The 71,628-nt window shown below is 47.5% G+C and overlaps 1 protein-coding gene across 1 annotated transcript; it reads right to left on the bottom strand.

Annotated features, from left to right (window-relative positions):
* Positions 1 to 19,030: 19,030 nt before the first annotated feature.
* On the bottom strand, positions 19,031 to 37,758 carry C18H16orf78 (chromosome 18 C16orf78 homolog). The gene is made up of 6 exons (XM_052656996.1): positions 37,609 to 37,758; positions 36,138 to 36,140; positions 33,499 to 33,609; positions 32,818 to 32,953; positions 23,623 to 23,875; positions 19,031 to 19,178 (listed from the first exon to the last, which is right to left on the bottom strand). Exons 1-6 carry the CDS (start codon positions 37,756 to 37,758, stop codon positions 19,031 to 19,033), a joined length of 801 nt encoding a protein of 266 aa, XP_052512956.1.
* Between the last annotated feature and the right edge of the window lie 33,870 nt (positions 37,759 to 71,628).

Genomic DNA, 71,628 nt, shown 5'->3' with positions numbered 1-71,628 from the left:
ATAAGAATCCTAGGTGAGGGCATAAACCAGGTACAAGCTTCTGGCATGCCTGCTATCACCTCCTAATTCAGTGGCCATGACAGACATTATTAATCAATCTTAATTAATTTCATTTAATCTCATTTATGGGCTTCTCTGGTAGCTCAGCTGGCAAAGAATCCACCTGCAATGCAGGAGATCCCAGTTCGATTCCTGGGTCGGGAAGATCCGCTGGAGAAGGGATAGGGTACCCACTCCAGTATTCTTGCCTGTATAATTCCATGAACAGAGAAGCCTGGCAGATTACAGTCCATGGGGTTGCAAAGAGTCAGTCAGACCCAACTGAGCGACTTGCAGTTTCACTTTCAATCTCATTTCTGCTATACTTAAGCAGGATTTAAAAGCACCTTCTCAGAAGCATCTTCTCTGATCACCCTCCAAAGGAGGTAATCCCTTCCCCAATTGTTTTCTATGAATAAACCCATTCTTTACAATGCTTGTCACACTTAGCCATTATGTATTTTTAACTTACTTAATGCCTGTTTCCCCAACTAACCTAAGCTCCATGCAGTGGGATTATGTCTGGTTTTGCTCACCACAGAATCTCACAGCTGAGCAATCTTTGTCACATAGGAACAGCCGAGTAAATGTTTGCGGCAAGTTGACTGAATACTTTAGGCCATGAATGATTTATTAAAGAGAGAACCCAGGCTTCCTCATCAAAACGTGTGTGTGCGCGCATGCGCTCAGTCATGCCCGACTCTTTGTGATCCCATGGGGTGTAGCCCACCAGGTACCTCTGTCCATGGATTTCCCCGGCAAGAATTCTGAAATGGGTTGTCATTTCCTTCTCCAGGGGATTTCTTTCCAACCCAGGCATCGAAATCTTGCATTGGCAGGTGGATTTTTTACCGACTGCGCCACTTGGGAAGCGCCCCCTTGTCAAAAAACTTGGGATGAATCCCGACTCTGCAACTTCCTAACCAGGTGCACTTGGCCAGTCCTGCCTTTCTCCAGGCCAGGGCTCAGACTGGCTAAGAGTTTAAGCTGTTAAGGCCTAAACCTGCCATCTTAGGGGTTTCCTGCAGATCTGGGACAAATCCTGTCCCTTTGGGCTTGGTAACCATGGGAATTTGATCTTGAACCTGAGTGTTGGTTTACTTTGGACCTAGTGGGCTGGTGGTCAGTGTGGGCTCAGGAGATGTGTCCTGGGGGCCGGGAGCAGAGTTGCAGCCCTACCCTCCCACTTGGGTCCGTGGTGAGACCCCCTGCAACTCCTGGGACCCTGTGGGGTGGGGCCCTCGGCTCCCAAGGACTGGGCTCTGCTGGCACGAAGCATGGACTTGACTCTGGCCCTTGATTATTGAGGATGTGGTAGTGCCATTCTGCCTGGATCCTAATTTCCTCTCTTCCTCTTCCTCCATCTCCCTTCTACCAAGGTGGGGGTGGTGAGAAGGGTGCTGTGAACCCCACTTTGTTGCTTCTATGGCTGGGGCCAGATGGCTCCCTCCACCCTGGAGATGTGAGTCCTACCCCCCCGGAGCCCGTTTCTCTGCAGACTCACCCTGCTCTGACCACTGAAGCCTGCTGAATGCGTCCTGGGGGAGGCGGGTGCCTTAGGCAAAGCAGGTCCCCTGGCCCTGCAGCCGGTGGGAATTTGCGTGTGTTTCTGGCGGGCGGAGTGGGGGATCGGGGATGGCCCTGTGGATTGGTAGGGCCCTGACTGGCTGCCCGCAACCCCAGTCGCCTCAGCTGGGGTGGAGGGCAGTGGCCATCAGGAGTCCAGTCTTTCTTCCGGAATGGCAGGCCCATGATCTCTCCCCCTGGGGGACCAGTTAGCTGGGGGAAAGTGTGTCCTTCCAGCAGAGAAACCAAGCAGAAAGCCCAGGCAGACTGGAAGCAGGCAGCCCTTGGGTCGTTTCAAAGGCTTTCTCTTCAGCAGAGCTGACTCCACCCTCCTGCTTTTGCCTGGCTTGCCCTTCCTCCCATCTCTGCCCGGTGAGCTTCTACTTACGCTCGAGATCCAATTCACATGTCACCTCCTCAGAGAGCCTCCTGTGACTCCTCCAGCCGAGGTTACTTGCTGCTTCTCTGGGTTCCTACCCTCTTCATTCCTCTTCCATTAGGGGCGGGGGGTGCCCTCAGCTGAGTAGTTACTAATCAGCTCTGACGTCTTACCTTCTGCCTCTAGACAGCGAGCTCCAAGGACATCATCCTTGTGTGAGCATCTGTTCTTTCTGCTTATCTTACCTCCTAGTGCGGTGCTTGCAGCAACCAGTCCCCGTGATGTCCTCTGTGACTCTCGACTCCCGACCACGGGTGGTCCCCTCCCACAGTGAATAAGGCAGAGCTGTGTGACCAACAGATGTTGCGTTAGTGATGGTGTGTGTGGCTTCAGAGGTGGAAGCATCAAGGGCAGGATGCTCCTGCCTTGCTCAGAGGTAGTTGGCACCATGTCATCAGGATAGATGAGCGGCTCTAGGGAGAGAGACCAGCATGGAGAGGAACTGGGGCCTCCTCCCCACCACCAGCACTCACCAGCCATCCATGTGAGTGAGCCACCTGGGCAGCAGGTCCTCAGCCCCGGCCACGCCTTCAGATGACCTCAGCTGACTGACAGCTTGACTGCAACCTCAGGAGCCATGCCAGCCACGCTGCTCCCTGATTGCTGACCCACAGAAACGGTGAGACAATCCATGTTAATTATTGTTGGAGGAAAACCCTTCCCCAGCAACAGATGACTGATAAGGCCCCCAGAGGAGAAGGCAATAGCAGCCCACTCCAGTACTCTTGCCTGGAAAATCCCATGGACGGAGGAGCCTGGTGGACTGCAGTCCATGGGGTCGCTAAGAGTCGGACATGACTGAGCAACTTCACTTTCACTTTTCACTTTTATGCATTGGAGAAGGAAATGGCAACCCACTCCAGTGTTCTTGCCTGGAGAATCCCAGAGACATGGGAGCCTGATGGGCTGCCGTCTATGGGGTCGCACAGAGTCGGACGCAACTGAAGTGACTTAGTGGCAGCAAGGCCCCCAGATCCCCTGGGGGAACTACCTTCCCCCTTCTCCGCTGTGTGTGGACTTGGTGGAACCGTCTGTGAGGATGTTCCATCTTCCCTGGACCAAGGGATGCGGACCTGACCTTGGAGAGGACAATCAGACCCTCTCCCTGAAATCTGTCTGTCAGACAGAGATACCAGATCAGGAAGTGGTTAGGGTGATCCTAGAAACCACTTGATATCACCCACCCCCACATACACACATGCTTTTTGTGAGTGTGCCAGAGTTGGTTACTGGCAATCAAATAACCTGGACTGGCACAGCTACCTTGCAGTCATCAACCCCTGCCCACCATGCTGAGATCACACACCATTCAATAAGAGTTCAACCACTGTGTGTCGGATAAACAAAAACCCGGACATGTGAATGCTCTCAGGGCTATCTATGGTGAGTTTAATTTGTGTTTTGTTTGCGCTCTTGGAGAAGTTAAAAGCCTGAGAATTCTATGTGCTCGGCTCTCCGCATTTCTCCCTCCACACCTTCCTGGAGGAGACAAGCTCTGGGTCACCTGTGCCCAGGCCGGGAGCAGCAGGTGTCTGCAATTCAGTGGCCCGCCTGCCTTGGCCTGGAAGCCTGGGCTCTTTGAGGTGAGTTCTGGGGTGACAAGAAAGCACAGGCAGGAAAAGAGGCCCAGCCCAGCCTTGACGGCCAGCACGGCCAAGATGCACAGGTACCTTAGTTGCTGTCAGCAGCTTGGAGGTGCCAAGCCCCTTCTGGGAGAGCCAGCAGTGCGGCCCATCTCAGGAGGCAGGACCGTGGCCATGGGGCCTCCCAGCGGAAATCCTGGAGCCCGCTCGGTGCAGAGCCAGTGCAGCTGCCCACCTGCAGGGCACCTGGAGGCGTTGTGGGCTGTGACCCCTATAACTCAGCAGTGACTAGTGTAGATTGCCCCCAATCTGCACCTGTACTGCTCTAGGTAACGTCTGGGCTCCTGGGGGTGTGAGAGAGGAAGCCCCACCCATGACTGAAATGGAATTTCCCACCAGACCAGCAAGGCAGAGGCACAAAACTTAATCCACAAAATGAATTCATAGTAACTGAGGAAAATGTTCCATTTTTTTTTGCACCTCTGTTTGTGGAATAAGACTCAAAGCTACTAGAATGTCAGCTCCGTGGTGGAGGGAACTTTCCTTTTTTAAAATTTATTACTGTATTACAGGGTCTGGTACGCTGCCCGACACACAGTAGGTGCTCAGTAAGTATTAAGGTATAAAGGCACAGGTAGAAAATAAATTAGTGGGCCGCCCACTAAGTGCTCTGCTTCCTCGCTGGCATTAGTGATAAAGAACCTGCCTGCCAGTGTAGGAGATGTGAGAGATACGGGTTTGATCCCTGGCTTGGGAAGCTCCCCTGGAGGAGGGCATGGCAACCCACTCCAGCATTCTTGCCTGGAGAATCCCGTGGACAGAGAAGCTTGGAGGGTTACAGAGAAGCCTAGCGGGTCACACAGAGTTGGACATGGCTAAAGTGACTTAGCACACAGCAGGCACCACTATGTGTGAGAGACTTATGGAAACTCCCCCGAGCTTCTTTCCACGACAAGCCTAGAAACCTGGTATTCTCAGCCACATTTTCTCTTCTTTCCTTTCTTTCCTTCCCTCCTTCCTTGCTTTCTGCCTCCTCCCCTCCCCGCTCCCTCTTTCCTTCCTAACCCCATTCCAGCTGTCCCAATGCACTGATACATGTTCTTACAGTGCACTGTTTATATATATATATATCTCTAGTTTATATGATGGTTAGTGTGTCACGTCTCATCCCATTTCCCACCTTTCCCCCCACCACATTTTGCCATTCACCATCCCTCGTGTGGAAGGCCTCTAGTGCCCAGCTACCCTATCAACACTGAGTGAACATCCTCCAGCGTGTCTCCAGTGAGAGAATTTGGGGACGTACACCCGGGTGCAGAATTGCTGGTCACTGCAACGTCTGGGTGTAACTTCACCAGGACGGGTGGCAATGATCTACTACCTACGTCAAGGTTTGAGGCTTCTTTCATTTCCATATCTGGACCATCCTTGGCATTCCGTGGCTAAGTAGTATTTTCTTGTCTCATTAGGTATAGAGTAATCCCTCATTGCTGCTTTAAATTGCATTTCCTTGCCTTCACCTGGGGGGCAGGGAAGAATGGCAGCTTCAGAGAAGTGACATGCCCAGGGGCTCTCAGCTGGTGTGAGAGCAGCTGGGCTTCACCCGCCCACTCTGGGCTCAAGCTGGAGACACGGTCCAGCGGCCCTCGTGTGGGCTGAGGGCTCTATCCGCAGCCGGTCACACTTGAGCAGATGCGCGTCTTCCGCTGTGATCGAGCCCCACCTGGTGGGGCTGAGCGGGAACTGCCTCTGTGGAGGGGGCGAGAGAGGACGGGAGGGGAGGGCACCTGAACTGATCACTTTTCAGGCTCTCCTTGATTTCTGTTTTTAAATTTTCAAAACTGAGATCTAATTGACACACACTGTTACATCAGTTTTAGATGTACAACATAAACTTTTCTTGTGATGAGAATTTTCAAGATCAACTCCCAAATACACAGTACCCCATCATCAACCATAGTCACCATGCTGTACACCAATCCCTGAGACTTATGTATCTCATGACTGGAAGTTTGAACCCCTGCCACTTTCACCTTGCAGGTGAAGAGAAGCTGAACTGTGTCTATTTTGAGGCTTCTATTGTTTTTAGCAAATAAAACTAGAACTCTCACAAAAACAATTAGTATACCTTTTCTTAAAGGGACTTTCAATAAAATACACTATACCAGCATAAGTTATGACCAACCTAGACAGCATATTAAAAATCAGACACATTACTTTGCCAACAAAGGTCCGTCTAGTCAAGACTATGGTTTTTCCAGTAGTCATGTATGGATGTGAGAGTTGGACTATAAAGCTGAGCACCGAAGAATTGATGCTTTTGAACTGGGGTTCGAGAAGACTCTTGAGAGTCCCTTGGACTGCAAGATCAGACCAGTCCATCCTAAAGGAGATCAGTCCCGAGTGTTCATTGGAAGGACTGATGTTGAAGCTGAAACTCCAATACTTTGCCACCTGATGCGAAGAGCTGACTTATTGGAAAAGACCCTGATGTTGCGAAAGACTGAGGGCAGGAGGAGAAGGGGACGACAGAGGCTGAGATGGTTGGATGGCATCACCGACTCAATGGACATGAGTTTGACTAAGCTCCAGGAGTTGGTGATGGACAGGGAGGCCTGGCATGCCACAGTCGCAAAGAGTTGGACACGACTTAGTGGCTGAACTGAACTGAACTGAACTGAGCATAATGGACACAGATACCAAAGGTACAGCTCAGTGAATTTTCACCAGTGAACACTTGTGTAACAAATGCTCAAGGTACCCCTTCCAGCCCCTCCTGCCACCATCTGACTCCTAATGCTGGAGATTCTAGATTCCTTTGCTGGATTGACTGCTGTATACTTGGAATTAGACAGCTGTTCCTTTTTCTGTCTTGCTATTTTTGCACAATATTGTGTGTGGATCATGCATCCATCTTCTGTACAGTATTCCATTATATGAATATACCACAAGTTAGCTTTCTCACTGTTGATGGATATTTGGGCTGATTTGAGAATTTGGCTCTTTTGAATAAAGCTGCTATGGACATTCTACCACAGATTTTTGTTGCAGCTAGGCATACAGTTCTATTATGTACGTGTCTAGGAAAGGAAACTGGAGAAGGAAATGGAACCCACTCCAGTGTTCTTGCCTGGAAAATCCCATGGACAGAGGAGCCAGGCAGTCTACAGTCCACAGGGTCGCAAAGAGTTGGACACGACTGAGCCAGTTCACTATATATAGGAATGAAAACACTGCAGCATGGGGAAGGTGTACACTCGACTTTCATAGACACTGCCAGTTTTCCAAAGTGGTTGTGCCAAGTTCCCATCCCAGTGGCTGTGTGAGTATAGCTTGCTTTGCATTCTCCCCTACCCTTGGTATTGTCCTGTATTTAGCCATTCTGGTTGGTGTTAGTGGTACTGCTTAGCATTTTTATTTTTTTAAGTCATTATCATTGTTATTTGTTTGGCTGCCCTGGGCCTTTATTGTGGCACGCGGGCTCTTTGTTGCAACCCTTGAACTTTTTCTGGTTGTGGTGCACGGGCTTCTCTCGTCGCAGAGCAGGGCTCTAGGGCATGCAGGCTCAGCAGCTGTGGCACACAGACTCTAGAACGCGTGATGCCTAGTCTTTTTCATTCGCAGTCCTGATGACTAATGAGATTTCTTATGTTTACTGGCCACTTGACTAATCTCTTCGGTAAATTGTCTTTTGGCTACTTTTCTGTTGAGTTGTCTCCATTTTTCTTACGAAATATAGGACTTAACCCATGTCATCTGGATATGAGCACATTTTTAGAAATATTTTCTCCCACTTGGGTCACTTGCCTTTCCACTCTCAGTGATGTCTTCTAATGAGCAGAAATCCTGGCTTTTACTGTAATATAATTTATTAATATCTTCTCTTACTATTAGGGCTTATTGTGTTGTATTAATTTTTTTTTTTTTTTTTTGCCTATGCCAAGGTCATGGAGATTGTCTTCTGGTTCTTCTAAAAGCTTTCACAATCTGCACCCATCTGGAACTGATTTTTGCATCTGGTGGGAGGCAGAGGGTCAATATTTTTTCCATATGGATATCTAATTGACCAGCCTGATTTATGGGAAAGATCCCCACTGCATGGCAATGTCACCTTTGTCATAAACCAGGGGATGGTACCTGTGTGAATCAGTTCCTGGTGTATATGCCTGTTTCTTTCAGAAAATACTGTGTCATGGTCCCATGCATGAGGTCATTTCAGAGTTTATAAACTGTTAGAATACAGCGTGCAGCAGGTGGGATCGTCTGGCTTGAGCCTGCTGACAAGCATTACCTTTTCTTTGTTATCTTGGGGTTGACTGGGGCTTATTTGACCAGAAAGTCAGGAACCTGACTCAGTGCTCCCTGTAAGGTTCCTGAACCCCCAGAGGAACACTCATGGGTCCCTAGAAGCTGGGGTGAGGCAAAGTCTCTTCCCATTTTCCCATCCATGCTGGACCCCAGGGAAGCCTACACCCAGCCATGCAGGGGCACCTGGGGTCTGAGACGTGGGGTTCCCATAAGGACTCCCCACCTGAGGGGCTAGGAGCACCAATCAGCCCCTTGAGGATGTGGCATTCCTCTCAGCAGGGGCTGGAGCTGCCCTCCTGCTAAGATTACTTTACTTTGTTCAAAGGGGTTGCATGTTGATAAGAAAATCCAGCAACCAGGGCCTGGGGGTGGGGTGGTGGGGGACCATCTCTTGGAGGCCCTGGCTCTCTGAGTATCTCAGAGAGTAGCAGCTCTGGTCCTGAGGCCACCAACCTGGGGCCCAAGCTCTGGGACGTCCTCTGGGCCGTGATGGGCAGTGTGGGCAGCAGGGTGTGGTGGGAAGGCTGGGTCAGGGAGAGGTCGGGGTGTGGGTATCACAGCTCTCTCATGAGCTCAGGGGGCTCTAGCTGAACACCCCACCCCTCTCTAGGCCTCTAACTCCTCATTTTGGTCTCTCTGTGTCATGGGTTGCATTGTGTCCCCAAAAGGATATGTTGACGTCCCAACCCCCTGGAACCTAGGAATGTTACCCATTCGGAAACAAGGTCTTTGCAGATATAATCAGAAAAGATGAGGCCATAGCTGGGCCCTGATTTAATCTGGTTGGTGTCCTTCTAGGAAGAACAGACACATACAGAGAAGACAGGCATGTGAAGATGAGGACAGAGATTGGAGTGATGCTTCCACGTGCTCAGGAACACCTGGGACCACCAGAGGCTGGAGGAGGAGGGGAAAGACCCTTCTCCAGAGGCTACAGAAGGAAACTGGCCCTGCTGACACCTTGATCTGGAACTTTTATCCTCCAAAACTCTGAGAAAACAAAGGTCAGTTGTTCTCAGCCAGCCACTCTGTGGTCTTCTTACAGCAACCCTAGGAAACAAATGCAGCCTGTGTCTGGGCTGGCTCTGCCCACCTGTCCATCATCACATCACTCTCCTGGTGAACACCTGTCAGTTCAGTTCAGTCGCTCAGTTGTGTCCCACTCTTTGCGACCCCATGGACTGCAGCACGCAAGGCTTCCCTGTGTATTACCACCTCCCAGAGATTGCTCAGACTTGTGCCCATCGAGCTGGTGATGCCATCCAACCATCTTATCCTCTGTCATCCCTTTCTCTTCCTGCCTTCAATCTTTCCCAGCATCAGGGTCTTTTCCAATGAGTCAGTTTTTCACATCGGGTGGTCAAAGTATTAGAGCTTCAGCTTTAGCATTAGTCCTTGCAATGAATATTAAGGACTGATTCCCTTTAGGATGGATTGGTTTGATCTCCTTACAGTTCAAGGGACTCTCAAGAGTCTTCTCCAACACCACAGTTCAAAAGCATCAGTTCTTTGGTGCTCAGCTTTCTTTATAGTCCAACTCTCACATCCATACGTGACTACTGGAAAAAACCATAACTTTGACTAGACGGACCTTTGCAAGCAAAGTAATGTTTGCTTTTTAATATGCTGTCTAGTTTTGTCATAGCTTATCATCCAAAAAGCAAGCATCTTTTAATTTCATGGCTACAGTCACCATCTCCAGTGATTTTGGAGCCCAAGAAAATAAAGTCTATTAATGTCCATTGTTCCCCCATCTACTTGCCATGAAATGATGGGACCAGATGCCATGATCTTAGTTTTTTGAATATAGAGCTTTAAACCAGCTTTTTCTCTCTCCTCTTTCACTTTCGTTAAAAGGCTCTTCAGTTCCTCTTCACTTTCTGCCATAAGGGTGGTATTATCTGCATATCTGAGGTTATAGATATTTCTCCTGGCAATCTTGATTCCAGCTTGTGCTTCATCCAGCCCAGCATTTCACATGATGAACTCTACATATAAGTTAAATAAGCAGGGAAACAATATACAGCCTTGACGTGCTCCTTACCCCATTTGCAACCAGTCCATTGTTCCATGTCCAGTTCTAACTGTTGCTTCTTGACCTGCATACAGATTTCTCAGGATGCAGGTCAGATGGTCTGATATTCCCATCTCTTGAAGAATTTTCAACATTTTGTTGTGATCCACATGGTCAAAGGCTTTGACGCAGTCAATAAAGCAGAAATAGATGTTTTTCTGGAACTCTCTTGCTTTTTCTATGATCCAATGGATGTTGGTAACTTGATCTCTGGTTCATCTGCCTTTTTAAAATCCAGCTTGAACATCTGGAGGTTCTTGGTTCATGTGCTGTTGAATACTTGCTTAGAGAATTTTGAGCATTACTTTGCTAGTGTGTGAGGTGAGTGCAATTTTGCGGTAGTTTGAGCACTCTTTGGCAGTGCCTTTCTTTGGGATTGGAATGAAAACTAACCTTTTCCAGTCCTGTGGCCACTACTGAGTTTTCCAAATGTGCTGGCATATTGAGTTTAGCACTTTCACAGCATCATCTTTTAGGACTTGAAATAGCTCAGCTGGAATTCCATCACCTTCACTAGCTTTGTTTGTAGTAATGCTTCCTAATGCCCACTTCACTTCGGACCCCAGGATATCTGGCTCTAGGTGAGTGATCACACCGTCATGGTTAACTGGGTCATGAAGATCTTTTTTGTATAGTTCTTCTGTGTATTCTTGCCACTTCTTCTTAATATCTTCTGCTTCTGTTCCATACCATTTCTGTCCTTTATTGTGCCCATCTTTGCATGAAAGTTTCCCTTGGGATCTCTAATTTTCTAGAAGAGATCTCTAGTCTTTCCCTTTTTATTGTTTTCCTGTATTTCTTTGCATAGATCACTGAGAAAGGCTTTCTTATCTTTCCTTTCTATTCTTTGGAACTCTGCATTCAAATGGGTATATCTTTCCTTTTCTCCTTTGACTTTAGCCTCTCTTTTTTCTCAGCTATTTGTAAGGCCTCTTCAACCATTTTGCCTTTTTGCATTTCTTCTTCTTGGGGATTGTCTTGATCACTGCTTCCTGTACAGTGTCATGAATCTCTGTCCATAGTTCTTCAGGCACTCTGTCAATCAGATCTAACCCCTTGAATCTATTTGTCACTTCTACTGTATAATCAATCATAAGGGGTTTGATTTAGGTCATACCTGAATTGTCTAGTGGTTTTCCCTACTTTCTCCAATTTGAGTCTGAATTTTGCAATAAGGAGTTCATGATCTGAGCCACAGTCAGCCCCTGGTCTTGTGTTTGCATAGAACTTCTCCATCTTCTGCTGGGAAGAATATAATCAATCTGATTTTGGTGTTGACCATCTGGTGATCTCCATGTGTAGAGTCATCTCTTATGTTGTTGGAAGGGGGTATTTGCTATAACCAGTGTGTTCTCTTGGCAAAACTCTGTTAGCCTTTGCCCTGCTTCATGTTGTACGCCAAGGCCAAATTTGCCTGTTACTCCAGGTATGTCTTGACTTCCTACTTTTCATTGCAGCCCCCTATAATGAAAAGGACATCTTTTTTAGTTAGTTCTAGAAGGCCTTGTAGGTCATCATAGAACCATTGAACCATTGGCCAGGGGTCATCCTTGACTCCTCTCCCTCATGCCTGCATCTAACTCAGTGACAAATTCTATCAACTCTGCCTCCAAAGTGTATTTCGGTTCTCAGTTCTTTGCTTCCACCATGATGACCGTATTTTAAGACTGCAACTGCTCTTTCTTGAACTACATGACAGCTTCCTGTGGTAGGTTGATTGCAAAAAAGTGGCTATAATCCTTTATTCCCCTCTCTGTGCAGACCCTTGGCAATATGACTTTGCAGTGCCCTCCTTCAACAGGCAGAGTCTCCTTCTCCACCGCGAGCTCTGAGCTGACCTTGGAACTTGCTTTGGCCACTGAGAACTACGTGAGGTGACGGTATGGTGAGCGTGCCAGTTTTGAACCTAGATCTCGGGAGACTTTGTGCACTTCCTGGAACACTGCCACCACCATCACTTTACTTTACATTATCACACTTTACTTCCATCACCAGTCACATCCAAAACTGAGGGTTGGTTTCGTTTCGGCTCTGTCTGCACAAGCCCAGGCTAGTCTGTTAGAGGATGATGTGCACAGAGCAGGAACTAGACATCCCAGTCAAGGCCACTGTAGACCAGCCAATCCTCAGTGAAATCACTAGCTAACCCACCAACACATGAGCCCAGCCTAGATAGGCCAAGCCTGGCCCGGATCAGAATGGTTCAATTGGCCAGTCAACTCATCAAGAATTACGTTCTTTAAGTCAGCAGCCCCCAACCTTTTTGGCCCCAGGGACCAGTTTCATGGAAGACAATTTTTTTTTCCCCCACAGATTGAGTGAGGGTGGGAGATGGTCTGGGGATGATTCGAGCACTTCGCATTTATTGTGCGCTTTATCTCTATTACTGTTATTACATCAGTTCTACCTCAAAGTATCAGGCATTAGATACTGGAGATTGGAGACCTTTGCGCTAAACCACGTTTTGAGTAATTTGTTATGCAGCCGTAGCTAACTGATACACCTCCTTAACTAGTCACCAGGCTCTCCCTTCCCCTCTCACAATGTTTTCTCCTCTCAGAAACCAGAGTGATCTCTCCTCTATCACCCTCCAGTGATTTCTTGTTGCAATTGAATGAACTCCAAACTCTAGACTTCAGACTCTGCTTGTTACGGCTTGACTGATTCCCTCCTCTCCTTCCTCATTCTCCTTCAGTCACAGTGACCATTCTCTCAGTCCCATCAATGTGCCTTTGGTCTTGCTGTCCCCTCTGCTGGAGCAGACCCTCCTATATCTGCACATGGCTGCCTCCTCCACAGCCATGTATTAACTCAAATATTTCCTTGGAGAGGCCAATCTAGCTAAAGATATCCTTCCTCCCCATCCTTTGCCCAGTTCTTTACTTCCATTGTACCCTTTTTATTTTCTCATCAGTTGCTGAAATGTGTTGAGGGACATAGTAACTCCTTTAAGTAGAACATTCGCTTCCCTGGTGGCTCAGATGGTAAAGAATCTGCCTGCAGCACAGGAGATCCTGGCTCAATCCCTGGGTTGGGAAGATCCCCTGGAGGAGGGAATGGCTACCCGCTCCAGTAGTCTTGCCTGGAGAATTCCTGGCGGTCTACAGTCCCTGGGGTCACAAAGAGTTAGACATGACTGAGGGATAAACATGAGCAAGAGGCAACAGGAAAGCAGGAATGGTGTCCTTTTCTGTTTAATGCTCTATTCCCAGTAGTTATAGTTCCTGGCATATAATAAGTGCTCAATAAATATTTGCTAAATGAACAAGCCCAAGAGGGGAAAAAAAAACCACCTTTGTGGCATAGCTTACAAATCCTTTGTAAGCATAGGATTTCCTGCTACTGTTCTTGTCAGTTCTCTGCACCACGCAGACGACTACCTGCAGTTACTCCATCACGCTGCTCCTGACCTCAGAGCTTTCTGTACACACTGTTCCTTTGGCCTGCCCTTCCTTCCCAGACAAAAATAGTTGTGACCATTTCGTCATCATTGCATTAGAAGTTTCGCCCTTCAAGGAGCTTTTCTTAAAAATTTTGGTGTTAGCAGATGCAAACTATAATATATAGAGTGAATAAACAATAAAGTCCTACTGTATAACACAGGGAACTGTATTCAACATCCTGTGATCAAATGTAATGGAAAAGAATACTAAAGATGTATATATGTACATATAATTCTTGCTGTACAGCAGAAATTAACACAACATTGTAAATCAACTATTTGTTGCTGTTCAGTCCCTTAGTCATGTCTGACTCTCTGCGACTCCATGGACTGCAGCACACCAAGCTTCCCTGTCCTTCAGCATCTCCCAGAGTGATGCCATCCAACCATCTAGTCCTCTGTCATCCCGTTCTCCTCCCACCTTCAATCCTTCCCAGTATTGGGGTCTTTTCTAATGTGTCAGCTCTTTGCATCAGGTGGCCAAAATATTGGAGCTTTAGTTTCAGTATCAGTCCTTCTAATTTTAGTTCTTCTAAATTCAGGATTGATTTCCTTTAGGATTGACTGATTTGGTCTCCTGGCTGTCCAAGGGACTCTCAAGAGTCTTCTCCAACACAATTCAAAAGCATCAGTTCTTCAGCACCCAGCCTTCTTTATGGTCCAGCTCTCACATCCATACATGACTACTGGAAAAATGTAGCTTTGACTAGACGGATCTTTGGTGGCAAAGTAATGTTTCTGCTTTTTAATACACTGTCTAGATCTGTCAACTCTACTTCAATTTAAAAAGGAGGGATGGATTTCCCTGGTGGTCCAGGGGCTAAGACTCTGCACTTCCAATGCAGAGACTCTGAGTTTGATCCAGGGTCAAGGAACTAGATCCCACATGTGACAACTAAGCTTGTATATGTTGCAACTAAGGCCTGATACAGAAAATTGCATTTTAAAAAAGAAAGAAAGGAAAAGAAGAGAAGCTTTCCTGTGTCCCACTCCCAGCCATGGTGGGGCCCTCTTCCTCCAGGTCTCCCTAGGCACTCCACATGCTCAGTGCACTGCGCTGACTGACTGGCTACTCCTGCCTTCAGGACTGTATACTCCAGGCTGGCAGGACCTGCCCTTCTTAATGCCTGAGTTCCTGATCCATCCATAGGACCTGGTGGGATTCTGTAAATATGTGATAGATCAGAGGCAGATGAAGCAGGTGAGCTAAAGTTCTGCTCTTTCCTGGGTGGTATATCCAAACCTTTGAAGCGTCAGGGAGAATGTGGACTCTGGTGGATTGGAGGAGCTGGGTGATGCAGTGGAGATAGTTACTGGAGTGTTGGAATCACAAATGTGCTGCTATGAATCCCCTGACCACTCCATCAGGTGAGAGAGCTCCAGATTAGAAGTCAGAAGAGTGGCACCTCCCCTGGCTCCTTTGTGACACCAGAAAGGCTGGGCTTGCCCCTCCCTGAGCACCTCCCTGCATCTGGGCCTCCTAGTGAGTCATGGACAAAAAGCTGATATACAGCTCCAGCCCTGCAGAAGAGGGCCCAGCAGTCTCAGTGGACCACAAGGGGAATACAGAAAGCTTGCCATATTACACAATTGGTGAGAGGAGAGAAAATGAATGAATGAACGCAATCCATAGCCATCTTAGAGTCAGTCCTTCCTGAGTTCCAGAAAGGAACTCGGTCTTTGGCATCTTGTTCGAAAACAGGGCTAGACCCATCATCATCAATGCGCTTTAAGAGGGCTATGGAAAGGAAACTGGAGAAATAATCAAATGGAACTGTATGACAGAGAGCTGGAAAAAATGGTCATTGTCATATCACAGGCTGCTCTTATTGATGCATCTGACATTTAACTTCCCAGGGCCTTTCATCTGTTCATTTGTTCCTCAGCACACATCCTCCAGAATATGAATATTTGTCAGACAATGAAGACCAGCTTCTCCTCTCTTTCCACTGTGGCCCAAAGGAGAGAAAATAGGCTCACACTGCAGCAAGAGAGAGGCAGATTAGACAGGCAGAAGGACTTTCTGGAGGCCAGAACACTTGATGCAGGAAAACAGTTGGCAGTGCTTCATGCAGACCACTGAGTCGGCAGCACAAAGTGGATGTCTCTGAAGATGGTTGTGGGCTTTGGTTTTGAATGAAACAACACTGATAAAGTGCCTGACACTCAGTAATGTTCAGGAAATACCTTTCTTTCCCATTTTTGAAGAGCTGGTTCTCCCCAAGAACAGGTACTTACTGGAGAGAAACTATTACCTAATCATTTACAACTGGTTTCTTGACATTCTTGCTAGGGTGCAGTGCTCTGTGCATGTTTCTGACCTGCCTGCAAGCCTAAGGGTCTCTGCCTTCCCTTAGGAAGTCCCTTAGTGGGGACTTGAGTGGGTGCATGGCGGCAGGCAGGAGAATCGGAAGCCTCCAACTTTAATCTGATTCCCGAGGGCAATGACTCTCAGCGGAGAGAGCCACTCACTTCAGAGGGGTTGCTTTGTAGTTGTGAAGTGGGGCATGGAGATTTAAAAAGCATATGGTGGAGACTTCCCTGGTGGCCCAGTGGCTAAGGCTCCGCACTCCCCCAGCAGGGGACAGGGGATGTGAGTTCGATCCCTGGTTGGGGAACTAGATCCCACATGCTGCAACAGAGAGTGTGCATACTGCAGCTGAAAATACCATGCACTGCAGCTAAAAAAGGAAAAAAGAAAGGGCCCCACATGCTGCCATTGAAAGATTCTGCATGGTGCAACTAAGACCCAGCACAATCAAATAAGTAAGTAGACAAATAAGTATTTTTAAAGTAAATCCATATTTTAAATAAATAAAAAACATGGTGTAGGGGCGTGGTGGGATCCAAGCCCTTTTTGAATATGGAAGCAGAAAGTAAAGTGGGGCCTGGCTAGTGAGGCCCGTCTGGAGCACGGCCACATGTCACCCTCTGGGGTGCGCAAATAGCCCCTGGGGGCTGAGGGACCATTTAATTTTTGGACATACCACAAAGTCCAGGGGCTTGGAATCAGCATCCTAGACTCAGCACCAATCGGCCCCGTTTTCAGGACACCTTCTGAGGAAGCCAGGGCTGGGAGGGCTGAAGCTGCTCCTCGTCCACCTCAGGAACTGTGGGAACAGCACGTTTGCTGAGCTCTGTATGTCATTGTCTGTGCTTTTGCTTCACATGTAAACTCCCGTTTCCTCTTCTCAGGATCCTCCCTCAGCAGGTTCTGTCATTAGCCCCATTTGATAGATGAGGAAACAAAGGCCCAGAAAGGGAAGGTAATTTGCCAAAGTCACACAGCTAGTCAGTGTGGCCGTTGGAATTTGACCTTACTCGAAATGCTTGCAGGGATGTCAACTGGCATTTGCTCCACGGTGGGAAGGAAGTGGCTCTAAATCGTCCTGCAGGATTTGCCAGAGGCTCCATCACAGGAGAATGGGAGTTGAGGCGAGGACAGTCTTCCACCCCAGCCCTGCTGCTTCTTTCCTGTGTGACTCTGAGCCAGCCTTGCCCTCGGTGACTTCTTGGAGTAACCCATGTTTACCTGAACAGACTCCTCCCTCTTCCATTCTCCCAATCCACTCTCCACCCTGCACACCGGAGGACCAGCTTCCCACAGTCATGTCCCCCATGAGAGGTGGTGGGGATGGTTGGACAAGACCTGGAGTGTGTGTGTCCCTGACAGCCCCTTACCAGGTTGTCCCCTCTGAAATCCCTCTGGAGACTCTTGCTGTTGTTCAGCCACTAAGTTGTGCCTGATTCTTTGCGACTTCATGGATTGCAGCATGCCAGGCTTCCCCACCCTTCACTATCTCCCAGAGTTTGCTCAAACTCATGTCCATTGAATCGCTGATGTCATCCAATGACCTCATTCTCTATCACCCCCTTCTCTTCCTGCCTTCAATCTTTCCCAGCATCAGGGTCTTTTCCAATGAGTCAGCTCTTCACATCAGGTGGCAAAAGTATTGGAGCTTTAGCATCCGTCCTTACAAAGGATATTCAGGATTGATTGCCTTTAAGGGTTGGCTGGTATGGTCTCCTTGCAGTCCAGGGGACTCTCAAGAGTCTTCTCCAGCATCACAGTTCAAAAGTATCAATTATTTGGCACTCATCCTTCTTTATGGTCCAACTCTCACATTCATATATGACTACTGATAAACCTGTAGCTTTGGCTATATGAACGCATGTCAGCAAAGTAATGTCTCTACTTTTCAACATGCTGTCTAGATTTGTCATAGGTTTTCTTCCAAGGAGCAAGCGTCTTTTCATTTCATGGCTGCAGTCACTTGTCTGTAGTGATTTTGGAGCCCAAGAAAAGAAAATCTGCCACTGTTTCCATTTTTCTTCATCTATTTGCCATGAAGTCACAGGACCAGATGCCATGATCTTAGTTTTTTGAATGTTGAGTTTTAAGCCAACTTTTTCACTCTTCTCTTTTACCTTCATCAAGAGGCTTTTTAGTTCCTCTTCACTTCCTGCCATCAGGGTGGTATCATCTGCATATCTGGGGTTATTGATATTTCTCTTGGCAATCTTGATTCCAGCTTGTGATTCATCCAGCCCAGCATTTCTCATGATGTACTCTGCATATAAGTTAAATAAGCAGGGTGAATATATACAACCTTGATGTACTCCTTTCCCAATTTGAAACAGTCCATTGTTCCAGTTCTAACTACTGCTTTTCGACCTGCATACAGGTTTCTCAGAAGGCAGGTAAGGTGGTCTGCTATCCCCATGTCTTTAAGATTTTTCCACAGTTTGTGTGATCCACACAGTCAAAGGCTTTAGCATAGTCAATTAAACAGAAGTAGATGTTTTTCTGGAATTCTCTTGCTTTTTCTATGATCCAGTGGATGTTGGCAATTTGATCTCTAGTTCCTCTGCCTTTTCTAAATCCAGCTTGAACATCTGGAAGTTCTTGGTTCATGTATTGTTAAAGCCTGGCTTGGAGAATTTTGAGTATTACTTTGCTAGTATGTAAAATGAGCGCAGTCGTATGGTAGTTTGAACATTCTTTGGCATTCCCTTTCTTTGAGATTAGAATGAAAACTGACCTTTTCCAGTCTTGTAGGCACTGTTGAGTTTTCCAAATTTGCTTGCATATAGTGCAGCACTTTAACAGCATCATCTTTTAGGATTTGAAATAGCTCAGCTGGAATTCCACCACCTCCACTAGCTTTGTTCACAGTGATGCTTCCTAAGGCCCGCTTGACTTCACACTCCAGGATGTCTGGCTCTACGTGAGTGCTCACACCATCGTTTTATCTGGGTCATTAAGACTTTCTCTGTACAGAGACTGGAGACTTTGGACTCCCATTTCTCCCTTCTAAGATTTCTTTTCTAGGGAGTGTTCTTTGGGAGGTGGGGAGAAAACCCATAGTTTCTCCTGCGTTGGTTCTGACTTGGATGACAAGGACAAAATATCACATCAACACAATGATCCAAGCAGTCTATCCTTGTTTCCTAATTGCTACTGTCTAAAGGGGGTGCCCCAGGTCTGAAGGGCCAGGTGCGGTGTACCAGAGGGTGGCATCTGGCGGTTGAGGACCCAACAGCAGGGGGAGCTTGAGGCGGCCAGGGAGAGGGGCTCTTTAGAGGGCTACACTGATGTTTTGGTTGAACACCTTTTTAGCGTCTATCTCTCCTTCTATCATGTGGGGGTGGATGTCCACGTTCATTCCCGCATCCTTGCACAGCTTGAGCAAGGTTCGAATGTTGTTCTTGGATAACCTCAGGTATCTGTGCGAAGACAAGGCCAAAGAGGTCAGTTGAGGGTGGAGTCACCGCAGCTCCAAACTTTATTGAGAAGAGCTTAGATTTAGGCAGTGTCAGTGTGGGGACCTCTGTAAGGACTGGCTCTCCAGACATTTCTGGAGCTGACAGAGGTCTCATAAAAGACTTGGTGGGAGTTTTTACTGGCATAACTCTTTAAAATTTGTTTTTAATCGAAGAATAATTGCTTTACAATGTTGTGTTGGTTTCTGCTGTACAACATGGATCAGCCATAAATATATCCATACCTACTCCCTCTTGAGCCTCCCTCCTGCCCAGCCACCCCATCCCACCCACCTAGGTCATCACAGAGTGCTGAACTGAGCTCCCTGTGTTCTAGAGCAGCTTCCCACTAGCTATCTAGTTTACATGTGATCGTGTATATGTGTAAATGCTACTCTCTCAAACTGTCCCAACCTCTCCTTCCCCCACTGTGTCCACAAGCTCATTTTCTACACCTGTGTCTCTATTCTTGGCCTGCAAATAGGTTCATAACTAACATTTTTTCTAGAAGAGAAAAACAAATATCATATATTAACACATATATATGGAATCTAGAAAAATAGCATAACTCTTATGGAAATAAATTGGGCAACATTTATGCCAAACAAGTTGCCTCTCCACCCAAAAAATTTCATTATTTTTGATTCAGTAATTCCACTCTGGTCCTCAACTTATCCCAAGAAGAGAAGTCAATGGAAGAAAATCTATATCAATAAAAGTATTTATTTGGGGGGTTATTGACAATAAGAAAATAGTAAATTCCATCAGTAGAGGAATGGTCAAGCAAACAATGGAATATTCAATTCAAGAAATCTTCTTAATGTTAAAATATCATTTGCGAGAAGAAGGTGCAATATGGCTGTGACGTTATGCCAAGTGGGGAGGAAAAACTTGAATGCAAATTGTTAGGTGTTTTCTCTCATCACTGCCTTGTGTGTATAATCTGAGTGAGGCCAAGGGCTGGGGGAAATACAGGACAGTGGAAATAAAGGCTGAGAAAGTTGTAGGAATAGAGGTGAGTATTTTTTAATTGTATTCAAACAATTAAAATTAAAACATCATTTAAAAATATTAGCTAAAGCCCCACCGTTCTGACTTGTAGCTGAAGAACAGGACTGATGCCATCTCTGCCATGCGGTTTAGAGAGTGTCTCTGCCGTCATGCCCCTTATCCCACCATCAACCTTGGCCTTGCTCTCAGCTTTAGTATAAAGAGGGAGGCCCCCGACTCAGGCTGCTTTCAGGCCACCTTCTGGTTGCTTACTTTGCTACAAAATGGTGGGGAAGGAGTTGTATATTGTAGGAACTGGGGTTTCTATCCATTGGAAATGGTCTCCCTTCTCTTTCCTCTTTTTTCTTTTTGACCGTACCCACAGCCCACAGGATCTTAGTTTCCTGACTAGGGATTGACCCCAGGCCCTCAGCAGTGAAAGCCTGGAATCCTAATCAGGAGGCCACCTATGAACTTCCCTTCTCTTTCAAGATCTGCCCAGAGCTTCCTTGTTCTCACAGTCAGCTCCTACCAGTCCTGCCTTTCCCTGATGGCTCCAGCCACAGTCCACCCCATCCCTCCCTGACCAGCCCAGCCCCTGGGGGGAGGATCTCACACGCATCTACCCGTGCGCCCTCACTAAGATAACAAAGGACAATTTCATCCTTTGTTTGGATGTTTTTCTAATGGCTTGTTTTTTGCCATCTCCAAATATTCTCTCCCCCTGCACTGTCCAAGTCTCTTTTCTCCCCACCATGGAACCCAGGAAGACTGTCTTTGGCCAGAGTCAATTAAAACCACGCTATCAGTCTGAAAGCCATGGCCAAGTCATTCAGCTGTGGAAGTGGCAGGAGCCAGAAACCCTCCCTAGTCCACAAGGCTGGCTGCCCATCTTTCAGCCGGTTAGCCATTCCACCCATCCACCCCCCCAACCCGTCAGCCAGCAGAGCAGGACTGTGTGATGGGGCCTGTGGATGCCAGGTGTCTGAAATGTGCAGGTGAGTTGGCTGCTGTGAACTCTACAAAGATGACTACCTTATTCTGTTGCCCTATATCCTCCTCTACTGAAGTTTCTGAACCGTGTCAGATACATCTTTACAGTGAAGAGTAACATCAGGCTGGGGAGGGATGCTCAGACTGGGGGCAGAAGCCCTGCTGTTTGGTGTTGCTGAAAACCAGTAGGTCTTGTAACTAGGACAGAGAACAGCAAGAAGGGAGACCCCTTGGTAAGAGCATACATGCCAAATGGTTTCAGACTTTGTTTATGGTCACTTTAGAGTCTGAAACCCCAAACATACACCAGGTAGCCCCTGGGAATGGTGGCTACTGTCCCAGCGATTCAACACCACAGCGTAAAGGAACTTAGGGGAATTTCCTGTTAAAACAAGGCCACACAATCTACAGATTCAATGCAATCCCTATCAAGCTACCAGCTGTATTTTTCACAGAGCTAGAACAAATAATTTCATAATTTGTATGGAAATACAGAAAACCTCGAATAGCCAAAGCAATCTTGAGAAAGAAGAATGGAACTGGAGGAATCAACCTGCCTGACTTCAGGCTCTACTACAAAGCCACAGTCATCAAGACAGTATGGTACTGGCACAAAGACAGAAATATAGATCAATGGAACAAAACAGAAAGCCCAGAGATAAATCCATACACCTATGGACACCTTATCTTCGACAAAGGAGGCAAGAATATACAATGGATTAAAGACACTCTCTTTAACAAGTGGTGCTGGGAAAACTGGTCAACCCCTTGTAAAAGAATGAAACTAGAACACTTTCTAACACCATTCACAAAAATAAACTCAACATGGATTAAAGATCTAAATGTAAGACCAGAAACTATAAAACTCCTAGAGGAGAACATAGGCAAAACAGTCTCCGACATAAATCACAGCAGGATCCTCTATGACCCACCTCCCAGAATATTGGAAATAAAAGCAAAAATAAACAAATGGGATCTAATTAAAATTAAAAGCTTCTGCACACAAAGAAAACTATAAGCAAGGTGAAAAGACAGCATTTGGAATGGGAGAAAATAATAGCAAATGAAGCAACTGACAAAGAACTAATCTCAAAAATATACAAGCAACTTATGCAGCTCAATTCCAGAAAAATAAATGACCCAATCAAAAAATAGGCCAAAGAACTAAATAGACATTTCTCCAAAGAAGACAGCTGGATGGCTAACAAACACATGAAAAGATGCTCAATATCACTCATTATCAGAGAAATGCAGATCAAGACCACAATGAGGTATCATTTCACACCAGTCAGAATGGCTGCGATCCAAAAGTCTACAAGCAATAAATGCTGGAGAGGGTGGGGAGAAAAGGGAACCCTCTTACACTGCTGGTGGGAATGCAAACTAGTACAGCCACTATGGAGAACAGTGTGGAGATTCCTTAAAAAACTGGAAATAGAACTGTCTTATGACCCAGCAATCCCACTGCTTGGGCATACACACCGAGGAAACCAGAATTGAAAGAGACACGTGTACCCCAATGTTCATCGCAGCACTGTTTATAATAGCCAGGACATGGAAGCAACCTAGATGTCCATCAGCAGATGAATGGATAAGAAAGCTGGGGTACATATACACAATGGAGTATTACTCAGCTATTAAAAAGAATACATTTGAATCAGTTCTAATGAGGTGGATGAAACTGGAGCCAATTATACAGAGTGAAGTAAGCCAGAAAGAAAAACACCAATACAGTATACTAACACATATATACGGAATTTAGAAAGATGGTAATGATAACCCTGTATGCGAGACAGCAAAAGAGACACAGATGTATAGAACGGACTTTTGGACTCTGGGAGAGGGCGAGGGTGGGATGATTTGGGAGAATGGCACTGAAACAGGTATACTATCATGTAAGAAATGAATCGCTAGTCTACGTTCGATACAGGATTCAGGATGCTTGGGGCTGGTGCACTGGGATGACCCAGAGAGATGATATGGGGAGGGAGGTGGGAGGGGGGTTCAGGGTTGGGAACTCATGTACACCTGTGGTGGATTCATGTCAAGGTATGGCAAAACCAATACAGTATTGTAAAGTAAAAAAAAATATATATACATATTAAAAAAAAGAGAAGAAAACAAGGCCACAAACAACTCATTCTTTCCTTTGTGAATAACAGTCATGGTTTCTTCTGTCAAACAGAAATTTGGTGAAAGTTGTGTACGTGTCCTAAGACAGGGCATCAAAACGCCAGCACCTAAATGTCGTGTTCGTTAGTGGACCTACCGGCTTCAGCTCTTTGGGACTCAAAGCAGAGCCCGCACATGCTGCAGCCACCCTCCCTTGCTCGGGGCTCAGCCCAGGTGTCTGAGCCACAGACCGTCGTGAGAAGAGCCCGGTCTTACAGGAAGCACCCAGCCCCACCCGCGCAGGGCTGCTTACCGGCAGCTCAGCACCTCTTCCGGCTTCAACATCTTCATCATCTCCATCCTGGGCTCCGTGCCCTTGTCCATGAGGCTTTTCAGCTTACGCTCATAAGAGGCATCAGGCATCCTGCCCCCCCACTCTCTCAAGACGGTTGACTTCCGTTGGGCAAAGGCAGTGTCCTGTAATACGGGTTCGACGACGCTTTGTCGACGGTATGGCATTGGGCGCTGAGTGGACTCTTGAGCGACCGCATCTTTGATGTCTAAGTCTGAAATTAGACAGATGTCACCAGGGAGAGTTAGGTCCTGGTCTGGGTGGTGGTAAGGTGGACAGGAAGGGGATGGGACCTGGAAGGCTGCATGGGCTTCAAACATTACCGGATCTAACGTCTCTCCAAGACCTTGGTTAGTTCTCATTCAGCATTTGTTTAATCCCTATTCATCTTATCCTCCTCACTTTCTCCTTGTCTCTCATTCTCCTCAACTCTCACCCTTTTTCGCCTTTCATTCATTTCCTTCTCTCAATCTTCTCTCCTTCCCTAGAGAAAATTCACCTAAAGTGAACTTTAGCCTAAAGGGGGTTTAGAAGGTATCAGAGGAGATCAACTTTGAACTGGGATTTTAAAGGACAAACAGTTTATCACATGATAAAAAGGAAGAAAAGTATTGCAGGCAGGAGGAACAGCATGGCTGAGCAGGAGGAACAGTGTGCACAAAGGCACACATATATTAAATGAAATAGTGAGGGTCTGATGCCACCCAGATATGGAGTTTGTACTGAGTGAAATACTGGTGGGACTAGAGCTTGGCGGCCTTAATTATTTTCTTGTTAAATATACTCTTCTGTATTTTACAGACTTTTGCTTGAACGAGTAGAGTATTTTCTTCCCATTTCTAACTGGTGAGACTGGTATACAGAAAAGACTACTGTTAAAATTTTGTTTTTTCTAGTACACAAACAACCACACCATACAGTATCATTTCGGGCCTAGAATTTCTTGAGTTTTGCAGAAAGACGGTCATATCAGGAGAAAAGTGAAAACATATTCCCCTTAATATTTATAAAAATTATGTACTCTTCTTGACATGCTGCATTTGACACTCTCCAAAACAGTGTCAATAATGATGAAGGAAGTCATGCTTCATTTTGTTTCTGATTTTAATAAAGAGATTGAACATTCCATCATTTAGAATGATGTATGCCAGAATGTTTAGAATGCTTTGTAATATTCAGGAGTTTTACTCCTAGTCTACATAAGGTTTTTATTAGCAATAATTGATTGTCTGTTTATTGCCTCTCTATCATCTACTGATACGATCATATGGCTTTCCTTTAATTTACTGATAAATCATGCTATTAGATACCTTGATATCCTAACCATTTGCAAGCTGCTATAATAAATCCTACTTGGTCATGGCTTGTTATTCATCTCATAGATGGATATATTTGCCATATTTTCAAACATTAAGTCTATTTGCTAACATTTTAAGAATAACTTTGCATCCATATTATTGTGAGGTTGGCCTGCTTTTTGCCTAATATTTTATTTTTTTTTAAATTTAATTTTTAATTGGAGGATAATTACTCTACAATATTGTGATGGTTTCCACCATACAGCACCATGAAACAGCCACAGGTGTACATATGCTTTCCCCCACCCAAACTTCCCTCCCACCTCCCTCCTCATCCCACCCCTCTAGACTGTCACAGAGCACCAGCTTCGGGTTCCCTGCATCATCAGCATGGTGGCTTGTCAAATTAATGCAGAAATACCTATATTTTCTTATTTTTTAATTTTTAAGTTATGAAAGTACAGTAACACATTTACAGGAGGCTTGGAAAATACAGAACAAAGTTACATATGGTTCCACTATATAATACAATTCTTTTTTTAAGTAGATAAATTAAGACTTTTAGTTGAAGTTTCACTATCAAGCTCTCAAAAATTAATAGAGTGAACAGACAAAAAAGTAGATGGATATAGTAGACCTGAAAAGCGCTATGAACCAATTCAACACAATTAAGATTTATACAGTTTTCACACAACAACAGGATACAAATTCTATTCAAGTTCCCATAGGCTATTATAAATCAGGAGGCTATAAACTGGAACATATCCAGGGACATAAAACAAGGGGCAAAAATTTCATGATCTGAATGACTGATTCTGAATCACACAGAATCTGTTCTCTTATCACTGTGGAATTATGTTAGACATCAATATCAAAAGATATTCAAAAATAACCCACATATTTTCAAGTGCAGTGTGACATTTACCTTAGCCATTGGAAGCCTCAATAAAGTTAAAAGACTGAAAAAACACAGAGGGTGATTGCAGAGAAGAAAGAATTTAAGTGAGAAATTAATATCAAAATGATAAATTAATATTAAAAATACTTAAAAAACTATGCATTTGAAAATGAAATGTGTACTTTTAAATTACAGACCTTTATCTAAAAATCATAACAAGGAAAATTAGAAAATAGAAATGTCTATATTTATGTAGCCTGAAATAGCTGAAGTAACATTGGGATTATTTGATTTTTAATGTTAGGTAGAACTTGGTGTGAAACCATTTGTCCTTGTGCCTTTTTAGTGGGAAGGTGTCTACTATCTTCCAATTTTTACCTCAGGAATTGCTCTGGTCAACTTTTCCACTCTTTATTATGTCCATTTGATAGTTTATAGTATAAGAAGTTATTCATTTATGTTGGGTTTTAGTTCAGTTCAGTTCAGCCACTCACTCATGTCCAGCTCTTTGTGACCCCATGGACTGCAGCACGCCAGGCCTCCCTGTCCATCACCAACTCCCAGAGTTCACTCAAACTCATGTCCATTGCACTGGTTATGCCATCCAGCCAGCTCATCCTCTGTCGACCCCTTCTCCAGCCTTCAATCCTTCCCAGCATCAGAGTCTTTTCAGATGAATCAGTTTTGCATCAGGTGGTCAAAGTATTGTAGTTTCAGCTTCAGCATCAGCCCTTCCAATGAATATTCAGGACCGATTTCCTTTAGGATGGACTGGCTGGATCTCCTTGATGTCCAAGGGACTCTCAAGTCTTGCCCAACACTCTATTATAATTCACTTAATGTATTTCTTACCTTTGCTTATGCACCTTTTCTCATATAAAATCTTGTATATTTTTGACTCTTCTTTTGACAAGGCTTATGATATACATACTATTTGTCACTTGTTTTTTTAAATAGCTAGCTTTGGTTTATCTTTTTAGCTACTTTTAATTTTGTATTTCATTCATCTTAGTTGGTATTGAATGGATGAATTCTCTTTTTCATATTAATTATTTCTTCTATGTCATTAAATTAATAAAAGTGTTACTTTTTTTTTATTTTCTATAAGATAAAAACCATTGCTTTCAGCTTTTGCTGTAAAATTTCTCCTAGGCATAGATTTTGCCTTCATCCCATAGATTTTGATATGAAACAGTCTTATTTCCATTAGTTTTTGTCTTTAAATCATGGTATTTTGGAAGTGTGTTTCTTAATGTTTGTTGAGATTATCTTTTTCAATTTTATTTCTAATTATTGACTGTAACTGGCCCTAAAATCTTTACTATCTTGAATGTTAAAGTTTCCTTTCGGTGAATATGCTTTGGCCACATAAAAATGTGTATTCTCTATTCAAGTATAAAGTTGTGGTTTGTTAATTGCATTGTTAAATTCTTCTAGGCACTTCCTAAAATTAGCTATTTGATTTGTCTTGAAAGAGGTATATTGCAATCTCCTACTGTAACTATTTTTGTCAGACTTACTTTGCATTTCTAAATGTTTATTTAACTCTATTTTTGGTGTGTGTAGGTTTATGGTTTACTCTGTCTAACATTTTAAAATCTCTCTCTTTCAGCCTGTTGTTTCTCTTAGCATTAAATCCACTTCATCTGTTTGCATATCTCTTTGCCTATCCTTTTTCATTCTTTCTAAAAAATATGATTTTAAGTGCATATCAAGATTTTTATTTTTAAACTATTTCCTAATTTGATGCCTCTGCTCCCTTCTAGAGCATTTTCTTTAGATAAATGAATAAATGGCTGAGAAACTCCCTAAATATTTCTGACTTTGCAAATATCTTTCATTCACCCTAATAGTAACGTATGTATGGACTAAGAATAAGATTGTGAGACTGTAATAATCAGTAGTCTATAAGTATCATTTCTAGATTGATGCTAATTTGACTTTTTTTGTGTAAGTTGTTTTTCCTATAAACTTGCAAGAATTCATGAATAAAATGCAGAAAATTTACCAGAATACATCTAGGAAAGTCTAGACATTCTATAACATAAATGGAGGGACAACAGCCTAGAGAGAGGCTCTGACTTGCCCAAGGTCTCACAATGAGTCCATGGCTGAACTGGGATCTTTGTGTCCAGTACAGCTCTCTAAACTGACAGCTGGCCCCTGAGAGAGTGGTGGGGTCAGGTGGCATCAGCAGTCCGTTTATGCCTGGTGGAAATTGATACCATGTTCCAGGAGAATCATGAGGTACACATCTTCATTGACACAAATGGAAATCCCTTGGAGAAAGGGCCATGGACTTTCTTGAGACATCTGAGCCTTTTCTGGATCAAAGTAGGTCTCATGCAGGGAAGATGAGTACTAAAATGAATGGTAATGAGAATTATACACATTGGCTAACACTTATTGAGTAACTCATGTTTCAGGCAGTTTTCTAAAGGCTTTCTAGGGAGGGGGCACTGCAGTCTCACAACCATATCATGCCCATTGATCAAATAAGAAAGTGGAAGGTCAGAGAGATTAAGTCATGTGACCAAGATGCCAAGAAAACGTGAACCCAGGTTATCAATGCCTTTTTCTGGGAGCCTGTCCTGGCTACCCTCTTGGACAAAATGTCCCATATTTCTGCGTTCATTGCTGAATGAATACATTAGATTTCTGGTGAGCTGTGTTTGGGACTCTAGGGGTTGACTCTATAATCACCTAGAGACAGAAGGGGTAACTGCACCCCAACCCTCTGCATTAGGAATACACCCTTGCCTGACATTGACAGAATGCCCTGAGCATAGGTGGGCAAGAAGAGAAAGCCAAATGAATTCCATTTTCTTAGCCTAGATGCTCAGACTTGGTCAAGATTTACTTTGCAAGTGTGCTCCCAATGCTTTCCCAGCATCTTTTAGTGGCCCTTAGCCACAGTCACCTTTTAAGAATTCAGATCCAACTTCATAAACGTTTTCCATGTCTTGTGACTGCACTCAATTAGGGCTGTGTTTTGGAAAGGCCAATCTGAGATTTCTGCTTTCAGCCAAGGTGTGGCGACAGGAGCTAGATTGACCTGTCCATCTCAAGCAGTTAAACACTGGGGCCTGATAGGTGAAATGGCATTTTTCAGACGTTGGCCATACAGGGCAGTGATCCTTTAGAAAATGAAACAGAAGGGGTGAGTCCCACGAGATCCCCAGCTGATGGCTGGAAGAGGCTTTAGGTTGCAGCATGGGTAGAGAAAGCCTAGACAGTTTTCCCTGAGTTGAGGGGAGAGAATAGACAATTCAGCTAGAGTCTACAGGGCAGAGTAGCATGGAGAGCTGCAGAAATCCGCACAGGCTTCTCTAAGTTGATAACAGGAAGTGCAGGAGAGGAAACCACACAGATAGAATTGGTGGCCAAGACCCCTAAAACAGCTGGTTCTTGAAAATGACGCCAGGTATTTGGGCGCTGAGTGGGGTTGAGGGAGGTTAGTAAGAGATGTTCTGGCTAGAATATTTCTCCTTGTTTGGGATCAATAGGTACACACTGCTATTTTTTAAATGGAAGTCTAACAAGGACCTACTGTACAACACAAGGAACTCTGCTCAGTGTTATGTGGTAGCCTGGGTGGGAGGGGAGTTTGGGAAAGAATGGATACATGTATTTGTATGGCGGAATCCCTGTACACGTATCCTGTATCCCCATAGATGTATTTGCTGTCCACCTGAAACTATCACAACATTGTTAATCCGCTATACTCCAATATAAAGTATAAAGTTTAAAAAAAAAATTTTTTTTTTAAATGGTTTTTCTTGATCCACACTTATCCTTCTTAGACTTTTGCCATAGGCCTTAACTGCCTCTACACCCTTCCTAGAGGCTGCTTTGTCTCGATCTTGACTCCCAATCCAGATCCTGCTCACTCGTTTCAGACCTCCTGACAGCTTTCACAGTACGTTCCTCTTGCTGTGCCCAGACTCAGCCCTGACTCAGTCCTGGTGCCACGCGTGGATGCCCAGGTGGATGCCTATGAACAACCGCCCACTTGTCTGCGTGAGCTCCGGCTGACCCCCAGTGGCCACTGGTTGTATTACATTTGGAGAGGGCGGCCTGCTCTCCGACAGGGTGGCTTTGCGGGGGACAGAGCTGGGCAGATAGATGCAGGAGGCGCTGCAGAGGACCAAAGTGCTGGCGAGCCAGCCTGCCCTGCTGGCGTCCTTGTGCAGCGAGACGGAAGAAACTAAGCGGCTTGTGTGAGAGTTTCTCTTAGGGAAGGAACTGCCTTTGTTTAGGAAAATACCTTTTTTTTCAGACTACATTGAAAAAAAATACTGTTTTTCACAGACTACACTGAGTGTGGAATGAGACAGTGGCACAAAGTGATCCCTTGAGGTAAGAAGGAATGGGAATGTGTGGGTCGGGGAAGGCGGAGGATAGAGAAGGGAGGGGAAATAAGGGAAGAGGGAGAGCTGGGCAGAAGCAGGACTAGAGTGAGACGAACGAGGCACTCAGGGGGCGAAACTCAAGGAGGTGTGTGCTCTCAGGCTCATGAAAGGGCAAGGTGGGCGGCTGAGAGAGACCATCTTCTTAAATTCTGTGTCCTGGGTGCCTAGCTTGTCTGACCCTAGTCCTAGTCCTGGAGTTGAGCAAAACATCTGGAAACCAGCCCTGCAGGAAATGGAGCCGTCAGGGAAATCGGATGGCAGGGGACAAAGGACTTTGAAGAACATCATAATAGACTTCTAATATGTTTGCTGTGTAAGTCTGTGATGTAATTATTTACCTTTGTTGCCACAAACCTTCAGTAAAGTTTGCTGACACGCAATGGCTTCATGTGAGAGGTCTGGGGAGAAGGGATGTGTTTCCTGTCTGGGTTGGCAGAGAGCAGGGAGAAGGAAATAGTCCTGGAAGTGAGACCACAGATGCTCAGCCTCCCAGCAGGACCAGGACATGGAGAACGACAGGAACCTTGGGGAAGGGGTGGGGCTTCCCATAGGGCATAAGTTGAACTCCTTCCACTGTTTATAATAGCTAGGACATGGAAACAACCTAGATGTCCATCAGCAGATGAATGGATAAGAAAGCTGTGGTACATATACACAATGGAGTATTACTCAGCTATTAAAAAGAATACATTTGAATCAGTTCTGATGAGATGGATGAAACTGGAGCTGATTATAGAGAGTGAAGTAAGCCAGAAAGAAAAACACCAATACAGTATACTAACACATATATATGGAATTTAGAAAGATGGTAATGATGACCCTGTATGCAAGACAGCAAATGAGACACAGATGTGTAGAGCGGAATTTTGGACTCTGAGGGAGAGGGTGGGATGATTTGGAAGAATGGCATTGAAACATGTATACTATCATGTAAGAAACGAATCACCAGTCTATGTTCGATGCAGGATGCAGGATGCTTGGGGCTGGTGCACCGGGATGATCCGGAGGGATGATGTGGGGTGGGAGGCGGGAGGGGGGTTCATGTTTGGGAGCTCATGTACACCTGTGGTGGATTCATGTCAAGGTATGGCAAAACCAATACAGTATTGTAAAGTAAAATAAAGTAAAAATAAAAATTAAAAAAAAATAAATTTTTTATTTTGGAATACTTTTAGATTTATAGAAGAGAAGAATTGCAAAGACAACTCTTACAGACAGCTCCTATACGTCCTCCCCCTAATGTTAACATCTTACATAAGCCAGGAATGAGAGATTAACATGGGCATGTTACAGAGTTTTTTTTCCTGGATTTCACCAATTTTTTCACTGAATAACTAGCCTAGGATTCAGTCCTGGATCTCACATTGCATTTAGAGCCAATCATATTTAATTCTAACTGGCAAGTAACCACAGTTTTGTTACAATGGCTTTGGTACATTAAATGAAAAAGAAATGAACTTTTTGTTGGGCAGAGTGTGGGACAACACAGGAGAACTGGCAACCCCTACTCCAAGGCTCTTGCCCCTCTTCCTTTGAGCTAATTGGAAATCCCCTCCAGAATTTTTTTCTTTTTTAATCATACACCTCCATCCCAAGAGGCCAGGTACAATAAATGCATTTGTTATTCCAACACAGCCCACCTGAGAATGTTAGCAAAATGTTTACAGAGAAGTTCCATATGCTTCCCAGTGGCTCAGTGGTAAAGAATTTGCCTGCAATGAAGGAGGTGCAGGAGATGGTGGTTTGATCCCTGGGTTGGGAAGGTTCCTTGGAGTAGGAGATAGCAACCCACTCCAGTATTCTTGACTGGAGAATCCCATGGACAGAGGAGCCTGGAGGGCTATAGTCCACGGAGTCACAAAAGTCGGCCATGACTGAGCATGTGCACACAGCCCTTTGCTAACATCTATTGAGCACCGACTCTGCATCTGGCGGAGTGTGGTCTGTGTCTCGACTTGCTAAAATACTACACTATACTGTGAGGCTGGTTGTGTAATTGTTGCATTTTGCGGATGTGAAAACTAGACCCCATGGATGGAGTGGCTTGCTTGGGATTATACAACTCTGAGTTTGTTACCCATCAGTGGGGCTGGGACTCAAACACAGTCAGTCTTAGCAATATCTGGCATAGCCCAAGCCCACTTCTTTTTCTTGGGTACTAGCATCAGCTGGCGGCTTTCAGGCCAGCAGCTGTGGTACCTTCTGTAGCGCCTTGACACTGTCACAGTATCTAAACTAGTCTGATCATTTGGGCATGAGGATGATGTCACCAAAATGACTTCAGGAACCCTGGGGACATGATACTAACTTCCTGAGAAGAAATGCCCCCTCCCCCCGGGTGCCAGCTGAGGCTTGACACCCACTTGTCTCCTGTCCAGGTCACATCCCCTGATGCTATGATCCCTAGTCATGGGGGTTCCTGCATCCACAGAGGTGGGGTTGACATAGATGGTGCTGCCTTAAAGATGGTGCCATCTCTGGGCCCCTCTGATAGGAGGGCAATGGCGAGGACAATTCTGGCATCCCCCCACCGAGGTTCTTCCCTCACCGGATTTCCTGGGTGTGTCCTTGGAGTTGGTGCTCGGGGTCAGGCTGCTGAGGCGTTTTCCCTTTGCTTCCACTCTGTAGAGCCTTCGGTACAGGGCAGAGGTTTCGTCCTCCCTGGAGGAGTTTTGCCCTGAGGCCTGGGAGGAGATCTGGAGAGATGTTATAGGCTAGAGAATGGGTTCTGGCCCTGCTTCCTTCATCCCCCAGCGAGTGAGTTCAAGGGTTGGCTGAAGGGCAGATGAGGGGGACCCAAGGAGAGGCTGACTCTAGGTGCTGGGTTCCTGGGACAGGAACGCACACTGGTGTCTGCTCACCAACTTCTTTCTTCTGTCCCCAGAGCTTGTGAGGGACCCTGGAGACCACAGCCATCTCTGGTTGTCCCCTCTGCCCAATGGCATTCCTGAGGGGTTTAGGGGAGGGAGGTGGTACTCAGGAAGAACAAGCCCTACCGCAGGGGCGCAGGTCTTCCCACTGGGATTGCGCAGTGTGTTGGGTGGGAGCTGGCTGGCTGGAGGGGGTGGGTGACCTGTGTGGGTGCTACTGTGTGGCAGGGATGAATTTTAGAGCCCCACATTTAAAAGAAAAAGTAGCCAATTCCATGCAAGAGCAGAGTGGGCACCCCCTCGGTCCTGTGAAGGGGCTGGGGTAGGCGGGGTGATGTCACCTGCTCAGAGAATGCCACCTGTTGGTTCCCTTGGCTCTTGCGGCGGGCTCCCTGATGTTTTAGGGCACTTTTGGTTTTCTTTTCTTCCTTCACAGGTTCTGCCAAGCCTATCACCACCTTGGGTTTGTTCTGAAACAACAGGGAGAAAAGCCCTGTGGCCACCTCAGTGGGCACAGACCAGTCCTGCACACCACAGAGGGGAAGGACCATGCAGCCTGAGCACCTACTCTCATCCTACTGTTCCCCTTGTGGCCCCTCTGCCTCCAGACACACCTGGTGACCTCATCCCAATTCCAGCGCCAGGCGTGGCTGTCCCTCTCCACTTCAGAGTCCATCACTAGCTCCCTGTTGCCCTCCACAGGAGGGCCCCACTCTCCAGCCTGGGAGGAATTCCTTCCAGCCCTCCAATGGCCTGGCTAGCTGCCACTTCCTTACGTGACCTCCAGTCATCGAGCCCAGCCAGGGTGCTCCCTCCACTCTTCCCCCCACCCTCATCCCATCTTGTCCTCCCCGAGCTGTCATCGCGACTCCTCCTGCCTTTCTCTTTCCCCAGATGCTCCAGTCTGCCTGGTGGGAATGGAAGGCCAGGTAAGTGCAACAAGTCCATTCGAGGCATGTATGCTTGGCTCTCCCAGCTGCCGGGAGAAGCCGGTAAAAGGGTCAGTTTCATTAGTAAGTCTCATCACTGCCCAGGAGGGGAGGGGCCCACAAAGGTGCATCCAGGCCCATCCTTAATGGGTAGACTTGGGGTGCTGGAGCATAGCAGGGAAACTGAACTGACTGGATCTCCTCCTGGGGTATGCTGCGGGTTCCGAGGGTTGTGCAGAGATGGCCAAGACTGGTCTCCAGGGCTGATGGCCTGGCTTGCAATCATCCTGCTCTATGGCTGTCTGGCCGAGTGACTTTGAGCAAGGGACGGCTCTCCGGGCAGTTTAGTTCCCTTATCTGAGGATGGGGATGGTAGCAGAAGCTACTTCATAGGGTTATGGTGGGAAATAATGAATTACTGTGGGGAAGTGCTTAGCGCTCCCTTATTGTTAGCAGCACTCTGTGAATGGAAGGAGGGTTTTGATAAGCCAGTCTGGGTGTGTGGAAGGAAACTGTCCAAAGACCATCTAAGAAGTGGGTGCTAGCTACCTTCAGGGTTTTGTGGGGCTTAGTGGGGGAAGGGGTGCAAGCTGGGGCCAGGGCTGATACTCCCAGTTGATCAGAGAGAAACTAAGTCTAGTTACACCGAGAGTGGCCCACCTCCCTCCTTTCCCTCTCAACCTTCAACCTCTCTTCAACAGCTACCCGAGTAGCTACAGTCCCCTCTTTTGAAGGAAGCTGAGTGGAACTGATTTGGTACCACAGACCCATCAGGAAACTGTCACAGAAACTGACTTGGTGGCCCCTGTGCCCGAGACCTTAAATCTCAGGGGTCTTCTTTTATGACAAATGTTCACAAGGGGCACAGCCCTCTGGGTAGACTATAACCCAGAGGTTATAGTGCTGAAGTGGGGGAAAAGCCTGGACTGCCAGGGGAAGGGAGACAGGGGCACAGAGAGCCCTCCTCCAGCTGTCTTCACTAAAGGGCCCCCTGCCACCTGCCATCCGAGACCTGCCATGGAAACATCACCCTCTCTCTCAGGAGCTTCTTTCAAAATCCAAATGCTTCTGGAAAGGGTAATGATGCTTGAAGATTTAATTGTATTTTGAAAGTAAATTTGTTCCCTTTCTGGGTCCAAAATTATTTACAAGAAAAGCCACATAGAAGCTACAGCTGTGAAAACATTATTAGAATGTAAACTTAGCAGGAAGAGGTGGGATCAAGTATATTCATCAAAGGAGTGAGTAAGATTCCTGTAACTGAGTTCTGAGAAGCCCAGCAGTCAAGCCCTAACACCTCCCCCCAAAAATGAGGGGTAATTGGTAGGGTAGGTAAATCACTAACTCTTTAGAGTAAAATGTGTTTGTCAGATGTGTTTCCATGTGTCTGATGAAGCTAGCCCTCCAAATCGCTCTGACTGTGTGTTAGTCGCTCAGTCGTGTCTGACTCTTTGCGATCCCGTGGACTGTAGCCTGCCAGGCTCCTCTGTCCATGGGATTCCCCAGGCAAGAATATTGGAGTGGATTGCCATTCCCTTCTCCAGGGGATCTTCCCAACCCAGGGATCGAACCTGGGTCTCCTACATCACGGGCAGATTCTTTACTATTGGAGCCACCCTCAGTAAATGACTATAATGATAAATAAACACATAACCAGAACAGAAGCTCCCGTGAAAGGCAGGGGCCGATGAGCTGGGAGAAGCAGGAAAGGACAGGTGGTGGTGGCAAAGGTGTGTGGGGGGTGGGCCTGACAGCCCATGAGCTGGGGAACTGGGCGTGTCTGGCTGAGACCCTCACTAGCTCCGTGAGCTCCTCTCTTCATTTCAGCTTCCTTATCCTTCAGCTGGTGGGTAAGATCAGTGTCTACCTTGTAGCCTTGCTAGGAGCAGTTGACCAGACAACTCACTGCAATGCCAAGCACAGGGCCTGGCACACAGCAAATGCTTAGTAAAACATATCACCATTGTTAGTAATGCCATTTTCACCCATTTTTTCTCTAGGGGCCAGGGGAGTCAAGATCAGGTGGCCTCCTCTGCTGAAGAGACCACTTTCCAAGGCTATGGCTTGACCTTCTATAGATGAAGGGACCAAAGGGGAACTCTTGAGGGAAACTGGGGCAAAATTGGTTGTTCCTGGAGAAAGAGAGAAAACTAGTGTTGCAGACTGTTTCGTGTGCCCCCCTCCCCCTAAATTCACGTATTGAAATCCTAATTCCTAATGTGATAACGTTGGGGAGGTGGGGCCTTCGGGAGGTATTGAGGTTATGAGGGTGGAGCCCTCATAAATGGGATTAGGACTTTAGAAAAGAGGCCCTGGAGAGCACTCCTGTCTCTTCCTCTTTACAAGAACATAGCAAGAAGCAGCCATCTATGAACCACAAAGCAAGCCTTCATCAGATATCAAATCTGCTGGCACCTTGATCTGGGACTTCCCAACCTCTCAGTTGGGAAGAAAGAAATTTCTGTTGTTTCTAAGCCACCTGGTTTATGGCATATGATTGTAGCAGCCCAAATGGACTAAGACAGGCCGTTAAACTAAGTTCTGATGAAGGATAGAAAGGAAGAGGGTCCCAGGTGGCGCTAGTGGTAAGGAACCTGCCTGCCAGTGCAGGAGATGGAAGAGACACAGGTTTGATCCCTGGATAAGGAAAATCCCCTGGAGGAGGGAATGGCAACCCACTCCAGTATTCTTGCCTAGAGAATCCCATGAACAGAGGAGCCTGGCGGGCTTATGGTCAATGGGGTCCCAAAGAGTCGGACTCAACTGAGCGTCTGAGGTTTTTTGTGTTATCAGGAGTTGCAGAGAGGACAGTGGAGGTGGAAGATGCCCTTTGACCCTGGGGCTATCACGAGGCTGGAAGTGCCTGGGGACAATGGGAAGGACACAGCAGCAAGACTCTAGAAGCAATTGTCCCTCAGCCCTTCTGAAAAGCGGACAGAGAGAGCTTTAATGTCTCTCATTAAGTGAAACCTCAGTGAAACTAGACAGGAGCCTTCCTGACGGCAGACCCTTGACCTCCCCTTTCCTAGAACAATTTCTTTAGAAAATTTACACTTGTAAATTCCTTTTCTGCCCCTTTGAGATATAAATCCTCTCTCAGCCTCTTGCCCAGGTTTACAATCCAGGAATGTTTTTCTCCAGATGCTGGTCAGGAAGATCCCCTGAAGGAGGGCATGGCAACCCACCCCGGTGTTCTTGCCTGGAAGTTTCCATGGATAGAGGAGCCTGGTGGGTTGCAGTCCAGGTTCGCAGAGTCAGACATGACTGCGCACAAGCATGCAGAGAGCCATCCTTTGAAATGCGAACATCGAGAAAGACAGCATCCCCACCTCCCAGTCTCTGTGGCAGGGTGGGAGCTTAACTACACGGGGCTCCTTAGCAAACGAGGATGGCCTGACCCCATGGACAATCTCCCCCATGGGCTCCAGCGCTCTCCTACTGGCTCACCCCCGTGCTGCAAACCCGCCCTCGCCCCATTACATCAGGCTTCAGTCGCCTTGAGCGAAGCCTTCCTTGTAGGGTTTCTGGGACAGTACACACCTGGAGAGCTTGCTTCTTCTTCCCCTGCCTCCGTTCCAGCCACTCCAACACTCGAGTCAGGTCTGACATCCGCCTCTCCTCGGCCGTCCTCCACACGAGCTTCCTCTCTGTGGGCATGGAGTTCTTCAGGTCCTCTGACTTCTCTGTCATCGTGGAGCCCTGGCCCTGCCGTGGGCAGGAAGGTGGCCCACTCCCACTTTGTTGAGCCCTCTGCCTCTGGTCGCTGGTCCTGGATGACTCAGATGGTGCGGTGTTTCCCTCTAGACATGAACATATATGCGAGCATAAAGGGCAGTGTTGGGGCAGAGCCGGGGGTCCTGGCCTCCAGGGGCAGGAGGTCCAGAGGCTGATTGTGAGGTCATTGTCAGGCTGTCGGCAGGGGTCAGAGTGGAGCGGGCTTCCTCACGTGGATCCTGTCCCCTCTGTTGTAGCCAGAGGTTCTGGGAAACAAGCTCACTCAGAAGGTCAGTGCAGATAGTGGAGTGCAGTTTATTACACCGGCGGGCCCAAGGCAGAGTCTCCTCTTAGCCAACGACCCTGGCCAGTTTTTGTGAAAACCTTATATACCCTAAGTGTATAAGGTCCCCTGAAACTAGCCTGAACAAAGGAAAAAGAAAGATACAATCAAAGTTCACCCGTGATCGTATGCCTTAAGCCTAGGAAGTGAACAGTGACAATTATCGATAGGCCTGTGGTCATACCCCAGTAAGCATAATAGAATGTATGATTCTATTTGGTTACACAGATAATTAGGGTATTCTTTTAGGCGACGGAGAACCCTGGGGCTCTTCCTTCTGGGGGCCCGGTTTTCCAGTTGGTATGTTGTTTCCATAAATACTGGACATATAGCTCAAAGTCCACAATCTGGCCCGAGATGGAGTCCTGCTTTCAAGATAGAGCCTGTTCTGTTTCCTGCCTCACCTCTTCAGGCACTGTCCATCTCCTGGATTCTGCCACAGCCTCCAGTATGGGCTCTCCACCTCCATTTCCATAGAGATCTTCCTAAAACAATGGTCAACTCACCTCTCTCCTCAAAAACCTTCAGCGGCTAGCTGCAGCTTATACAAAAATCCAAATTTTTTAGTTTGGTAGGCTTTCCACAATGTGCTCTAATTAGAATGAGGATTTGTATAGGCTCAATTACTTTTATATTCATTGACTAGATATCAGATGCCTGCTATATGCCAGCATGGTGCAAGGGATATAAGGCAAGATAAAAACATCATCAGGACTCCTAAAACATATGGGCTAGTGGGAAAGACAGCAGTTCAATAATTACTCTGTGAATCCATCAGGACAAATGAAGAGGAGTACTCTGAAGGAAAGAAATGTAATTCTAAGAACTAAACAAAAGAACTAGACTTGGATGGGTTCGTGGGTGGATCACACTTGGGGAGTGGCTGAAGATAAAGGGTAAACTGGTCTTAATAGGGGTCTCTGGACCAGGAGGTCGAGCATGTGCAAAGGCCCTGTGGCAGGATAGAAGCAGGTAACACTTGCATAATAGCAGAAGGCCAGGGTAGCTAGTGGTGTAGCCATGCATTCTGGGAAACAGATTCATTCAGAAGGACAATGCCAATAGTGGAATGCAGTTTGTTACACCAGCAGGCCCAAGGCAGAGTCTCCTCTTAGCCAAGGACCCCGGCTGACTTTTGTGAAAACCTTACATACCTTATGTGTACTGCTCAAGCCCACATCCCCCAATTCCTTAAACCTAGCCTGGAAAGGGTTAAAGGGAGATACAGTTGGGTTACAGCCACAATTCATAATCAGAAGGGTCAGCTGGTTATACGTCGTAGCCTACACCACTGGGTGCCATAAAGATTACAAAGGTGATTGACTTCACAGGGGATTATCACACTCTTTTTTGGCACTGGGAAATCTTGGTATGGAATCTGGTGTTTATCAGTCTGGGAGGTCAGTTCAGCTGTAGGTATGTTATCCCCATGGCTACTAGGCATATAGTCCAAAGCTCCCTGAAAGTGCGAGATGGAGTTTCCTTCTTTTTCAAGAGGGAGGCAGCTCGGCCTGTCCCTTTCCTCCCACACTAGATTACAAGGTAGTGAGGAATGATGCTGGGGCGGCAGGCAGAGGCCACACCAGGCAGCTCCTTGGAGGCCACTGTTTTGCTGAGTCTGGAAAGGAAAGAGAAGCAAAGGGAAAAGAAAAGGGATTCAGACAGGGGGGAGGCAGTGGCACGACCAAGCTTCCTTCTTTGTTTTAGTAAATTTTATTGATTTAAACTACATGCAGAAATGTGCCAGAATCATAAATAACTAGTGCTCCAGAATTTTCCCCCTATGTCCCCTGCTAGTCACTCCCTCCCTCCAAGGGTAAACACTACTCTGACTTTTAATTTCACATTTGTTCTGTCTGTTGGAATTTTATATATATAAAATCATATACATGTAATCTTTTGTATATGGATTCATTTGCTTTATATTTGCAGAATTTTAGCAAAATTGTTAGTCTTCGTGTATGTGGAGATATCTGTATTTTTCTCTTCATTTCTGAAAAAAGGATTTGCTGGATGATAGACTTCTTGGATGGCACCCCACTCCAGTACTCTCGCCTGGAAAATCCCATGGATGGAGGAGCTTGGTGGGCTGCAGTCCATGGGGTCGCAAAGAGTCGGACATGACTGAGTGACTTCACTTTCACTTTTCACTTTCATGCATTGGAGAAGGAAATGGCACCCCACTCCAGTGCTCTTGCCTGGAAAATCCCAGGGACGGGGGAGCCTGGTGGGCTGTCGTCTATGGGGTTGCACAGAGTTGGACATGACTGAAGTGACTTAGCAGCAGCAGACTTCTTGGTTAACAGTTTACTCAGCACTTTGATGCATCATTTTGTTGTCTTCTGCCTCCCGTTCTTTTCTATGGGAAGTCAGCTGTTAGTCAGGTACTGTTGCTCCCCTACGTATGTCATTTTTCTCTTGCTGATTTTTCTGTTTTTGCCTTTCAAAAGTTGGCTATGATGAGTCTAAGTGTGAATCTCTTTATATTTATTCTACGTGGGATTTGTTGAATTTTTGGATATGTATTTAATGTTCTTTCATTAAATTCTGGAAGATGTTGGCCATTTTTTTTCCATTATATTTTTCTGTCCATTTCTCTGCTTCTAGATGCCCATGCTTAATGTTGTCCTCTTGGTCTCTAAAGCGTTGCTCATGTTTCTTCAGTCATTCTTTTCTCTGTTCTTCAGACTGGATAATTTCTATCTATCTATCAATCTTCTTTCCTCTGCCATGTATAATCTGTTGTTGAGTCTTTCTAGTGTAATTTTCATTTCAGCTGTACTTTTCAAGTCCAGAATTTCACTTTAAAAATGATTTCTGTCTTATTATTTAGAATCCCTCTTTGTTGATTCATTATTATCATATTTTAAAATTTAAGACAGGTTTTACTTTTGTTATTTGACCATATTTTAATAAGTATTTAAAGTCTTTCAACATCTGGGAACACTCAGAGACAGCTTATAATGACAGTTGCTTTTCTGAATACAGTTCACACTTACCTTTTTTTTTTGGTGTAACTTGTAATTTTCTGTTGAAAATTGGACATTAAGAAATATAGTAGGAACTTTGGATTCTGATTCACCTCTACCCTCGCCCCAAGTTTATTGTTGCTACTTTTTCATTTGGTTATTTTTAAAATCACTTCTCCAGGCTCTATGAATCAGGCAATTCTTGTCTGATGTCCTGTTTTCTCTATGGTGTGAAGCTGCTGAAGTTCTGATTAAAATTTTTATATTCTTGTTTTTATACTTAAGTCTAGCTTCCAAAACATTCTCTCTGTGTCTGTATCTGCATATCTGACTGGACAGAGATTGTACTCAAAATGCCAACTTTCTGTCCTCTGTTGATTAGTTTGTGTCTGGGTAGGGGAGCTGTGTCAGTTACCATGTTGTTACATAACAAATCAACCCAAAGTTTAATGGCTTAAAACAAAAACATTACTATTGTACACTTTTGTGGGTCAGAAGTCCAGGTACACTTTAGCTGGGTCCTCTGACTCAAGCTAAATCAAGGTGTTGACCAGGTTCCTTGGCCCAGAAGCCTTGACTGGGACTGGAGCTGCTTCAAAGCTCCTCATTTGGTTGTTGGCAGGACTGGGTTTCTTGCAGTCCACTGAACTGGGTTCTTTCTTTGCTGGCTGTTGGCAGAAGGCCACCCTCATTTCCCTGTGACATGTGCTTTTCCATAAGGAATTTTATAACATGGCAGCCTGCTTCATCAGAACAGCAAGGGAGAAGAACTAAAGAGAGAAGGAGAGCAAGAGAGAAGCCAGTCTTTTATAGCCTAGCCTTGGAAGTGACATCCATCCCTTCTCCCATGTTCTATTTATTAGAAGCAAGTCACTATGTTCAGACTACGCCCAAAGAGAGGACACTAATTTTAGAGGCAAGGGTTATTGGGAAACCTTTTTAGAAGCAGCCTATCTCAGGAGCACATTCAACATTCAGGCCATTTTCACATGTTCCCTGTCCTTTACTTTCTGCTGGGCTATCTCCTATCTCCTTTACACACATGCACAGCCTCAGGGTTGGCCATGAGCTTGTGGCTTGATCGGCCTCTTCTAGTTTCCGAGGCACATGCATGCAGCTTTAGCCAGAAATATATATGTCCAATCACGATTGGAAACTTAGTCCAGTGGAACTGTTGGTTTTCATGTTTCTCTGACTTGGAGATTTCCCCTTAAACCGATAAGGTTGCCAAGAGTGAGTGCTATTTACTGATCAAAATCCACTGAGCCCCCTTTAACCAAACCGGAGAAACTGCCCGACCCTGGTGGAAACTCCATTCTGACTGAGTTGGGAGGAAGGGAATAGAAGACTCAGGCTAAAATGATATAGATCCTCACTGTTACTGCCCAAATTCCCAGTTTCCAAGCACAGATGTTGCTCCAATTGTTATGTGCCTTTGGTTGATATCCAGAGTACTACATGGTTGTTTTAATCAATTTTGCCCAACTTTATAATTGCTTTTTGGGGAGAGGCTTTACCATCTCCTCACTCAGCCAGAGGCAGAAGTGCTCTGCCAATGCACCCTTATGTCACACATTTTGTAAGGGGTTTGCTATCTTGCAATAAAATTCATATACAACTTAACCTATTTGCAGATACACACTTCTAAAAATTACTAAGATCTTCCAAACCAAAAAAAGAGAAAAATTTAAAAGATATAATTCTTCTTTGGATGTATTTCAGTATTTTAATGCATTCTCACAACTAAAAGCTGGTAAAGACTCTGCCTGCAATGCGGGAGACCTGGGTTCGATCGCTGGGTTGGGAAGATCCCCTGGAGAAGGGAAAGGCTACCCACTCCATATCCTGGCCTGGAGAATTCCATGGGCTATGTAGTCCATGGGATCGCAAAGAGTCAGACATGACTGAGCGACTTTCACTTTCACAACTAAAATAGAAGACAACCTCCCAATTTTCCAAATACCTCTTAAGGAATTGTACAACTCCGCTGAAAACCAATGAAATAACTAATTGCAATCGATCAAGAATGGTCATGATGGGTGGAGGCAGGCAGGAGTGGGATCGTAGAAGACACCACCAAAGTCGTATTGGAGCTAAGTAGGTCTTGAAGGATGCAGAGGACTTTACAACGAGGATTATACACTCCGGCTGGAGGGAACTGCACCCACCAAAGCATAGAGGTGTACAGGGAGAAAATTTATCTGTGTGTCTAAAGAATGAAGGCCTGGGGAAGCAAGTGGAGAATTAGTTTGGAGCAACTGGGAAAGGAATACGTCAAGGCTGTATACTTTCACCCTGCTTGTTTAACATATGCAGAGTACATCATACGAGATGCAGGGGCTGGATGAGGCTCAAGTTAGAATCAAGATTGCTGGGAGAAATATCAATAATGTCAGATATACAGATTACACCACCCTAATGGCAGAAAGTGAAGAGGAACTAAAGAGCCTCTTGATGAAGGTGAAAGAGGAGAGTGAAAAAGCTGGTTTAAAACTCAACATTCAAAAAACTAAGATCATGGCATCTAGTCCCATCACTTCATGAAAAATAGATGGGGAAAAAATGGAAACAGTGACAGACCTTTATCTTATTGGGCTCCAAAATCACTGCAGATGGTGACTGCAGCCATGAAATTAAAAGACTCTTGCTCCTTGGAAGAAAAGTTATGACAAATCTAGACAGCGTATTAAAAAGCAGAGACATCATTTTGCCAACAAAGGTCTATATTGTCGAAGTGATGGTTTTTCCAGTAGTCGTATATGGATGTGAGAATTGGACCACAAAGAAGGCTGAGTGCTGAAAAATTGATGCTTTTGAACTGTGGTGCTGGCAAAGACTCCTGAGAGGCCCTTGGACAGGAGAGATCAAACCAGTCAATCCTAATGGAAATCAACCCTGAATATTCACTGAAAAGACTAATGCTGAAGCTGAAGTTCCAATACTTTGCCATCTGATATGATGAGCTGACTCATTGAAAAAGACCCTGATGCTGGGAAGGATTGAGGGCAGGAGGAGAAGGGACGGACAGAGGATGAGATGGTTGGATGGCATCACTAATTCAATGCTCATGAATTTGAGCAAACTCCGGGAGATAGTGAAGGACAGGGAAGCCTGGCGTGCTGCAGTCCATGGGGTTGCAAAGAGTCAGACATGACTGAGCAACTGAACAACAAGGGAATGAAGGCACCAGGATGTGCTGCTTTTGTTTCATTCAGCCAACCACTCTGGACTGCTTCCGATGGGCCAGGTGATATGAACAGAAATAGGAGCAGGTAGGGAGGAGAGTGGGCAGGCTGAGTTGGAGAAAGCCAGGAAGACACCTTGCATATGTGGAGATAGCATCCAATAGAGCACTGTTGCTGGCAAGCCCAAGTGCCAAGCCTAGATTGGACCTGGGATTGAGTTGAGGGTTGGAAGAAAGAAGTGAAACTTGGGAATTTGGGGGTGAAGTGGAGAATAATGCCCTGCCATTGCACCTCCACCCCCAACCATTGGCATGATGTTCATCTTTAATAAAAGATGTTAGGAACAGTGGTGAAAAAAAAGAGAGAGAGAGGAAGTATAGTCAGGGGGAGACAGTGTTTTTATATGTTTTCTGTCATCCAGTCCTGCCCCTGGGCTGGGCAGCCTCTAAGCTCACTCTTGCTGGCTTCAGAGCCTGGCTCTGTCTTATGAACAGTAGGCGGTGGGTGGGTTAAGAGAGACAGAGACTCAGCGACTGGTACCCAGGGAAACTCGAACAGCTTCTCCCCTCTTTCCCTGTCTCCTTCCCTTTAACAAATATTATGGCAGAACCTAAGTAGTCAAGAGGCTCTTGGACTGCTGTTGAAGAGAAAAGTTTGCAAGACCAGCTCCTGGAGGCAGTCCGAGGGTCAAAGCTGGAAACGCTCCTGGAGCCTTCTAGCGCTCGCTCTCGTTTCACAGATTTGGAGCCGACCAGAGCCCAGAGAGCCCGAGAGACCTGCCCAAGGTCAAAGCCAAACAGTGGGATCCAAAAATTCCATTAATAATAATGAAGCCCAGAATCCGTAGACTTCCCCCAAAGACTTTTCATATCTGTTGCATTAAATCAGAGGTCTCAAATTCAAGTGTGAAGGAGGTAACATAAAGGAGTGAAGCTGGCTGGGTACCGGAAGTCAGGAGTGGGTGGCGTCAGGGGTACCGGAAGTCAGGAGTGGGTGGCGTCAGGGGAACAGGCAAGCTGTCACTCAGCTATAGCCCGTTGTGACCACATGGGAAGGTCAACCCTGTGTGGCCAGATCTTCTGATTTTTCAAGAGAAGCCAGAAATCCAGATGTTTATGTGAAATTAGTCGGAGACAAACTTAAAAAGAAATGCTGATTGGGCAAAACCCATGTGGCCTTGCTCACGCCTGGGGATGGATACCCGTTTGTAGCCTCTGCTTCACTGGAGCTTCACCACAGCTGGGTGCGGTGTCAGCGCAGAGGACAGAGGATGAAATTGAGGGTGGGGTGGGAGGGCAACTTGCTCACATCCGCTGAGCTGGGAATATGTCCATCCAGGACCGGAACCCAGTTCGTCTGACCCCCAGCACCGTGAGAGCACTGTGGAGTTCCAGGAGAAAGGAGTCTGAGAACAGGGCTCATGTAGCCCCCCCACCCCCATACCTACCGCAAGAGTCAAGGAGACTAGGGGATGCCTGGGGGTGAAATCCACAGGGAGTTTTTAACCTGGTGCTGAACGATTCCTGCAGAAATGAGCTGATGGTCTTTTTTTTTTTTTTTTTTTTTTTTAATACTGTGTCTTCCTTTCTGGCATTTTAGGACGGACACGACTGAAGTGACTTAGCAGCAGCAGCAGCAGCTCCTTGCAATACACAAGGGCCATTTAAAAAATATATAATCTTGTTAGTGAGAACCGGCTTCCCTGGCTGGTCCAAGTTCCAGAGAACAGCCATCAGTCCCCGGTCTCGGCGGGGTGTCCGCGGCGGGTGGCTCTGACTCTCAGAGCGCCACATCTGCCCTAGTTTTTGAGGACACTCCAAGCAAATGTCTCAATTAGGCCTCAGGATGGATGTGCTATGATGTACATACTCAGAACCCTGCAGTGTCCTTTGTCCTGGGAGTGTCCTTCCTTTGCTCTGCAGGGCTCCCAGGAGTTCACTGCTTCCCAGGGGCACAGACTTAGGGCTGGATGGCTCGGAGGGTGCTGGAAACCGCCACGCAGCATGGAACTGGGGAGAGCGGACTGGTTGGGGAGCCAGAGGGCTGGGCTGAGGCTTGCCTGGCTCTGCCTGGTTGGCTATGTGACCTTGGGCTTGCTGTTTGGCCTCTATGCTTTTCTAGCAACTAGAACTCCCATTAGGAGTTACAAACCGGTGCAAGTGACATTTGGTCCACAGAGGTATGTTATTCAGTCTGCAAAGTGTTTTAGAAATCAGGGCATTTCATTAAAAAAAATCAGATTTCTGATTTGTTTAATAAATGGTGATCTGGTACAACTGGGCTGGCATCTTTTCCCCTTGAGATGGAGGTATGTGCCATCTATTGCCACAGCTTCTACCTGGCCAACTTCACCCACCTACCTGATCCATTTGTCTCCTGATGACACATGAGTTTGTGACCCCTGACCCCCTATGCAGTAATTCTAAATAAACATTTTACAAAGTCACAAAAAACAAATGTGTTTCCTCCTATCGGCTCAGTGGTGAAGAATCTGCCTGTAATGCAGCAGGCACTGGCGATGCAGGTTTGATCCCTGAGTCAGGAAGTTCCCCTGGAGGAGGGCATGGCAACCCACTCCAGTATTCTTGCCTGGAGAATCCTGCATGGACAGAGGAGCCTGTGGGCTATGGTCTGTAGGGGTCACAAAGTTGGACATGACTGAAGCAACTTAGCACACATGCACACACACATCCTTGATCTGGATAAGTAAGGATTCTTATCCGATTCCATAGGTGTAGAGCCCAAGATTTGAAGTGGCCTGGGCCCTAGGCTGTCTGACTGCTGTGTGGTAGGGCTGGGGTCACACCTGTCTGATCACACTCTCAAGCCCACCCTCCTTCCAGGTCTGTATTAAGTAACAGGTTGATCCCCAAGGGCTTCCTGGGCTGACCGAGGCTAAGGGTTCTTCCAGATCTTATTGGTAATGACACCTCCAAATTCCGCTGCTCTGTCTGGGAGAAGAGAGGGGAAGGGTTGAGGGGCTGGGAACAAGTAGCATATTCTCTGAGACTCAGGTCTTGTGTTCCCCCAGGGGACTAGGAGGGCGCAGGAGACCCCTGTGGTGAGGGATTCCCAGAGAGGCTGGGCTGGCTGTCAGGGGGTTGACTATGTCCCTTCTCTTTTCTGAGGCTTCCTGAGTGCATGGCCACAGGGAGGCTGATTCTCCATAGACCCTGGTTTCCTTATCTATAAAATGGCATTAACCTCAACCTCACTTTGATCATGGGGATGTTGGGAGGAGCTCATGGCACAATCAAGGGTTTTGAAAATTTGCAGAAAGTTGGGTCATAAGCTAGTGGCATATTATAGCATCATAATTAAGAGTATAGACTCTGTAGGAGAATCCATCATGTGCAAGCTGTGTATACTTGGGTGAATAGCTTAACCTCTCTGGTCTAAGTTTTCTCTTCTATAAATAAAGCCAATTATAATTCCTACTCCAGCAACTGTGAGCATTCCATGAACTATCTGAGTAAAGTGCTTACTTCCAGGCATACAGTAGGTGCTTAATAGGTGATAGCCACATATATGCAGTGGACAAATACATGGGCCTATGATAGCCAAAGGTGGGAGTGGTGTAGAAACACTGATCCCAAGAACAATGGGCAAGACCCTTAAGGGCAAGACCAAGGGGCCCAATGCAAGGGAAATAGCCAGGCCATGGTTTCCCTACCTTCCTCCTCCACGGGGGCACCGAGGCAAGAATCAGCAAGGAAGAGGGGCTTGGCCTGGGCTCTGGGAGCTTGTCCTGCTGCCCAGAAGGATAGCTCAGGGCTCATTCCTCTCTACCCGCTGCCTCTCAAGGAAAGCCAGCCTGGAGGCCTGGCCCAGCGGGTGGGCAGGAGGCAGCTGATTCCAGATGATGGGCAGCTGATTCCAGATGGGGACAGTTTCAGCCTGGTTAGGATAAACTGGTCCTGCTCCCTACCCCGGGCCTGTGGTGAGTTCCAACCTCCCTCTGCTGTCCCAGCTCAGTTATAATTATTATAATACAGAGAAGAATGACTCCCGTACTCCCAAGGGAGTAGCAGGAGCCTGTGGGGCTTCAGGAAGGTGGAGCATGCTATGAGAGCTCGCTGCATTCCCCTCCGCTGTTCGGGAAGCAATCCTGCAGCAGCCAGATCTTCAAAGAGCCCTGGATGTGGAGTGTGCATGCCCAGGGGTGGGGAGGGAGGCTAGGCTGACACCTGCTCTGAGGAACGGCTATTTGGCCACTTAACTCTCTGATACATGTGCTGGGGGTAGGATGAGGGCCCGCCAGCCCCAGGGGAACATCTCAGATGTGATCCTGGGGCTGACATGGGTTCCTGAGCACTATTATCTCATATGCCAGGCACTGTCTCCAGGTTCACAGGTATTTTTTCATTTCATTCTCCCACTAAACCAGCCACAGAGGTATTATTATCCCCTCATGATACCGGAGACAGGAATAGGAACGACGATGGGCTGTATTTTACAGAAGAGAAAACATAGACCAGAGAGGTTAAGCAAGTTGCCCAAGGATACACAGCTGGCACATGGTGGACTCCCCTGTAGGGTCTGTACTCTTAATTATGAGGCTATAACTATGACACTATCTTATGCCCCAAGTTTCTGCAACTTTTCAAACCCTTGATTGTTTTGAGGGTCCATGAGGTCCTCCCACCATCCCCATGATCGAAGAGCTGAAGTCTCTTGTGAAGGTCCCACCATTGGTAGGCAGGGAAGCCTGGGTCCCTCCTGTTTTCCAGGGAGGTGGGTGTGATTCTCATTGGGTAGATGAGGAACCTGGGGTTAATGGAGGGACCCAGTGGTCCCACTGGTGGGCACTGGAGGGTCAAGAATTCAAACAAGCCCTCAGCCTTGGAATCCAACACCCTCTCCAGGTAGCCGAGCTGGGGGAGGTTCTCAGGGTGCAAACCCTGGTCCCTCTTTGAAGAACTTTCTGCAGGTGTTTTCTCCATGTCACTCCCAGAGCTGTCTCCTCCACTGCAGCCCCACAAATGCTGAGGACAGCCTGGACAGCTGTTCTGCCCTCTGGTAAGGTCAGTGGAACATTCCAGGCAGGAGAGTGGACTCAGAGGCCAGACTAGTGGGATTCGAATCCTGGCTCTGCCACTTGACATCTTTGGCAAGTTAACAAACCACCACCACCACCACAAAACCCTCAGTGCCTCTTTCCTCACCTGTGAAACGGGATAAAATGGCGTGATGTATCTCATAGGTTTCCCTGAGGAATTACTGGGTCAGGCCTTACAGCTGTGCCTGGACAGAAAAGTACTGTCTGCTGGTATTTTGCTGCACATAAGCAGCTCCGTGGGGGCACAGGGTGAACACTGGGCTGGTCCCCACCTGGGCCGCTCCCTCTCGGGGTCTGAGTTTTCTTGCCTTCTGCTCAGTTTCTTAGTCCCCACTTACATCCGATTCCGAGTGTGGGGTTTTGGTGTGCCCCAGGGGTCCCTTCATTACCCTGCACAGACATTCAGCCCTTGCATGCAGTGGTGCCCACACCAGCACACAACTGCCCTCTGTCACGTGTGGAGCCCACACCAGCTCTTCTGTGCGCGATCACTTTCTTCTTCCCCCTTCTCTTGCTTCTGCCCTCCAAGTATCGTGGGAATCCCATGAGGTCTCAGACCCTGCACTGGACACTTCCTTTGTCTCATCTTCTATCCCAGGGACTCTCAGAGGGGTGGCTCCTGCCCCTGCAACAGACGTTCAGCCATGTCTGAAGACATTGTTTTGGTTGTGACAACTGGGAGAAGGGGTGCTACTGGCATTTAGTGGCTGGAGGCCAGAAGTGCTGCTGCTAAACATCCTGTAAGGCACAGAACGTGAAAGTGAGGTCGCTCAGGCGGGTCCGATTCTTGCGACCCCGTGGACTGCAGCCCACCAGGCTCCTCCGTCCATGGGATTCTCCAGGCAAGAATACTGGAGTGGGTTGCCATTTCCTTCTCCAGGGGATCTTCCTGACCCAGGGATCTAACCCAGGTCTCGTGCATTGCAGGCAGACGCTTTACTGTCTGAGCCACCAGGGAAGGTGCAGAATACCCCCACAACAAAAACTTTCTGTCCCCAAATCAATAGCACTGAAACTGGGAAATCTTGGTCTCTTGGACAACACAGATATGTGACCAAATAGTTAAAATCAAATGTGATAAGGCTATAATAGAAGTCTGCCCAGAGTTATCTTGAGGTCCAGAGATGGGAGAAGATAAATGAATCAGCAAGAAGCAAGGGAAGTCCTTATCTGGAAAAGTTGTCTCATATGAACTCCCTGTGCTCAACTGACCCATCTAGGATCCAAGTACTGTTCCTCTGATGGTTCAGCCCCCATCTGCTCTGGTAATTTCATTTGTATTCCTGGATTCCCTGGGTAAGATTGACGGTAGGAGGAGAAGGGGACAACAGAGGATGAGATGGTTGGATGGCATCACTGACTCAATGGACATGAGTTTGAGCAAACTCTGGGAGTTGGGGAAGCCTGGCATGCTGCCATCCATGGGCTCACAAACAGTAGGACACAATTTAGCGACTGAACAACAGCTCCTGGATCCAGCCATGCCTGAAGTACACTCTGGTTATGTGGCACCTACAGATTTCTTTCTTTCTTACATTTGTACCAGTTGAATGACTTCTACTCTGTAGATAAATGTCCCAGCCATGTCTGTACACTCACAGATCTTGTGCAGACTTCCCCTCAGCCTTACACACCCAGTGGCCCCCCAACTAATAGCTGCTTTCTTTTCTCTTTCTTGTGGCTGATGCTTCCATCAGGGCTGAAGTACTGGCAGCTGCCATGCCTGCAGCATCAAAATATCCAAGCAGCAATTGCGTGATTGAAGTGTTCCACCAGCCCAGACGGGGGCGGGAGGCAGGGAGCCACGATCAGATGTGGTTTGTGGAACAGCTGCCCGTGCAGGGCTGGCAGTTAATTAAAAGCCCCATGCACTTAGTGATTAACTAATCACAGCATGGTGGCAGCTGGCGATGATGTGGTGACTTCTCTGCGGGAATCAACTGAAGCTCCAAATGTCTGGCCTAGGGCAGCGAGGCAGCAGGAGGCTTGGGTGGCCCCAGTGTAGAAGTCCCAAGGAGTCTGAAGAGCAGATTCCCAGTTGTCTCTCCTGCTTAAAGCTCCCAGGAGAAAGTGGCAAAGGGAGCCTGGGCGGGAGTGAAGACGGAGACATCACTGCAACAGATGGGGTGCGGGTGGGGCTGGAGAAGCTGTAGGGGGTGCTGTCAGGATCTTGGAACCAGTGAGGTGGGATGTCGGGGAGGGGGTCGGTCACAGGGGTCAGGCAGAGTCCTGGGCTAGCTCAGGGAAGGGGGAAATGGATGCCCCTGTCCATTTCAGGGCAGTGTGGCACAATGGTTCAGGAAAGGCTGTCATTTACTGCCTGTGTGACTGGACGTTGTTTTCAACCTTTCTGCCTCAGTTTCCTTACCTGTAAAATCTGGGGTTAATAACCATACCTGCTTCCCAGAGTTGAGGCGAGGATTAATTCGTGTGAAAGGTTTCTAACACAATAAGCACATGGGAAATATCAACAGGCACTCTTAGTAGCAGAGGGCCACTTCCTCACGGTGAGGAAATGAAGGCCTTGAAAGTGAAGTGGCTTTGGCTCCAGTGTACCAGGCAACCCCCTCCCCCACCTCCCCTAGGAGAAGCCTGGGGACTTTGGAAGCCAGGAGGCCTTGGGGCTGGGAGGGCAGGGGTGGGGCTTCCCTGGTGGTCCAGCGGCTAAGATTCTGCGCTCACAATGCAGGGGGGCCCCAGTTAGATCCCTGGTCAGGGAACTAGACCCCACGTTGCTGTAACTAATGCTAGTAATTGCCGCAACTAGAAAGATTCAGCGTGCCACAACTAAGACCTGGTGCAGTCAAAAAAAAAAGAGAAAGGCAGTTTGCGGTCTCAGTGAGTGGAACTGGGGGAGCCCCTCCAGAAGCTGCATTTCCCCGAGGGCCCTGGGCTGCTGCTCCCGAGGCTGCACCTTACCACCTCTGTCATGCTCCCGGGCCGAGTTCCCCAGCTCCCGATTCTGACCCTGCCCATTAGGGTGACCCCACAGGACTGCAAGTAGCTGTGACTCGGACATCTTGGCCGAATGTTGGCCCCCAGACTCCCTCTGACTCAACAGGAAAGAAGCTCACACTTTCCCCACCTGGCTTACGGGGCCTGGAATCTGCTCCAGCCTCTGTTTCCACTTCTGTCTCTCATTACTTCCCTGCTGCCTGCAGACCCCGAAGCTGCCACTTCCTTGGCTGACTCTCTTCCTGCTGAGGAATGCTTTGTCTACCGTCTTCCCACTTTGCTTCTGGAAATCTGAATCCTCACCTTAAGCGACAGCGTTGTCTGCAGAGATGCACTGCTGTCTCTCTCTCCTCTCTGTCTCTGTCTCTCTCGCGCGCGGTGTGCTGCTTTGGAAAGAGGTCCTGTGATGGGAAGGGGTTGGGGGAGCCCATGGAGATGACCAAGGTCGAGGAGGCTGGAGCCAGGAGGAGAGTGACGTGAGATTCAGCGTAGGAGGAAGAGCAGCAATGGGCCCATAGTACTGCCATCGTCCCTCACTGGAGTGAGGTGGGAGACTCACCTGCCTTGGGGCCAGCTGTGCTTGGCTGGACATCACATGGCCTGTGAAAGTCCAAGTGGGGAGGCTGGGTCCTCAGAAATTGACCATGCATCCAGGACGTGTGTGAAAGTGATAGGGAACAATCTGACTGGTTGAGCTGCTGTCAGTGATCACCTGTCTGCTACTAGAGATGCTTTACTAAGCACTCCAAGTGTGTCCTGGGGGAGAGATGGTCTCCAAAAGTAATAGTGGGGGTGCTTGTATCACAAGTGGGAAGAACCAACAGACGTGTCCCCCCCACTGCACCAGGTCTAGTTTCTGGGAGGGGGCGCTCAGCTGGAACCCCTGGATGACACCCTCCCTCCACCCAGCATCCGTCCTGGCCCTCCACTAAGGGGCCAGGCCACCACTGGGAAACAGCATGTGAGTGTTCTTTCTTGTTGCCCCCAGATCTGTTGCCCAAAGCCCAAGCCTCTGGGATGTTCTCCAAATTCTGAGGGCCCTTTAAAGTGGGTCGATGCACCGTCTCTGGCTGCTGTGTGACTGTGGGAGAGGTCTCTGCCTTCTCTGAGAAAGCTCTTTAGAAACTATGACGTGTACGCCCACGTAACTCATGACTGCTTTCATCTCTGCTCATGGCTTAGGAAGGAGCTGCCTGTTTCCGCCGTTTGAAGTTGGTCCTGCTCCCCTCCAGTTCCCCATCTGTCCTTCCAGTGCCCTCTGCCCTCTCCCCGTCCCCAGCCTGGGGTTGGGACCTGTGTTCCTGCTGAGAGTGCTGCCGTGGGAGCCTGTCCCATGGCCCCGTCACTGCCTAGCCCAGAGGAGACACAGCTCTACAGTCAACAGAATGGGGCAGGTGCAGGGTGTCTGGGAGGCTGAGGGCCAAGGCGGTGCCAGGGTGGGGTTGGGGGTCTTGGTAGCGACAGTGTGTGATGATGGTATGAAGGGCAGGAGCCCATCCCCACAGCCTTGCCTTGAATAAGGGACAGTCAGGTCACATTCCCTGCAGCAACATCAGAGGGACTTAATTTCTCAGCCAGAATTCCTGGATAAAAACATCTGGGACTTGGGGGTCATCATTGATTTTGGGGGAACTCTTGGTTGTTCATGGGACTGGTCATCCATCAGATAATTCAGTAAATAAGTCTTAGCTCTAGCCGCTATAACAGAAATATTACAGACTGAGTGGCTTGAAGCACAGAGATTTATTTCTCAGGGCTTTGGAAGCTGGGAATTCTGAGATCAGGGTGTCAGCATGGTGGGGCTCTGACGGTTTGACCCTCTCCTGGCTCTGATGGCGACCCTCTTCCTGGTTTGCAGATGGCTGTCTTCTTCCTGCGTCTTCATGTGGCAGGAAGCAGAGGGAGGAGGAACACCAGCGTCTCTTGTGTTCTTCTGACAAGGACACAAATCCCATCATGATCTAATTCCCTCTCTAAGGGCCCTACCTCCTAATACGATCACACTGAGGGTTAGGATTTCAACCTACAAGTTGACGGAACGTCCATTTTCAAGCCCATTTCAGCATGGACTTGGTGGGGTGGGGGACACAAGCATTCAGTCCACAACATATCTCTTACAAGTTTACAAAATTCATTCATGTCTATTTTCTCACTGGGCTTTATCTGCATTTCACAGAGGGGAAGCCTAAAGCCAGAGGGGCCAAGAGACTAGCCCAAGTTCCCACAGCAGTGGCTTAAGCTTGCCAGAAGTTCCTCTCACTTGAAGAAAGTATGTGGTGAATGGCCCCGAATGACTCCTGGGCCCAGCTGGACTGCAGCCTAACTGGACACCACACAGGGTGTGAGAGATCAAACGAGGAGGGAGGGAAGTCATAGGTTGGGTTTCCAGAAATAGACTCTGCACCCAAGACTCCCGAGAAAGTAATTTATTAGGAAATGTTTCTGAAATGACCAGGAGGGGCTGGAAGTGGTCTACATAGAGAGAGAGGCCTTGCCTCTGAGGAGGGGCAGGCTGGGTGAGCTCACATGGTCTGTGTCTTGCTGGGACCTGAACCTGAACAGAAGTGCGCAGGCCTCCCTACGTCAGAGGCCTAGCCCCTTCTCTCCTGCGCTTCTCCATCCTCCAGCATAGCAACACAGGCTCCAGCCATCATGCCCATCTTTCCAGCCAACAGAAAGGAGGCAAAGAGAAGAAAAGGGGTGCTTCAAGGCCTGTGGGTACCCCCAGCTAGAACGGAAAGCTCAGAAATGAAGGTCTTATTCCAGGCAACATGGGCCAGCTAAATTTGGGTTCTGTTTCTGAAGAAGGAGAAGGGATAGAGGTTGGGAGAAAAGTAGCACCCATTGTCACAGCTAGAGAATGTGAAAAGGAGCCAGACTACAGTCCTCGAGATCTCTCTGCAAAGGAGCACAGAGTTGCAGCTGTTGGGAGAATAGTCTTCTTAAGAGGAGGGGTGGGTTGGGGCTGAGCAACAGCATCTCTGGGTCCCCTGAGGCCTTTATTTGTGGGATAAGACTCCACCCAAGGAAAAACTGACTCCAGAAGGACAGTGGTGTTGACAGAGCTCCCTGGAAGTGTCTTGGGGGTGGGCAGGCACGGGAAACTGTATTGGCCTGTATCCTTAGCTGGGAGCTGGGCCCTTGGCTTTCAAGTTCCTGGCTCACCTGGAATTTTCTCACTGACCTTCAGAAGGCCTCTAACATCCCTCAGGCTCTTTCTACCATGTGTAAGATAGGGACAGTGTGAGGAATTCAGGGTCGGACAAGGCAGGAGGTACTTAATTCAGTCATAACATTTAAAAGGGTGTAAAAAAAGACTCAACAATGATATTTTAATGCAGTATTTTTATTGTAGTAAAATATAAAAAATTTACCATTTTAACTATTTTATATGTTCAGTTCAGTGGCATTGTATAGTCACATTGTTGTGCAAGCCTCGCCTTCATCCATCTTTAGAATGCTCTCCTCTTCCCCAGCTGAAAGCCAGTATCCACTGAACACTAACCTTCCAGTCCCTGCTCTCCCCAGCCCCAGGGGTAACACTGCCTTCTGTCTCTCTACATTTGACTGCTCTAAGGACTTCATGTAAGTGGAATCACGCAGCACTTGACTTTTTGTGACCGCTCATATCACTTAGCAAGACGTCCTGACGGTTCTTCCATGCCGCAGCACGTGTCAGAATCTCCTCCCCTTTCAGAGGCTGAATACAATTCCATTATGGATACACCACACTTCATATATCCCCTCATCCATCAGTGGACACCTGGGTTGTTTTCTATTCTTTGGCTATTGTGGATAATGCTGCTAAGAACACGGATATACAGATATATAAGTCCCCACTTTCATTATTAAAAAAAAAATCAAAATTCATGCAAAAAAAGTCTGCAATGAATAAATTATCAAAAAGTGAAAGATGAGATCAGGAGCAGCACAGTACTGAGCTGCAGGAGAGCCGGAGGCGAAGGGAAGGATGGCTGGGAAGGATGGCTGACACTCACCCTGTATGATCCTGCTCGTGGCGCCCCCTGAAATCTTGTGCCCCAGGTGAGTTCCTCACTCTCTTCACCTTCATCCTGGACTGATAGGGATAAAAGGAGCCTGGCTGAGCACCTTTGGCCAGGAGACTCCCTTACCTCCCACCCCTGCCTCCCATGGCTGATTTAGGAACCAGAGTGATGGAGCAGCCTTTAAGCTAGAAAGCTGAAGCTGGGGTTTCCTCTCCCCTTGGATATATTCATCTTAATTATCCACCTCAGATACAGTTCCTTCCCGGGCTGAGGGGGCTGAATTATGGAGACAGTCGCTTTGTCTTCCTTTCCTCTGAGTTGGTTTGCCAAGTGACAAACCAAGAGATGCACGTCCCCTGCTCCAGGTTGGCTGGTGGAGCTGGGTGGGAGGCCACTTAATGAGGCAGGAGACGGGGCTCCCCATCTGTCACCTGTAGCCTCGGTGGGCACTGCTTGGCGCTGTGTGCAGGGAGTGAGCGTGGGCACCACCCAGACACCATGTGAAGTGTGCATATGGGGGGCTCCACCAGAGGGAAGAGACGTTCCCTTCCTCAGTCAGAGCCTCCCCCCTACCCACCCAAAACAAGAACTCATGAAATCCCCATAAGTGAGTGTCTTCCCTTAGTCCCTCATTTAGTGAGCACCTACTGTGTGCCGGGCAGTGAGTGAGTACGTGGGCATGAGGGTTGGTAAAGAGATGGGTCAGTTGTGGCCCTGACTCAGGAGCTTAGAACAAAAAGTGTTTGCTCATGTATCAGGGATTACGGTGTGTTGGGTTATTGGGTGTGAGGGAGGGCAAACGAAGGGGTGGTGAGATGCCATCCGACTCTCATCCTGGAGAGTGTGTGCGGTGTGTGTGCTGGGGGCAGGGTGGGAAGATACTGCCTTGGATGAGAGACCCTCTCTGAGGCCCGGACCTTGCCTGCTAAGCCGAGACTGGCCAGCAGAGGGCGAAAGTGCTGTGGGAAAGTCAGGGACTGCGGGGAGGGAGCGAGCAGAGAGACAGAGAAAAAGAGAGAGACGTTACAGAAGCAGAGAGAGTATATTAGTCTCTTTCGGCTGCCATAACAAAACATTACAGACTGGGTGGCTTGACAAAGAAATTTCTCACAGTGCTGGAGGCTGGCAAGTCCAAGGTCAAGGTGCCAGCAAGGTAGGTTTCCATTCTGACGCCTCTTATCTTGGTTTGCAGGCTGCTGCCATCTGACTGTGTGCTCACAAGGCCTTCCTTAGTGTATGCACGTGGTGGTGGTGGTGGTGGTGGGGGGGGGGGGGGTGGTGCAGAGAGAGAGGTGGCTTTTCCTTTAAGGCAACCAATCCTGAGACTAGGGCCCTACCGTTATGACCTCATTTAACCTAATTACCTCCTAAAGACCCTCTCCCCAAATAAAGTCACACCGAGGGTTAGGGTTTTAACCTAGGAATTCTAGGGGGCACAATTCCATCCACTGCAGAGAGAGACAAGGAGAGAAGGAAAGAAGGGGAGGGGGAGAGAGAAAGACAGAGATGGGGGTGGGGTGTGGGTGGGGAGGAGGGAAGAGCCTACGGCGCTGGGTGGGGATCAGAACTCCTGGTTCTGGGCCAGCTTTACCCATAACTTTGCTGTGACCCCAAGCAGATGCTTCTCTCCTTTGGAGCAGCCACATCTTCACTTGCAAAGGAGGTAGGTGTGTCCCACCCCATACCCACTGAAGTAGCTTCAAGCGCAGAGAAAGCAACTCTCAAGGGTTCTCCCCCCTCGCCCACTATTTTCCCAGTCAGTGACAGAGCAGCCTTATGAGATGGGCATGAACATCACCTCCACCTTTCAGATGAGGTCAGGCACGTTGGGTGACTGCCCAAGGTCACACCCAGCTCTTCTGGCCCTGGGGTCTAGTCAGTCAGGTGAGCGCTCTGAGAGGGCAGAAGATAGAACATAGATGTGAAGGAAGCTTGGAACTCCTTTCCTTGGCACAGGTAAGGTGGACTTGTCGGTCTCCCACTGGGGGTCTCTGCCGGGGCTTCCAGAAAACTCTGGAGAAAGGGCAAGTTTGGTGGAGGATGCTTGCAGGGAACACGGGCTTCCCAGTTCACATTTGGGGAGCTGGTCCAGAGACTTATGAACCCAGAAGAACACTCCCTGGACATAAGGATACCAAATAAAGCTCTCCAGACAGAGGCTCCCATCCTGCCTCATTCACTAGATCGTGAAGCCTACCCAGCTCTTGGCTTCCACTGTGTGACATGTGGAGGGCTGTGTGCAAAGGAGAATCTTCTCCTTTTCTCTCAGAGACACACAAGGGACGCCTAAATCTAATAAGTTAATCTAGACTCCTAGAAACAAGATTAAATTTTCAAATAAAGGCTGGCTCTGACAGCTAAGGCATAAATCTTTTATTTAAAATAGAGACTAAACCCATTCAAATGCAATCAGCGATGACAGATGCAGATAGAAACAAGCTCTGATAGAATAGACACGGTGTGGATTTGTTCGCTCTCCGTGACATATCACAAAGGGTGACCTTAAGTGCAGCCTGAGTGTCAGCCCACGGTGGGGGATTCTGCATCCATCCATTTCCATGTGGCTCCTTGGCCCAAGACTGTGCCAGTGGAGTTGCCGAAGGAGGTGGGAGGGAGCCAGTCTCAGAGGTCATGGTCCCATTGCTACCCCCTCAACTGCCACAAGAGGGCAGGGAAAAGGGACAGCAGGGTTTAGAGGTAGAAACTGCCTGCCCTGGGTTGGGAAGATCCCCTGGAGGAGGGCATGGCAACCCACTCCAGTATTCTTGCCTGGAGAATCCCATGGACAGAGGAGCCTGGTGGGCTACAGTCCATGAAATCACAAAGAGTTGGACAGGACTGAAGCAACTTAGCATACACACATGAGCAGCAGCCAAGGGGCCTGAACGGGAGAAAATGGGGAGCTGTCAAGAGCAAGGGGGAGAAGGTCAAGGCAAGAGGAGGAGGTAGGCAAAGATCACCGGGACATTTCCTGCAGCTGTCAGAGGACAGTCAAAGGAAGCCCTGCAGGTTTCAAAGAGTCTTCTACCTCGGTTACCGATGGGTGAGCATTCCTGAGTGCCAAACACTATGCATTCCCTACATGAGCTCACCCATTCCTCACATCAAACACTTTTACAGATCACAGACTGAGGCTCAGAGGGGTTAAACCCATGCCTGAATTGCACAGCCAGTTAGTGACAGTCAGGAGCCCTCCCCAGACGTGCTGACTCCAGCCCCTTGCTCTTCTTGATGCTACATGGCTCACAGGCATCCAGAGACGCCAGGTGTCTCTCAAACATGCTGGCATCTTTTTTGTTCTGACTCAGGAAAAGAACAGAGAATGACTTGTTCTAAATACCACCCCTCTTTGAAGCTTTTGGATGCTTGCTGCCAGTTCTCTTCACAGCAGCAGAAACTCAAAGTCACACCACAAACACACATCCCTGGGGACCAGGGAGGTCCCCAAATGGATAACCCCTGAGTTCGTTTTTACAGGATGCTGCAAAAAAAAAAAAAAGCAAAATCCTCATTCAAGACCGTGCTTGTGTTATATAAGTTTGAGAAACACTGCCTACCATAACGGCTTCTGAGGAGTCACAAAACATTGGAATATTAAAGTCTCTTGAGAAGTCCTGCAGAAAAGAAGCCTGTTTAGTCTCATTTAACCCAGCATTTCCCCAACTGATCTGAACATGAAATGTTTGTGTTTCTCTCACTAGACTCAAGATCACAACAATCTCTCTTCCAAGGAACCTGTTTTGGGAAACACTGATCAAAGAATATTTCAAATTGGCCCAGGCCAGCAGCTTGGAGAAGCTCCCTGCATCTTCAACAAGTGTATTATGGGACATGAAACTTCACCATTAAATACCTGAAGCAGATATCCAGAGAAGCCGCAGTTGACAATGGTGGTTTTCAGTCTTTTTAGGATTAGTCTCTCTGGGTAACCTGATGGAAATTCTCAATTTTTTCTTCCCCAGGTGGAGAGATGCATGCACATATATTATGTACATACACTTGAGTGTTGATTTCAGTTTTAGGGCTTCATGGGTTCCTTGTTGCCCAGAGGCCTCAGGTCATGAACCTGTTTTAAGTTACCACCAGCTAAAGTCCTTGGTGCCATTGGCACCCAAACACTTGGTCCTGGGAAGAGGGCCAGACCTTTTGAGGCAGGGCTGCTGAGAGTGTCTGAGTGAAAGGGCCAAGCATACTCCTGTCCTTCTGAAAAAGGAAGGCTAGGGGGTGGTCCAAGTTCCATGTGTTCAATGTATAGAGACCTCAACAGGATCTGGGGTGGGTGCAGAAGGCATCAGGCAGCTTGGTGAGCAGAGACCCCTCTCTAGCTCTGAAGACCTTCCCACAGACCTGTGGGGAGCCTGAAGCTCAGGGCTCCCACATCTCTCAGATCCCTCCTAGCCTGTGCACGAGGGTCTCTGTTGCCGATGCTTGCCCAGTGCCCATTCCCTGTGTCCCTTCTCGGTATAGCACCCTGGTTGTCTTTGGGGAACCACCCTGCCCCACACAGTCCACGTGTATGGTATGGATTGGTCAGGTCTGGCTCATGACTTGGGCTCATGCTGGACAGTCAGAGGATTACCATCTTTCAGGTCACATGACTGGCTTAGGGACAGACATGGGACCCAAGCCAGAACAATTAGTGCCAAGGGGATAAATTATGGAACTTTTCCTGAGAAAGAGCAGTTCTCTTGGAGATGTGGATAAAAAACCAGTATGCCCGGAGCTGCTAGCGGCCATCTTGACCCATGAGGGGAGATTGCCTGAAAATGAATCTTCTACTGAAAAGATCAGTTGGGAGACAGAGGGCTGGGGTGTCCCAGTGAGGCTGTTTGAGACTACATCCAGTTACGACTCAGAGTAGTCCTACCCCTGCAAGGTTACATGGACCAATGCATTTCCTTTCTTGCTTAAGAGCATGTGTGTTGAATTTCTAACATTTGTAACAGAAAGAGTCCTGACACATCCCCTGTGGTTGAAAATACATTCCCAGGTCCACATCAGGTAGCTGAATTAGAATCTCCAGAAGTATAGATTGATTATCTACTTATCTATATGTAGATATACATATCATCCTAGGTAATCTAATGATCTAACAGCTCTCAGTTCAGTTCAGTTGCTTAGTCGCGAAAGATTCTTGGCGACCCCATGGACTGCAGCACACCAAGCCTTCCTGCCAATCACCAAGTCGCGGAGCTTGCTCAAACTCATGTCCATCAATTCGATGATGCCATCCAACCATCTCATCCTCTGTCGTCCCCTTCTCCTCCTGCCTTCAATCTTTCTCAGTATCAAGGTCTTTTCCAAAGAGTCAGTTGTTCGCATCAGGGAGCCAAAGTATTGGAGCTTCAGCTTCAGCATCAGTTCTTCCAGTGAATATTCAGGATTGATTTCCTTTAGGGTTGACTGGTCTGATCTAAAAGCTCTAGTTGTGATCATTTTTCCTGCCTTTATACCTTTGGGGGTGCAAGATGCCCAGCAGGGGATTCCAAGATTATCCACATGTGGAATTTTCCAGCACAAGCCCTGCAGTCAAGATGTTTTACATGGTTGGTCCTTGGTTTATTCCCATTCTCAAGCTCTCAAATAGGGTTAAGAATCATGTGATTTGGACAGCTTCTCAACTTAGCAGAGAAATGAGAAACTGCTCTGTGTTAAACGAGACTCATCTCCTCATCTTTCTGTACTCACAGCTGGACCACACCTCCTATAACCTCTTGTAGATAGGTGAGGCTATGAGCTTGGTTCTAATGAATAGAATGTGAGCAGAAGTGATGTGTACCACTTCCAGACTCAGCTTGTGAAAATCTCCCTAGGTATTCTTCATGATTTTCCTTTTGGCTTGATGCAGATAAACATGGGAACTTTAGAAGCTGTGTTGTAAGGTGGCAGAGCCACGAGGACAGGAAGGACCCTGGGTACCAGAATCACTCTGGGAAGTGAGCTTCATGGCTACCAGGAATTCCTGTTTGGGGCTGTACACAAGCTAGGTTGTGTTAAGTCACTGGGGATCTGGGGTTGATCTGTTACAGTTATTTCTTTAACAGTGGATTTTTATGAACTTCAGATAACTTTTCCATGCATGGATCCATCTGTGTTTTATAAAAACTCTGGGTGGCAGTCTGGGAATGGCATCTTACAGGTAACAATGCTTGTCCTACCTTAAGTGGTTGGCAGGAGAACAGAAAATGGTTCTAAGAAGAGCAGTCTGATGTGGATGTGAAGAGATTGTGATGATGACCCTTTCCTTGGCCCTGGCCCCCTTCCTATAGCTCACACATGTCTGTAGTTAGAGCTCATCCTTGGGACTCAACACCCATCTTCTCACCCTCTCTGTCCCCAGTCCTTTCCCAGTGAAGCCTCTAGGCGCTCTGTCTCTGTCCCTGGTGCTGAATCCAGTGAGGTTTAAAGAGCCTTGCCACCGAATCACCCTGGACTTAAACCTGAGAACTGGGCTTTATTTCTAAACACTTGTTCCCTTGGAAAGTCTTTTAACCTCTCCAAATGTTAACTTCCTTATCTGTAAAATGGAAAACTATACTTTCCTCATGAGAGTGTTGTGAAGATTAAATAATATGGAGAAACCACTGGTGCAGTAGAGGTGTCGTTTTCTATCCCTTCCCTCCCTACTTAAAAATTATTGAACCATCTCATCCCCTCCCTCCCCTCTCACCAAGAATAGCAGGTGAACTGAGGACAATTCACGCTTCGGTGAACACTGACTTCAAGGGTCAGCTCTATCATTCACTGAGTTTGAGTGGATTAAGAGGAAAAAGTGAACAGATTCTAAAGAGACTGTCTCTCATGATTCTAGCTGCTATAGGCTACAAAGAGTTACAGAATTTTCTAACATCTAAGGGAAATAGAAATTTGAGGGAAAGTATTTTTCTGTTGTTGTTCCTGTAGTTTCTTCATCCGTAAAACAGGGCGGTGGCGGGTGGTTGGTGGCAACTTGGTTTTTTCCAACCCCATTGAAAAAGGACACCTTTTAGTATTCTCACCACTCGTGGGTCCTCTTCTTTGTAAAGACTTTGTCAACTAAACACACTGCGCCTATTAAGGAATAACTAATTCATTTCCCCAATTTTATTAATAAAAGACATTTAGAAGTGATTGTGCAATAAAAACAGTATTAAGCTTCCCAGTTTAATGAGGTGGCTGATGCTTTAGTTAGTCTGTGTGGCCTCATTATCGGCTAATGTGTGGATTCCCTTAGGTTTTCTGAATTTTTGCCAGGGATTCATGGAACCCAATGCTACTTCTGCGAACCTCAGTGCAGGAGTCATTGCTTTCAGTGGGCTCTCAGGATCCTTCAAGCCCTGACATGATTCTGTTGAGCTCTGATATACCTGGAGCGGGGAGCAGAATGGCCTGGGAGAAGAGGAAGGAGAGGAAGCTGTTGTGGAGAAGCAACATGTACCTTGGGGATCGGAACTGAAGGGACATCCCCTGGCATTTAGTTTAATGCACACCTGGGATATGGAATGTACAATCCATACTACTCCCTTCACAAAGGATGTAGCAAGTGACACACACACACACACACACACACACACACACACACAGAGAGAGAGAGAGAGATTGGAAAACTGGTTTATTAATGAAAACATGCTTGCCAAGGAAAATAGTTGCCTCCCTTTCTGTCAACATTCTCTTGCACACAACATAGGAAGCTGATTTTAAATAAGAAGGATGTTTGGTGGGTATAAAACTGCTGCTGCTGCTAAGTCACTTCAGTCGTGTCCGACTCTGTGCGACCCCAGAGATGGCAGCCTACCAAGCTCTTCTGTCCCTGGGATTCTCCAGGCAAGAACACTGGAGTGGGTTGCCATTTCCTTCGTTAGGGAATTCATAATTTTAATGGCATTGTCTTCAAACTATGATGGCTGTTGGGATATAACTTCTGGGAGGTTTTATTCAGGCCCTTTCAGGAATGGAGACCCCTTCTGTCCCAGGTTGTACTGGAAGCAACCCACCAATGCTTTATCTTTGGGTTCTGCTCTCCACTTGACCTCCTAGCAGGGAACGCCCCTGAGATACCCAAGTTGCTGCAGTTCTTACCTGCTTGGTGGGGTTCAGTGAAGCTTCTCTTAGTAAGGGGAAGCACTGGCTCCTTCTTCATGCGGCTGGCCTCCTTTTGTAATGTCAGTGGGTTTCAGCCTCAATGGTGTCACTTCAAGTTAGGATGACAGCCATTCTGTATTTGAACTGATGTCATTCTGACATCAGAGCCCATTCTCTTGACCACAACCCTATCCTGCCTTTCTAAGGCAGCTGGCCCTTGAACTCTAGAGGCACCACTGCTCTTAGCCTGCCCTGTTCAGAAAGCTCAGCCAGGGGGCCAGGGACCCGGAGCAGGAGGAGCCATCCCCCAGGGCGGTCTGATCTTGCCTCGGCTCTGCAGTCTCGGTGCAGCAGAGCACCCGCTCTCCTCCCAAGGTCTCGGGGCTCCGTCGCTCCCCCGGTTTATGAGCTGGGGAGGTGGGGGCCCTGTCTGACCTTTCCAGTCACTTCTCTCTGCTCATCACTGTAGCTGCTACAGAAAAATGAACGTCTTTTATGTTTTTCCAACTGCCGAGAACACAGCAGCTGCTGGTGAGGACTAGATGTGTGATCTTCTGTGAGCCTGGGACCTCACCCTTCCGGCAGCCTGCCACTGCCACAGCCCACATGCTGAGCAGAAGCCTGGTGCGACTTCCCCTGGGTCCAGGACTAAAGCTCCCCAAGAAGGAGAGAAGCCCAGAGGGCCACACAAGACCCACAGTAGCCATTTAACTTAAAATCTGCTGCCAGCAGCCTGGTCTCCTCTCTCGCTCTCAATCCCAGCCATTACCCTGATCTTCCTGGCCAGCTCACTCTGCTCCTGACCCCTGCTGCTGTCTCCCAGACCAGGCACAGCTCTCCTACCTCCAGCGCTCAGCGTCCCCATGTCCTTCCAGGCCCACCCTCTCCCTCCCATGGGCTCTGCGGGGGATGAACTGCCCCTGCCTGGTTCATTTTATGATGGGTATTGTGTGTTTCTCTCCTCTATTGTGGCCCCTTAATTTCAGTCTCGGGCTCTGTTTATTTGCAGACTTTCTTCTCCTAAAAACAAAACAAAACAAAACCCAACAACAACACAAGGGACTATTGTCCGTATCTTGAGAAATTGTAGAACCATCCTCTTCTTTCTGCACTGCTGGGTACATTTCTTGTTCTCATCCAAATGACCTGCCAAGGCGAGAATGTTAATTTATCTGAGTGGGAATATGCCAATATCACCCTGCAATAAAGGTGCTGGCACTCAGAATATAACTCGAACTCCTCATGATCTGGCCCCATTCACCCTGACCTCATCTCCCATCTCTCCTCATTGCCAGCTAAGCTCGGGTCACACAGCCTGGCCTCTGGTCCTCAGGTGTGCCAAGCCTGCTCCTGCTCCGGCCTTTGCACCCACCATTCCTTCTGCCTAGAGTACTTGCCCTGCACCCTGGCAGACTGGCTCCTTCCCAGCATGTGGGCTCAGCTCAGCTCTGCCTTCTCCCTCTTGTCCACACTCCCCAGTGTCTCTCTATTGGAATATATTTTCCTGGTACATTCTTCCTGCTGCACTTACTAGTTTCAGGAAGCCTTTCTTTAAAAAGTTAGTTTCACTTTGTTATCTTCATCCTCCACTTGGGCGGGGATCTTGCTCATCTTGCTTTGCTGTATCCTTAATGCCTAAGACTGCTGGGTTCACAGGAAGCACTTCACTTCTGATGAATGAATAATGGTGAGGTGATCACACACCAGTATCATCTGAAAATGTCTGTCCTTCCCCTGTTTGGGGAGTTTCTACCCCAGCAGCCCGTCTTGCCTTTAGCATGGATTATCCCTGGTGGCTCAGTTGGTAAAGAATCTGCCTGCAGTGCAGGAGACCTGCGTTCAGTCCCTGGATTGGGAAGATCCCCTGGAGAGGGAAATGACAACCCACTTCAGTATTTTTGCCTGGAAAATGCTATGGACAGAGGAGCTGGGCAGGTTACAGTCCATGGGATTGCAAAGAGTCAGACACAACTTAGCGAATAAACCACCACATGTGAATGAAATGAATTAAAGGGCCCCTCACCCACTAGATTACCTTCTAAGGGGACAGACCAAGCTGTGTGTTTCTCTGACTCCTCAGCATCTTGAAGCTGTTCAAGGCACCTGCTGAATTGAATAGAATCCTTTGAAAGTATTGCGTTCACTTTGGTAATTGAGGAAGAAGGGCCTGTCTGGTCCTTTGAATGTACCTTGCTGGACAAACTAACACCCAGCGTTCTCATTCTCAGTTGTGGGTTCCAGGTCATGAGGGTGCAAAGGCTGCATCTTGCACACTAGACGTGTTGATGGAAATGCGGAGAATCTGCCTAACGTGCAGAGTGTCAGAGGAGCGGCACCGCATCCTTCTGACACTTGAAAATTGCAAATTTGAAAGATTCCTTCTCACTTGTCAGGAGTCCAGGCCTCCCCTGCACAGATGGCTCCCAGGCCTCACTCCCCCAGGTGGGATTTCCCACTGAACTGAGCCAGCCCCCCGGTATCTTTGAGACCCACTGTTGGCACAGCAACTCAAGCGTCCTAGGCACTTGGTTTCAGAGTGTTTTATCAGGACTCTTTCAGTTACAAGTGACTTTAAAAAGGAATATATTGGTTCAAGCATAGAGAAGATGTTGGGTAGGGGTGGCTGGATTCAGGGGACTCTGTATGATTCTTCTTATGGGGTTTCCCCATGTGGCAGCTGTTAGGGGCAGGGTAGCCCCGAGAAGCCTTAACATCCTCCATCTAGTTCAGCTGTCCAAATGTTGCTCAATCCATTTTCACCGCCCCCTTTTTCATGTTCCTTAAATCAACCAGGCATATTCTTGCCTTAGGATATTTGCACTATTTCAAGTGCCCAGAAATCCCTTCCTTCTCTGCTCCACAGCTGTGTGTGTTAGTTGCTCAGTCATGTCTGACTCTTTGTGACCCCGTGGACTGTAGCCTGACAGGCTCCTCTGTCCATGGAATTCTCTAGGCAAGAATACTGGAGTGGGTAGCCATTCCCTTCTCCAGGAGATCTTCTTGACCCAGGGAGTGAATCCGGGTCTCCTGCATTGTGGGCAGATTCTTTACCATCTCAGCTACCAGGGAAGTTTTACCTCCCACAAAGCTTTGCTCAGATTTACCTTCTGAGGCTGCACCTGACCACCCGAATTAAAACTGGACTGCATCTCCCTAACATTCTCAGTCCTTACCTTGCTCATCCTTTGCCTGCTCCATAGCAATTAGTGCCTTCTCACTTACTCCACATGGTAGTTACTCACTATCTCATTGTCCTCTAGCCCACTGGAATGTCTGTTTTGTTCACCAAAATTTTTTCATCAGGGACAATATTTTTTTCCACCAAGGACCTAGTAGCTGCTGCTGCTGCTGCTAAGTCGCTTCAGTCGTGTCCGACTCTGTGCAACCCCATCGACGGCAGCCCACCAGGCTCCCCCGTCCCTGGGATTCTCCAGGCAAGAACACTGGAGTGGGTTGCCATTTTCTTCTCCAATGCATGAAAGTGAGAAGTGAAAGTGAAGTCACTCAGTCGTGTCCAACTCCTAGTGACCCCATGGACTGCAGCCCACCAGGCTCCTCCGTCCATGGGAATTTCCAGGCAAGAACACTGGAGTGGGGTGCCATCGCCTTCTCTGAGGACCTAGTAGAGTCATGTCACATAGTAGTTGCTCAATTTGTTGGGTGAATGAATGAAGCGGAAAGAAATTAATTCAACATCCACACATTGGAAATACAGCAGTAAACAGAGCAAATTAAAAACTCAGCCCTTTGGGAACCTCACTTTATGGTTGGCGAAGGCAGAGAATAAGTGAGATTTTTAGAAAGTACTAAATACGTGGAGTTTCAGGTGACAACAAGTGCTGGGCGGGCAGACACAGCAAGTGTCCACAGTTTAGATGAGACCTAGTTCCTTTTGTATGCTGAGAACCTGACAAGGATGGAGATGATTCTTGGCTCTTCTGCCGTTTTAATATTACTCTTTTTGAAAGGGAGACAGGATAAGCACGTTGCTAATGACAGTAATAAAGCATCTCCCAGATTTGTTTACAGGTTGTGTTTGCTTTTATTTTCATTTCCTTCCCGATTCAATTCAGGAGCAGGCGTGGGCAGCCCCCTGCCAGTCCACATTCCCCTGACATTTCCCACTCACATGGTGTAAATGAAGAAATATGTAAACAGGGCTGGGAGCTGCTGGTGTTTGGAGCCCCTCCTGGGGACGGCTGCTGCGTGAAGAAGAAGAGACCCAAGCCAATAAGCGGGTATTGATTTGCATTGACATTAATGTCTCTTTGTATCGACACAAGTATTTTATCAAAACCTGCCTGGGGGGAACATCCATCTTCATACTGACTTAAATAGAAGATATTACAGTGTGGGCGTTCTATCTACATAGTGTAGACCTCTGCATACAAACACAGATGCATAATCAATATTTCATCATCAAATTATGATCTGGCTTTTGATGTTTTGCAAAAAGAATCTCAAGAAGTGCAATAATAATTTTGAAATGCAAAGACTGTTTTCCATTTTAATAAGAGTTGGGGGCTTCTGTTAGCCATCCTTGTGTGGGCAGCAGGAAAAGACCCCTCTGGCTAGAGGAGGGATATGGTGGGAGCATTTGTAGACCAGAAAGCTGCCTCAGTTTTGCTGCTTGAGGCTCAGTCGTGGACATGCTCTAAGCCTGTTCATTTATCTACCCTGTGGCCCCCATTGCTGGACCATATCCAGACCCTCTTCAATCCCTTTCATCACTTCCGCATACCCTTCGGCTAGCTTCGCTGTACGCTTGCCTCCAGTGGTCAGCAGGTGCCACTCTTGTGCTTCTGGAACCACTTTAACTGTGAGAGTTGAGAGCTGAAGGGACTGAGTTTTCGGTCCCCCTGGAGTGGTCCCCAGGCCAAGAGTGAGGAGCGGGTTTACGAAAGCCCAGCTCCCTGGGTCAAGTTCCTTGAGGTATCAGGTGGAAACTGCCCTGGGGGCTTTGTCTGATCCTGCTGCTGTTCTTCCCCTCCCCTACTTTCTTGCCTTCTTCTGCTTCCCCCAGAGGGGACCCCCAGGAGCACTTCATACTTGACGCTTGCATGGGAAGCCTTGTCTGCTCTAAGAAGTCTGACTTTACACATGCCATTCATTCCCTGTGCCTATTTATGGAGTCTTTACTGTGTTCCAGGCACTATGGTAGCACTTAGGGACAGGACAATGAGGGAAGTACTGATAGATACGGCCCATATCTCTGTGTCAGGTTTGGTACTTTAGATGGACTATTAAAAAAAAAAAAAAAAAGAAGGAAATCTCACATGGACAGGAAATCAGAGGGCTCCAGGACCCTCACAATTCATTAGCACCACGCACCTGGTTCTTCCACCTCTCTGCTCAGCCAAGCATGGGGCTGGCTTCACCCTCAGGCTGGGAACAGGAGGCTGTGGCACTTCGAGCCGGCATCTCTTCTTGGGCCTTTCTCTTTAAAGCAGGGACTCTTTCCTAGGTCCCTGTCTTCTCTAGCAGGATGACCTTTGTCTTATTGGCCTGATGAAGGTCACATGCAACTTCCTGAGCCTGTCCCTGGCAAGGGGGTAGAATTACCCTTGGACCAATCAGGTCCACCCTGGGGCCTGGGGGTTGAGGTGGTTTCTCCAGAGGCTTAGGGGATGTTCGAGGGGGTGGACTGCTGAACGCAATGGCCAGAGTTCTGTTAGAAGAGATGGAGGGTTGATGCTGGGTGGGAACCGCTGTTCCTCTGTCGCTCTGCCCTCTAGATTCCTTCCTGCACCTCCCTCTGGCCACCACTTAACACCCACTGTCTGTTTTTGCAGTTTGGTCTGTCTACATGGTGACGCCCCGAGGGCAGCAGTCTGTTTTGCTTACCCCTGTATCCCTATGAATAGCACAGTATCACACATATAATTACACTCAGTAAATATCTGATGAATAAGTGAACGGGAATAATAAGGGGACTGAACGAGTGCATGAATGAACATCTGTGATCTGAAGAGCAGATGCGAAGAGACGGTGAGGCGGTTCCCCATCCGCCTCCAGTGGGGCGTGCCCTGGGGTGATGGCAGGGCAAGCGGATTGCCCCCAGAAGAGGAGCTGGGACACAGCAGGAGGGACGCCCTCCCAGGCAGCGAGGGCCCTGCTCTGGGTGAGAAAGCCTGGGGCTCCCCTGGGCTCTGACACCGCCTTTAGGTATTACCTCTCCTGCCTGGGTCTCACTACTGTTTTTCCAAAGATTTATTAATTTTTCCATTTTTGGTCGTTCTGGGCCTTCACTGTTGCGCTGTCTCTAGAGGAGGCTGCTCTCTAGTTGTGGTGCACGGGCTTCTCATTGCGGTGGCGTCTCCTGTTGCGGAGCACAGGCTCTAGGCCCACGGGCTTGAGGAGTTGTGGCTCCTGGACTCCAGAGCTCAGGCTCAGCAGTTGTGGCTGATGGACTTTGTTGCTCTGTGGCATGGGGATCTTCCCGGACCAAGGACTGAACCACTGTCTCTTGCATTGCAAGGCAGATTCTTACCCACTGGGCCATCAGGGAAGCCCCTCTTTCTTATACTTTTAATTGGAGGATAACTGCTTTAAAATGTTGTGTTGGCTTCTGCCATACCAAAACAGCAATCAGCTATACATAAATTTATATATATATATATATATATATATATATGCTCCCTCTTGAGCCTTCCTCCTACCAGCCCCTGTCCCTCTCCTCTCTGTCATCAAAGAGCACTGATCTGATCTCCCTGCGTTATACAATGACTGCCCACTAGCTATCTATTTTACACATGGTAGTGAATATATGTAAACGCTACTCTCTCAATTTGTCCCATGGACCTCATTGCTTTCTTGAGAGAAATTGGGAGGATTCGATCACTGACCAATTTGTTGGACACTTATTACGTGAAGATGGTAGGATCCTTGCAGGAAAAGCATAGGATGTGAGGGTCTTTAAACTAAGGTGGAAGGGTGAGGTTTGAGGGATGCACAGTTGGGCAGCTGGAGGTGAAAATGGGGACGCATTGCAGGCAGAGAGAAAAAAGCAGGGGGACAGACCGTGAGTAGGCTTGTTTGAGGAAAACAAGGCTGGCCTGGCATGAACTAGGGGTGGGGAGTGGTACGTGGTAGGAGACGAGGCAGCGAGGTCAGTGGGAGCCCAAGCCAGGAGGCGGGACAGCGCAGGCTTTTGTGCTTTATTCTCAGGGTAGCAAACATTACTGGTGAGCCTGGGAGTGGAGGGGCGGTGGGGAGGGGAAGGCAGATGGAGGGTAGATGAGGTGAGGGGCTGCTGCAGTCTCCCAGC

Source organism: Budorcas taxicolor, chromosome 18 (genome assembly GCF_023091745.1).
Source record: "Budorcas taxicolor isolate Tak-1 chromosome 18, Takin1.1, whole genome shotgun sequence".
In the NCBI taxonomy this organism is placed as follows: Eukaryota; Metazoa; Chordata; class Mammalia; order Artiodactyla; family Bovidae; genus Budorcas; species Budorcas taxicolor.
Note: the sequence above shows the minus strand (reverse complement) of the source record. Positions and strands in the feature narration are given on the sequence as shown.

Coding starts and splice junctions, on each gene's coding strand:
- C18H16orf78 (XM_052656996.1), bottom strand. CDS start 37,758: ATGACAGAGAAGTCAGAGGACCTGAAGAACTCCATGCCCACAGAGAGG. Junction 23,876..32,817: donor GGACACACCCAGGAAATCCG/GTGAGGGAAGAA, acceptor GTCTAATTTCAG/ACTTAGACATCAAAGATGCG. Junction 19,179..23,622: donor GAAGAGGTGCTGAGCTGCCG/GTAAGCAGCCCT, acceptor GTCTTCGCACAG/ATACCTGAGGTTATCCAAGA.